This window comes from Erinaceus europaeus, chromosome 3 (assembly GCF_950295315.1).
Source record: "Erinaceus europaeus chromosome 3, mEriEur2.1, whole genome shotgun sequence".
In the NCBI taxonomy this organism is placed as follows: domain Eukaryota; kingdom Metazoa; phylum Chordata; class Mammalia; order Eulipotyphla; family Erinaceidae; genus Erinaceus; species Erinaceus europaeus.
The window spans coordinates 120,623,278-120,695,366 of record NC_080164.1 but is presented as its reverse complement, the minus strand read 5'-3'; the positions used below and the strand labels follow the sequence as shown (position 1 = coordinate 120,695,366).

General features: G+C 36.3%; 1 long non-coding RNA gene across 1 annotated transcript; it reads right to left on the bottom strand.

Annotated features, from left to right (window-relative positions):
• Positions 1 to 25,691: 25,691 nt before the first annotated feature.
• Positions 25,692 to 28,645, bottom strand: LOC132537695 (uncharacterized). The gene is made up of 6 exons (XR_009549159.1): positions 28,582 to 28,645; positions 27,742 to 27,774; positions 27,319 to 27,339; positions 26,388 to 26,411; positions 25,823 to 25,846; positions 25,692 to 25,734 (listed from the first exon to the last, which is right to left on the bottom strand). It is a non-coding gene; the product is annotated as an uncharacterized LOC132537695 (long non-coding RNA).
• Between the last annotated feature and the right edge of the window lie 43,444 nt (positions 28,646 to 72,089).

Genomic DNA, 72,089 nt, shown 5'->3' with positions numbered 1-72,089 from the left:
TGAATGTGATTAAATGTACTGCACAGTGCAATGGTAGGCATTACTCCATGCTATTACACTAGGGCAGAAAGAGTCAATATGGAAATTAGAATGGACTGGGTTAAAAATTTTAGTAGTAATACCCAAGAAACTCTGTTAAACCCTGTTGTTAATGGTGTCTTGAGTGTGGAATTATTATTTCATTATGATACATTATCCCCCTATCAACTTCTTTTTCAGTACACTAAATTCCTTTGATTTTTAAGATTTTATTTATTTTAATTTTTATTATCTTTATTTATTTATTGGATAGAGACAGCCAGAAATTGAGGGGAAGAGGGATATAGAGAGAGACAGAGAGGCACTCGCAGCACTACTTCACCACTTGTGAAGCTTTCCTCTGCAAGTGAGTCCTTTCGCATTGTAACACATGAACCCAAACAGGTGTGCCTCCACATGACCCAAAATACTTTATTTTTTTATTTTATTAATTTTGGATAGAGACAGAAAAAGGTTGAAAGGGAAAAGGTAGATTAAGATGGAGAGAAAGAGAAGAGACACCTGCAATGCTGCTTCACTGCTTATAAAACTTCACCCCTGCAGGTGGGGACTAGGGGTGTGCACTCAGCCAGATGCACCACTCTCTGGCCCCTTTCCTCTAATGTTGTATATTGGCTTGTCCCTATTAGTTATTTTATTCTTTTTTAAAAAATTTTTTATTTAAGAAAGGATTAATGAACAAAAACATAAGGTAGGAGGGGTACAACTCCACACAATTCCCACCACCAAATCCCCATAACCCACCCCCTCCCATGATAGCTTTCCCATTCTCTATCCCTCTGGGAGCATGGACCCAGGGTCATTGAGGGTTGCAGAAGGTAGAAGGTCTGGCTTCTGTAATTGCTTCCCCACTGAACATGGGCGTTGACTGGTCGGTCCATACTCCCAGTCTGCCTCTCTCTTTCCCTAGTAAGGTGTGTCTCTGGGGAAGCAGAGCTCCAGGACACATTGGTGGGGAGTTATTTTATTCTTTCAGCATTCTAAATAGTTGCTCATCTTAGGTTCACATGTGAACTATAGTTATGTTAATAATTCTTTTTTAAATCCTATTTTTTTAATTAGTGATTTACAAAATTACAAAATAACAGGGATACAATTCCACATCATTCCCACCACCAGAATATGTCCCCATTCTCTCTATTGGAAAATATAGTGGTTCTCTCAAGGTCACAGATATGAGTTAACCATTATTTCTATATCTATATCTGATCTATATCTAATCTATATCTATATCTATATCTATATCTATATCTATATCTACATCTACATCTACATCTACATCTACATCTACATCTACATCTACATCTACATCTACATCTACATCTACATCTATATCTATATCTATATCTATCTATCTACCTACCTAAACCTATAAATACATATATTTGCTCATTTTGTTAATGGTTCTGCTTTATCTTCCTTTCTAAGTCACACCTACACCTATTACAATTTCTGAATGTCGTTCTTTTTTTCCTTTCCTCTCTGTGAGCACTGATAGAATTGGGTTTCAGAGACCACTAGTCATCTTTCTCTAACATTGCCTCCACTCTGAAAGTATGGACCAAAATTATTTTGGGCAGTCAGAAAGTAGGAGGTCTGGCTTCTATAGTTGCTTCTCCACTGGATATGGACATTGGAAGGTCAATTCATAACCCCAGACTGTTTCTATATTTCCCTAGTAGGAGAGGGCTCTGGAGAGGTGAATTTTTGGGACACATTGGTGAGGCCAACTTCCCCGGGAAGTTCAGAATGGAATCATAGTAGCATCTGCAACTTGGTGTCTGAAAGCAGTAAATTATGATACATGACAAAATACTTAATAACTAGGAACAAGAATTTGTAATTTACAAAATTACAAAACAACGGGTACAATTTCTCATCATTCCCACCACCAGAATATGTCCCCATTCTCTCTTTTGGAAAATATAGTGGTTCTCTCAAGGTCACAGATATGAGTTAACTATTATTTCTATATCTATATCTGATCTATATCTAATCTATATCTATATCATCTATATCTGTATCTATATCTATGTCTATGTCTATGTCTATGTCTATATCTATATCTAGGAATAGAGCAGGTAAGAACAGGAATTTTGGTGGAGTCGTCAGTCCAGGGAAGTCTGGTCGACCTCATGCTGGCATCCAGAACCTGGTGACTGAAAAGAGAGTTAACATACAAAGCCAAACAAGTTGTTAAACAATCATGGACCTAAAGCCTGGAATAGTGCAGATGAAGTGTTGGGAGGGTACTCACTGCAGACTCTTGTGTACTTCTGCTTTCAGGTATATATTTTCCCCTGGTTTATGGACACGTGTGAACATATGCTCTATCTCAGGGGACCTGCTCTATATCTAGGTTTGGGGTCTTTATTGGGGAGTGGACCACCTAGAATGGAATTAGAGAATACTATGAAAGGAAAAGTCTCACCCAAGTGATGAAGGTGAAGGGTTGTCATTCCACACCTGAAGTCTCTGGTCACAGTCTGAAGTGAAGCATGCTGGGGTGGCACTTGTTGTGTTGATTAGGTTGCAATCGGCAGATGCAATATTATTTGATATGAATTGAGAGAAGCATGCAGGAAAGTGGGCTCCACCCTAAGGTTCCAGGACTGGGGGAAATATAGGCTCTATAATGGAAATGTGAAGTTCCTGCTGTCTTAGGATTCAAGAAGACAATGGATAGTTATTGTTATCATCACATTATTTGGTAATTGGGTTAATGTTGAAAAGTCCCTTTGTTAGGGTTTGCTGTGTAATACCCACCATCTTGTATATAGCTGTGCCACCAGTTGCTTCTGTTCTACCTGGTCTAGATTTTGAGAGAGTCAACATATCAAAGACTCAGTCTATGTATTAAGACGACTCTGTCTGTGTTTTAAAAAGTTCGAGACATATGATCAATATTTCCCCTCTCATATTAATTAAATAGTAGTTTATATGACTACACTTTAATAGGAGTGTACATCAACACCATTCCCACCACCAAAAGACTGTTTTCCATTCCACCCCCCCCCCCCCCCCCCCGCTGCCCCAGGAAGCCGAATGTCCACCCTCCTCCTTGCCACAGGGTTTTTACTTTGGTGCCCTACTCTCGATTTAATCAGACCCTGCTTTTAGTTTCCCTTTCTGTTCTTCTTTCTCAACTTCTGTTGATGAGTGGGATCATCCCATACTCATCTTTATCTTTCTGACTTAGCTCACTTAACATAATTCCTTCTAGCTCCATCCAAGATGGGCCAGATAAGGTGGGTTCATTCTTCTTAATAGCTGCTTAGTATTCCTGGATTGAAGACTCCACCAATATGTCCTGGAGCCCCGCTTCCCCAGAGACCCACCCTACTCGGGAAAGAGAGAGGCAGACTGGGAGTATGGATTGACCAGTCAACACCCATGTTCAGTGGGGAAACAATTACAGAAGCCAGACCTTGCACCTTCTGCAACCCACACGACCCAGAGGGATAGAGAATGGGAAAGCTATCAGGGGAGGGGGTGGGATATGGAGATCGGGTAGTGGGAATTGTGTGGAGTTGTAACCCTCCTATCCTATGGTTTTGTTAATGTATATTTTCTTAAATTAAAAAAAATAAAAAAAGAACAGGAATTTTAGGATGGTAAGAAACTATGAAGTCTATTTTAGATATGTTCCTAGGGGCCCATGACTTTTAGTAATTTTTTTTTTTTTCCTGAGCTACATAGAGAAGGGCCAAAAATTATTGCCTGCGAAGATATAGTCACAGTTGAGAACTAGAGTGTTAGATTAGGATAGAAAGTAGCTCCCAAACTTGAAGAAAATATATAAATACAATGACTATTTATCCCATCAATCTGACCCAGGAGCATGTATATTCATACTCACCACAGGAACCTATATAACCTCAGAGTCTAGTCTGAGCATGGTTGTTGGTATGCATGAGACCCCTTTTGTTTCATTTGGTTTAAATCCCCCCTGCTTAACGCTATTCTATTTACATAACCACTTCATTCTATTTACATAACCGCTGTTAACAAGCACCACCCTCCCTCCAGGGCATTAGTGGTTCAGTGATAGAATTCTCGCCTGCTCCACCCCCTCTCCTTGTCACACCCTGATCCTCTCCTTGTCACACTCTGATTTTCACCAGTCACTTTTCTCTCAACCCTCTCTATGTCACATCCTGTTTCCACCCTACTTGGCAAGTATATATAAAGACAGCATTGTGAGTTTTAGGGTACGTTTAGTTTAGCTTAGCTCGGCTTAGATTGTGCTGTGTCCTGCATGAATAAAGAGATACTACCTACAGCTCAACCATGAGTCCCTGGTCATCTGTTACCCGCCCGTGAAGCCAGCCCGGTGAAAACAACACATGGTTACAGCTGGGAACATTCTAGGTTGCACTCATTTTAAGATGAGTCTTCCTCAAGAGGCACAGTAGGCAGACCCAGATTCCCTTTAGAAATTAGGGCAGTCCCTACCATTGCAACTTTATACTGAGGGCATGGTCCTGGAGAGGTCCTCTAAAAGGCTTATGATGATGTTCCTGATGAAAGTGATCAATGATGGTGGAGAGAGGGGTCTGTTAGAAGTCTAGGCCCGGGAGTCGGGCGGTAGTGCAGTGGGTTAAGCGCAGGTGGCGCAATTGCAAGGACCTGCTAAAGGATCCCGGTTCGAGCCCCCGGCTCCCCACCTGCAGGGATGTCACTTCACAGGCAGTGAAGCAGGTCTGCAGGTGTCTGTCTTTCTCTCCCCTTCTCTGTCTTCCCCTCCTCTCTCCATTTCTCTCTGTCCTATCCAACAACAATAAAAAAAAAATTAAAAAAAAGAAGAAGTCTAGGCCCACCATATCTATGGAAGAATCCTAGGATTCCCTGATTAGGGCCTCAGGTGATGGGGTGGTCTGGTAGTGACCAAAGAGGCTACCATTAAGGTATCCAGTCTCTTGTTCTTATCCAGCTTAAAAAGCCTATTCTTAATGGTACACTTTCAACCCCCTACTAATTCTTTAGCTTATAGCAGCTATGGAAGTAATATATACTGTCCCATTAACCCGTTCCTTTCAAGCTTTTGAACTTACAGAAACTACTGTTTTTCAAAGTTATCAACAACTTTCATCTTGGTAATTTTCCAAGTTTTCCAAACTTTTGAGTGCTATTTTTTTTTATTATTTTTAAAGGAAATATATTTTTAATTTTTTTAAAATTATCTTTACTTTGTTTGATAGAGACAGTCAAAAATCTAGGGGGAAAAGGGTGATAGACAGGGAGAGACAGAGAGACACCTGAAACATTGCTTCACCCAGGTCCTTGCACATTGTAACATGTGTGCTGCTACCTGGCCCCTTGAGTGCTATTTTGTAGAGCTGAATATTCTTTCTTTTGTGAAATATCATATTCTTTTTTCATTTTAAATTCCAAATTTAATAAATTATTTTATCCCTCTTTACTTATTTGCAATATCCCTGCTAGCAGTTTCTCATTTTCTAAAACTGTATGAGTTAGAATGTCTTGAGAAATAGGCTTCCTCTAGTTGATACTGTTTAGTATGTTTTAAAATCTTTCAAAGGTCAATAACTTCCAAATGTATATTTCCAAGTTTGCTGCATCTTTGAATTCCAAACCTATGTACTCAACAGCTTTCTTGGTCTCTTAACTGTTGAGTAATTCAAATCTCATGCCTGCTATGACCAAGCATAACTAAATCCTGTCTCTAATTTGTTTAAAACTTAATTGGAGCATATTTTAAAAACAAAAAGACAACTGAAATAATAGCATATAGGAAATAGACTTGAGTCATCACTGGAGAGAACAGGGAGTTTCTTATCTCTGGCAGATGGTGGTGCTGGGGATCGAATCTTAGGCCTCCAATGTGCAAGTCCTATGCTTTTTCAATAGCACAATGAGTTATCTTCCTATTCAAGTTTTTTCTATTTTCTTTCTTTCTCACTTTCTTTCTTCCTTCCTTCCCTCCCTCCCTCCCTCCTTCCTCCCTTCCTCCCTCCCTCCCTCCCTTCCTTCCTTCCTTCCTTCCTTCCTTTCTTTCTCTCTTTTTCTTTCTTTCTTTCTCTCTCTCTCTCTCTCTCTCTCTCTCTCTTTCTTTCTTTATTTCTTTCTCTCTTTTTCATTGTTAGGGTTCCACCACTCTGAGCAGACTGATGATAGAAAGAGGGAGACAGGGAGAAAAGGGAAAGATAAAAAAGCTCTGAAGCTTCCTTCGGTGTATACATACGACAAAGCAAGCACACTTATTCAGTTGAGTTACCTTACTGGGGCTCCCGAGGAAATATTATTGTAAATGAGGACAACATTAGAAATTCCTTCTAGCTCCTCATACATACTTCTTATATCCTTTTGCTCCTTTTGCCTAAATCAAACCATAGTGATTAGACTGTGACACCAGCTAACTGACTGACCACACAACAAGATTCTTCCTTAACCTTAACACACTTTTGCAATTGATAGACTCAAAATTCAGTCTGTGAGGGTTTTTTTATGATGGTATGTTTTTGTCCAAATATTTTTATTTTTGAGGGTGTAACTATGGCATATAGGACGTTTGTTAATGCGTGGGTGCATCCTTTCATTTCCTCCTGATAGGTGTCTGTACATCACTCCCACTACCCACCCCCAGTCTCCCCCAACTTTCCTTCAGAGTCCTTCACCTTTGCTATGAAACATCATACTGAGCCCAGGCTTTACCTTGTGTTTACTGTTTCTTTCTTTCTTTTTTTAGTTTCCACCAGAGTGAGATCGGTCAGCATTCATCTTTCTGCTTCTGACTTGCCTCACTAAATTCCTTGTCTCACTTTATTCCTTCAAGTTCCATCCAGGATGAGGCAAGGGAGATGACATCATTTGGAAGGCTGATATATATCACAATATTAGAAAAGACAAGAACAGTAAGTGCTGACAAAAATGTGGGGGAAAGGAACCCCTCTACATTGCTGGTGGGCATGTAAATAGGTCCAATCTCTGTGGGAGACAGTCTAGAGATTCCAGAGGGTACTGGATATGGTCCTACTCTGTTTGGCAATCCCTCTCCTGGGGATCTACAGAAAGAACAAAGAAACATCTATCCAAAGAGATCTATGCACACCTATGTTCATAACAGCAGGATTTGTAGTAAGTCAAACTTGGAAAAAACGCAGATGTTCCCTAACAGAAATGTATAATGTATATATATATATATATATATACTTGGCATGTCACTCTGCCATCTTGACTACTGGTAACATAAACTGGTTTTTCTTGTACTAATCCTTGTCTCCAGGGTTACCAACCTTCAAACAAAACCTTGAGTTTTGTTTGAAAAGCAATCAAAACCTTGAGTTTGGTAACATTAGTATGAAAAATCACTTAACGTTGTCTTCAGAAAAATGCAAATTAAGACTTTTACATTATGCGACACAATTTCTAGAATGACTAAAAAGGAAAGATGTGTCAATACTCAGTACTGGCCAAAACAAACAAACATAATGCTAAGCAATGCAAATGTAAATATAAACTGACACAAAGAATTTGGAAATGAATGTCAGTCTTTGACAAAGAAAAAGCCTTATAGTCCTAATAGGTGTGATGTGCAGATATCTATCATGGGGAGATAAGAAATTATGCTTCTGTGTTAGAGAAAATGTCCTATAAACCACCATATCAGATCTCCAATAAAATAATTTGAGAAATAAAATTCATAAGCATATTATGTTTCAGGATGGGAGGTAGCACAGTGGTTAAAGCTTTAGGCTCTCAAGCATGAAGTCTCAAGTTCTCTCCCTGGCATGGACTATTTCTGAGTGATGTTCTGTTTCTCTCTTTCCCTTTAACTCTTAATTAATCAATTTATTAATCTTTAAAAAATTATTTCATTGTATATGACTTATGAACCTACTCTGCTGTTATAGCCAATAGAAATACACATATGTGTGCAAAAGACATGTACTTGGCAACATTATTATTAGTACTTCCAACAAATCAATACAAATATGAGTTAACAGTATTTTGTACAATTTGTGGCTCATTCCACTTCCCCAGAGCCCCAACCTACTAGGGAAAGAGAGAGGCAGGCTGGAGTATAGATCGACCAGTCAACACCCATGTTCAGCAGGGAAGCAATTACAGAAGCAGACCTTCCACCTTCTGCGTCCCACAATGATCTTGGGTCCATACTCCCAGACGAATAAAGAATGGAAAGGCTGTCAGGGAGGTGATGGGATACAGAGATCTGGTGGTGGAAATTGTGTGGAGTTGTACTCCTGTTATCCTAAGGTTTTGTTAATGTCTCCTTTTTAAAATAAAAAAACCAAACAAATTGTGGTTCATAAGGGAATTAAATATGATGATATAATATAGTAGGTGAACTATTGTCACACAAAGCGTATGGATAAACTATGTATAAATCACATTAAATAGCAGTAGTTAGAAACAAAGCAGAATCTATTCCCAAGAATAGAATCTATGAAAAAGATTTCTGTTGAGATAAACTATAGTAATAACTATCTGAGAGAAGGCAGGGCTTGCTAGGAAACAAAGGATGTTCTTAGGTGCTAGAGATACTCCTTCCTTTAGCCTGGAAGACCAGTACTTTGTGAGAGTTCATTCTGATGTGTGATAGCTTATTCTTATAGAGACATTTGCCTGGGAAAAAGAAAACCTTTGATATTTTAGACTATAGAGTCCATGCAATATATTAATACCTATTACTAAGAATGACTATTCTGATAACTTGTTGCTCATATTTGTATGTCGACCTCTTTATATTTTTCATTGATATAATGTTGGTTTAAAAGAATGGTAGTGTCTTAGAAAATGTGCTAACACATCTATTTCATTACCAAAGTGCCATTTTCCATTAATTATAGATCATCGGAATCCCTCCACCTTCAACCCCTCCCTACTACAGCTCTGCCCTCCTTGCTCTTTGGTAACCTAGGATCTTCAGTTACAAAGTAAAGGGATGTTTCTTTCATTTTTCTATATTGTTTTTTAGTGGTAGTGTAATTTTTATTTTTTATTTTTTGATAGAGACAGAAATTGAAAGAGGAGGGGGATGTAGAGAGGGAGGGACACAGATTAATACCTGCAGACCTGCTTCACCACTTTCTGCAGATGGGAGCCAGGGGCTTGAATCCGGGTCCTTGCACACTTTAATGTGTACACTTAAACAGGTGCACCACTGCCTGGCCCCTTGACTATATATACATTTTTAATATCCTCCATATGAGTGATAATTTCCAATAGTATTCCAAAAAGATAAATGTACAGCTATTCTTATAAAGCTGATTAAGGGCAAGAGACTGCCATACTTTAATGATGACTCTTTATTCACTATCAGGCCACCCATCAACTGGGGCCCTAGTCAGGGAGTCCTGGGATTCCCACACAAACATGATGACCCTAGACCTCGAATAAACTCCTCTCCCCATTATTACTGGTCATCTCCATCAGGAACAACATAATGGACCCCTTTGAGGGTCCCCATAGGACCTTGCCTTCAATGTGGATCAACAATGGTAGAGAATGTTCCATCCTACGAAGGGGGTTGGAGTACATTATCTGTCTACCACCTGAAGAAGATGGGTCCTGAAATTGGTATAACTAGGAATGTTCCTACTGATGACCACAGAATGCAAGTTCAGACCTACAGGGATGTAGAGGTTACCTAGACTCCTATGTCGAATATGGGCCCCAGATCAAATAGATGGGGTTTATAGTCAATAATATTTATATGTTTTTCCCATATTTGCAAGATACTCTATTCCCTGATCCAGCTTTCTAGCCCTTTTGTCCAGCCATGACATTATCTCCCCAGACAATAACCTGGGTCCACCTGCATATCAGATGTTAGGCTCAGGCAAAAACTAATAAAGTCATGGACCTTTCAGAATATACCTAAAATAGACCTACTAGCTATTTCCAAAATAGAGATACCAAATCTTAATCTGCAGTATTCCAGCACTTAGGTTCATGATTACTCAATAATTTGTTTGGTTTTATATGTTAACTTTTTTTCAGCCACCAGGTTCCAAATGCTACCATGATGCCAACTGGAATTCCCTGGACAGATGACTGCACCAATGTGTCCTGGAGCTCTGCTTCCCCAGAGCTCTGCCCCAGAAAGTGAGAGACAGGCTGGGAGTACGGATCAACCTGTCAATGCCAAGAATTACAGAAGTCAAACCTTCTACCTTCTGAACCCTATAATGACACTGGGTTCATACTCCTACAGGGTTAAAGAATAGGCAAGCTATCAGGGGAGAGGATGGGATACAGAGCTCTGGTGGTGGGAATTGTACCCCTCTTATCCTGTGGTGTCAGTGTCTCAATTTTATAAATAAATTAAAAAAATGAAAAATAATTGTGATCTAATTTTTCTATGCAAAAATACATAATGAATTTTCAGACAGCCCAACATAAAGAAGTAAACTAGTGGACAGAAAGCGTTGTTATATCACTTTCTATAATAAAAATGTAACTTTGCATCTTTCTGCCACTGTAACAACTACTAAAGGATAAAAGATGCAGACATGATCAATAAATATCTTGGAATATTATAAGGAATTTTTTCAAGTTTAATGTGGTGAAACCTATATCATGTAATATTTTCCATTTGCTTATATATCAAATGTTTGTTTTATAGCTAGTAACCTGGTAAATTCACTGCCTTCCATTCTGATCATCTTACAAATCAAAATTTCTCTAAATAAAGGGATTAAAAAAACTAAAAGCTAATTACTAACAACTTTGGTATAATAATAAAATATGATATATATTTATAGTATGATATATATTATAGCATGATATATAGTATACTATCAGATATGATATTATAATTGATATGATATTATATATTATACTATCATCTATGTACCTACCATTATATATCATCCATCTATCCTCTATATGTGTCTCTATCTGAATAATATAAAATAATAATGACAGACAAGGCAGAAATTTTTTGCTTTCTCTGTAGTTCTGTCCACAGCCTCCAGGGGATGTTTTGATCATATCAGGGTAAACACGAATAGTGGTCAACAGACTTTCAGGTTAACAGGAAGCCTGTCTTAGCTGATATCCCTGAATTAAGCCTATATCCTTGGGGTAAAGTCAGGATTTGTATAGTAAACCTAGAACCTGATATAATCATTGGAATTGGAGAAATCCAGTCTAATCATGCCATTAACACATTTATATTTATGCTTATGTATAGCCTATAAGATTTTTATACTTGATGTAGCTGGAGGCATAGATACACAGTATATAGAGAAAGGCAGTGACCCCATGAAAACATTAGACTTCAGAGAGACTAGAAACAGATTTTTGGAGAGATTAGGCAGATATACACGTGCAGGAAACATTTCGCCAGAACCACATGATGACTTTATGGGAGACATTTAATAAAACCTCTTTTCTCTCGCTACTAATGGCATGATAAGGTTTATTTCTCAACCCTGAGATTCCAATGAAACTCTACTCCCTGGCATCCAGAAACCTGAGGGCATGCATTTTTTAAATTCTTTATTTTGTTTTTCTGATGTGCTCAAGTGTGCGTGTGTGTGTGTGTGTGTGTGTGTGTGTGATATTTCACCATTATTGATGACTTTATTTCTTGAGATTCAGAACATATGAAGTATCGAGTATGCTGGATGCCTTGGAAAAATGACATGGTGACTGAAACTGGGACATATGGCTAGTGAAGACACATGGTTGCACCAACTGATTTGTTGCAGCTGCACAGGTCTATGTTTACAAAGCTTTTCTGGATTGTATAAGGTGTTTCATCTAGCTCTTCTTAACACTGAGAAAAGACAGGGAAACAATTCATGGATTTTCATTTGACTGTTAAGTAAAAGAAAACAGATTTGGGTGGAATGAAGAACAGCTGTAGGATACAGAACAACAGAAGACAAAACGGTTCAGAAGTCGCCACTTTCATGTTATGACTTTGAGAACTCATGTGCCTTATTATGCACATGAACCGTGTTTAAACTGTGGCATCACATGGGAAAAGACTGGTGCTATTGTCAGTCTATCATTTACCTACCTATTCATTATCTATCTATCCTCTGTTTTTTTGTCTCTATCTGAATAAAAATTATTGATCTGGTAGTGGTGAAATCATATATGTGTGGAGCTACTCTACCTCAAGAAAATGAATTTAATTCAACTCAAATCAAATCATCACAACAGGTTGGATTGGTAAAGGACTATAAGATAAACCCTAAAAAGTAAATCTTATTTGAGGCTTTGAGAATATCAAAGCAAGTCACTTTTCATTTTGAGAAATCGGTTGGTCATTTGGTTATGGAAGATACTGAACATCCCACCACATATACTATGTTATCATGCATTTTGAAATGACCTTTTAAATGATAAATTCACTTTCTGCACCTCATCTTGGATGGAGCTTGGAGGAATCATGTTAAATGAGATAAATCAGAAAGAGAAGGATGAATATGGAATGAACTCATTCAGGGACAGGAGTTGAGAAATAATAACAGAAAGGGGAAACATAAAGTACAACTTGGACTGAATTCGGTGTATTGCACCAAAGCAAAGGACTCTGAAGGTGGGGAGTGGGGAAGGGATTTCAGGTCCTGGTACATGAAGGTAGAAGAAGACCTAGATTGTTTTTGCAGAAAACTGAGAAATTTTACTCATGTACCAAAAACTGTATTTACTGTAAACCACAAATCCCCCTAGTAAAAATAAAACATTCAAAAAGTAAATAGTCAAACAAATTGGGTTCAAATAGGTCCTGATGAAAGCAGTACGCTACATAGCCCATTTATTCACATTCTGTGTGTTCACATCACTGCAGCACTGCTGCTCCTCTCTGCAGTCATATAGCATCATTGGAAATACTCTATAAACAGCTGATTTCTAATATAAGATCTTGGAACTTTGATAATCTCCTAGAATAAGTTGGGTTTTTTTCCTTCACTAAACATGATTGAGATTGTCTTTAAATTATTTAGAAAAAAAGCAAAATGTTACATATGTAAAGCTGCAACAGAATTTATGTGAATAGTGTAAAATGTAATAATGACAGAAAACAGGAATCATGCTTTAAGTGTATTTTATTGAAAAGATTAAAGAAAAATTCTCAGTCACTGCACACAATTATTGTAAAATGATGGCACTTAGAGATGTTCAAAAATTTCTAAAGCAAAATTTCCATATAGAAACATTGTAAAGAATTTAATTCCCTCTTAGTAGCCTTTACATTGGCATGATATAACTGGAATTAACACAAGCTTTTAGGAAAATTTAGCTTAAGGAAAAAAGTGATATGCTAGCTATTATATAGTAGGTAACTTAAGATGAAAGAACCCCCTTTGAGATTGTCCTGTTATAAAATAACAAAGACTTTGGCAAATATGGTTTTGCATGCTAGACAGCAAGGAGACATTTAGAGAGCGGAGTTTTCAGTCACATCTGTAAGTAGAAAAAAAATACACAGTTAGCTATAATGCCTGTGGCTGAGGATACATATTTTTCTCTTTTTCTTAAAAAGATAAGTCTCTTTATCTTAAAAGATTATTTTTGCTTTCCTGCTACTGACATACAAATTCATTGTTTCTGTCAACTGTAGAGATCATTTATTGCTAGAAAGTATTTCCATTTGTAGTAATACAAGGATACTTTTATCATTTCCTTTCATTTTATTTTCACCTTTTTAAGGGGAAAACACTACACACATGGAGATACTTACATATGTGTGTGCCTACAATGAGAAACTTCACTGTTGTGAGTAGTGGTAATTAAAACAGATCTGAGATGTGTCAAAATCTATTTGTATGTTGCCACATAATCACTCTATGTCACTATGTGTTGCTAAGGTGTCTTTTAAAATTTAACTATAATTTAATTTTTTTTTACCAGAGCACTGCTCAGCTAGGGCTTACAATGGTGCCAGGAATTGAACCTAGGACTTTTAAGTCTCAGGCAAGACAGTCTTTTTGCATAACCATTATGTTATCTACCCTGCCCTTGATAAGGTTTTCTATTGCACTTATTTATACAAAACAGATCTACTATTGGATTCTCTAGTCTCAAAGTTAAATTTCATGGGAAATTAGTAATGTTCATATTCCTATACTGGTATAGGAACTTCCATGCTATACAATACATAGTTTGATAGGGGTAAATGTATGATTACAAAGTAAAACTTGCAAATGTCTCAGCCAATTTGTCATTAAGTACAAATGTATTCACAGTCTACACTTCAGAAAAAAATTACAGTCTACAGCCATATCTTTATATCTTGTTATCATATGGAAAGAGGATCAATGGGTAGGCAACTTACCGAGGGCCATAATTGTGGCGTTCCTGAGAATTCACTTAATTCTTCTGAAGGAATAAAAAATTGTTAAAATCTTGTAACCAATGTAGTCAGCAACAAAATTTAACTGAATCAAGGAAAATCAATGGCTCCTATTGTGTCTATTTGCCTAGCTGTACATTTAACAAAGATTATTGTATTTTATTATATTAAAGGTCATACAAATAAGCAAATTAGGGCTGTGGAGACAGCATAGTGATTATGCAAAAAGACTTTCATGCCTGGGGCTCCTAGGTGCCAGGTTCAAGCCCCATCTTCACCATAAGCCAGAGCTAAGCAGTGCTCTGGTAAAGCAAAAACAAAACTAAAAATGAAAACAAACAAATAAAAAACACGATATTATTTCAAGTAAGAAGAAGAAGGTCATAATTTTAGCATAAGATGTGTGAGCTCCAAAATCAGTACTCTATTCCATACACTGTAGTTTTATGTATGTCAAAGATACAATAAAAAAAAAAACCAGGCATGTAAAAACTAGTAAAAGTGTAAAAAGAATAACGTTGAATTTCTACATTTTTAATTTGGAGAAAAAATCCCTATCCTTATGAGAATGAATTTTGTTTATAAAATATTATCATTCCACTTAATCCTGAGTAACAGATTAGCACTAATCCTAGAAAGCACAACCAAATTTGCTTTACTGAAACAAGAGGCATTAAGCATAGATTTGCCATATTTCAGTCGGAGATAGCCATCATCTTTGTTTAATAGTATATTCTGTGAATAATTTTATCCCGTTTGTTTTGGCAGAGCATCAATATGCAGTCAATAAATTGAAGAAACTTACCACAACGCTGACATAGCAACAAACTGAGGCTGAGGTCTTTCAGCATTTGCAAAAGCAGTGGCTTTAGGAATGCTTTGGGGTGGCTGATTCAAAGTTTGTTGTATGGCTTCATATGGAACCCAAGAAGCAGCAAGGGGGAGGACAGCAATAGGGTAGACTTCTTGCCGTGGCTAAAGGGAAAGACCGTTTGGGGTAGGGAGGAACAGTGTGTGAGTAATTGGTTCTTAGATGTTCATTTCTTTTTAATTTTTTTTTAAACTTCCATTTCCTTTCAGAGTTTTCAGTGGGACTTCCTACATGCAAGGTTGTACTGCATGAAAGGGACTTTTTAATTTTTAATGATTTATTTATTTTTAAAAATAAACAATACAAAGAAAAAGAAGCAGAGAGGGAGAGATAAAAACAAGAGGCACCATAGCACTGTTCCTCTATTTGTGAAGCTCCCTTGTTCTGACGCTCTTGTGTCGTAGTTGGGTGCTGGAATGCTGGCCCTCAGCATGCTAAAGTATTTACCACATGGACTATCTCCTGACCTCCCATTTATTCCTTTCTGACAAGGTTATTAGTATCATAAAAACATGATTAGTCTGTGAGGCAAAAGGAGAAGTTATACTCTATTCTGTGTCACTTCATGGTGGAAGAACTTTTGCAAAGGGCTTCTATAGAGTACCCAAGGAACAATCAACAAATCTTTGCTTTAAAGCAAGTGTGCAAAACTGAACCATAAGACACTAACAAAGGTCAAAATATGAAAGCTCAGAAGAAAGTAATATGGTCCATATAATTAATGTACAATTTATGTGCTTATGAGAATTTGGACTGGAAAAGATTACTTTACCTATTTAACTCTTCCATGAAGATTGGGGTCAATATAATTGGTTCTCAGGGGTGCCAAGAATAAAGAGAAAATAATTCCCTGGTTCCTAGTCCAGTGCTCCTTTCTAAAAATTTCCAAAGCTTACAGCTTTTGTTGCCAAAAAGAGTTATCTTCCATCATGAAATTTTTGAGTAGGAGACTTGGTTATTTTTATCATGGTATCCCTATGTCTAGGTGGAAGGTCTGGGTTCTTTGTTGAAATTAGACAAAAAAAATGAAAAAGGTTTTTTGAGTTTTGCTGAAGTTACCAAATTATGAAGAGATTGAAATACATCTGAAACATATGAAGTAAAGAAATAATGAGCTTCTAAACTATATAAGCTACATTACCTCCACATGAATATGCAACATCATACAGGAGGGATCCTGTAACAGTATTGCACATGCAGAAAATCTAAACAAAGTTTCTTATTGCTCATCTATGTTAGAATGGAGGACTCAGGAAAATTAAACATTCTTGTGTGTGTGTGTGTGTGTGTGTGTGTGTGTGTGTGTGTGTGTGTGTGAGAGAGAGAGAGAGTGAGAGAGAGAGAGAGAGAGAGAGAGATAGCATTCACAGATCCAGGCCAACTTTTTCAGGTAGTAAAAGAGAAACAGAGAGAGAGAAACAGAATAAGAGAGAATAAGAGAAGACAAGACACCACAGCATCAAAGTTTTTCACAGTACAGTGGGAATGGGGACTGAAATTGGGTTGTGAGCCGAGTGTGGCAAAGCAGGTGCACTTTCAAGTGAGTTATCTTGCCAACACATTATTAAATCATTTAGATAAAAGCTTACATATAATAAAATCTACTCAGAGTAGTAGGACTAATTCTTACTATCAGATTTGGTGAGAGCAGTGCAGCAGGATGTAAAGGACTAACAGAAAGCATGTAATAAGAACAAAATCTTGGGTGACTTCCACCCATGGTATGATAGAATAAGGTAAGCTCAAAATTTGACAAAATGACATCAATATTCAGCAGTTGGTATTATTCCAAGGTAAAAGTTGACTTGAAACTATCTTCAGTCAGAGATGGTCATCAATCTTGTAATGCCCTTTAGCAATCTGACTTTCCATATAGTGTTAGAGCTAGCAGGGTCCCACATCAGACAGCTGCTAAGAAATACTAGCACTGTGCTTATTCGGGATGTAACTAATACAACCATTAAAATAAACAACAACAACAAACAAACAAAACAAGGACATACACAAATTTACCTGATTCACTGCTTTCATGGCATTTCTCTGGAAAGAAAGATAATCAGAGTTACCTCTTGAGGCTGAGTAAGACCTCAAAGATAGAAAGAATTTATATTGAAATACTTTTCATGTTAGAGATTTGTAAACTGGACAGTATTTTTATTAAATTGTTTTATGTAACATAAATTCATAAAATGTTAATATGAATTTAAATGGAGGTTACAGGAAAAATATATCTGAGATATTTATTTATTTAAACCAGTGCTTCACCATTCCAAGCTAAACTTTTATGGAGAGAGACAGAGGGAGAAAGCCAAAATAAAAGAAGGAAAGACACCACACCATCAAATCTTTTCTCAGTACAGTGGGGTCAGGGCTCAAATTTCTTCTAATGTATACTTCCTAGGCAGTTGTGATTATCCTGAGGCAAAAGTTAATTTGAAGTTTTCTTCACTCAGGGATGGACATTGAAAAAAAAAAATCTTCATTTAATTTTGACCTGATCTTCACTAAAGATGAAGCAGTGATGTGATGTCCACCCCTCTCTTTGTCTTTCTCTCTGTCTCTCTATTTCTTTCTGTCTTGTTACCTTTCTCTCTCTCTATCTCTTTCTTCCTCTCTCTTTCTGCATCTTCTGTCTGAAATAAACTGTCGCAAGGATGTCCACTGTAGTGAAATCATGCAGGTATGAAGCCCCTGTGGAACCCTGGCAGTAGGAGAAACAGTGTGGAATCAATGCAAGTTAGGGCCAGAAGAGGGTGTTTCTGCTATATATAAGGGAAAAAATATTTTCACTAGTGGGAAAAGACAGCATCAGGTATTTTTTTGACAGCTATTCAGTATCTCTTCACATGTTTCATAAAAGAAAATTGTGTCAACTAGATCTCTAATATGCCATACTTACAACATAGTCATAATTATATTCATTCATTCTGAGGAGCTGTTCCTGTGCGAAAGGAAGTGTAAGCTCAATTAATTAGTAATCTCCTGATATCCAACACATTAACTGTATAGTGAATTGAGAGTATGTAATAATTCCTAAAATTTAGTTTAGATAAAAATATTTTATGTAAATTTTATGAAAATAATATCAAAATACTTGCTTTTAAAGTTCGTATATCTAGGAAAATACCCAAGCAGGCTAGGTTTGTTGTAGTTTTAAACAATAAAGAAAATTTAAGGTTCATATTATGGGAAATATGATATCTGTCATTTCTTTAGGACTATATATGTTCTATTCCTGACTATTAACTAATAATTTACATTCTGCCTTTGGTAAATTTAATAAAGTTTTACCTGACTGGGGTAGTAGAAAACATTTTCTGCTGGAATATATTGCTATTAAAAAAGAAGAACAAACATTATAAAAATATAACTAGTAAAAGATGTATAAAATTATTCTAGATTTAGTAAATAATTTTACCTGGGCACTAGCAGCTTCCTAATGAAAAAAAATGTTGTATTAGTATATAATCTCTGTTCATTTTATGAATAACAAAAATTTACTTATTCATTGAGGGACAATACTAAGAACTGGGCAAACAATTCTGAAATCTGACACTATGAAGAGGCTGTAATCTTGCTATATCATGGCTAAAAGTGAGAAAAACACATTATTCCACCTATTTCATGGTCAGTAGTGATAAATTCCAGTGTGTGTGGGGGGTGTTACTGGTGTATTTGAATGTATTTGGACTTTAAGTCAAACATAAACAATTTAGAAACTGAAATAGGAGTGAAAGTTTGGGCCCAAATTAAATTCATTATTAATTTTCTTCTTTTTTCTATTTTTTTATTCTCTGTGTTTATTTATTGGATAGAGATGGACAGAAATCAAGAGAGTAGGGGGAGATAGAGAGGGAGAGAGACAGAAAGACACCTGCATCCCTGCTTCACCACTCGCAAAGCTTTTCTTTCCCCTGCAGATAGGGACTGGGGACTTGAACCTGGTTCCTTGCACATTGTAACGTGTGCTCAACCAGGTGCGCCACTCTCCAGCCTCTTAATTTTCTTCTCTAGATACTGATTGCAGAACGTTTGCAAGGTAGTAAATATGGACAAGATATTTTCCTAAATGTTCTGTTAAATCAAGTTCAACTGTATAATTTTTACTCTTCTCAAGTATAATACCTCATACAAAATCTCTATCTCTGAGTGAATTTGAGACAACAAATACATAAGAAATTCCTTAACATAATGCAACATATGAGAAGCTGCAAGAGAACTCGTACAGACAATATAGTTGAGTAAGTTTATCTCTGATTAATAATTTTGAATGTGATATGTGGTATTAATCTAGGCATACATAGGATAGCTCAAACAAAAAATTCCTTTCATATATATGTAATTTTCTACTTACAATAAATGCCAAAGACCAGAAAAAACACATTGATAGATTAAGAGCAAATAAGAGGTGATATCATTTTAAAATATAATGAATTTTAATTCTGCAGATTGAGATTTTATAAGAAAACATTACCTGCTGCAATTCATTGAATTTCCTCTGTTTTTGGAGCCTGAGAAGTTCCTATTCAAAATAAAAATATTCTCAGTTTCTTAAATACTATTCAGTCTTTTCCTGCTTTATTATGTGCACAAATGCTCCCCCTACCACATTGGTATCTATCTCTTTCTATCTGAGAAAATGAAAGTCAGCCAAGAAAGGTGAAAAATAATACCATTCAGCACAACCCCACTATTTTTTGGTAATGCAGCTAGAAGTCTACAATACTCTTTCTTATAAATAATAAAGACATATTTTTACAACTGATAATTTGGACTCATTCAATTATTCTTTAATAAAGTCTTATAAAATACTTTTAAAGTTTTACTTATTTAATTTACTGAGAGAGAGGGAGAGTGAGAGAGAAAGAGAGACCAGAGCATTGCTCAGCTCTGGTGTATGGTTGTGCTGGGTATTGTACCTGGTACCTCTGAGGTCTCTGGCACTCAAGCCCTGTACACTAGTGTTAAAGTCTATCTCCAGCCAAAATGCTACTTTCATGAATGATTTTTAACTTAAAATAAATTATAATGTAGTATGATATCAATGGGTATTTAGATAAATTTATTCACACTATATAGCTCATGTCAAGAAGTTTAAGAATGGTTTTTATCTCCTTGAGTTTGGTCAAATTAAGCCACTTTAGTTTGTGCTATGGATTGTATTACTTGTCTTATATCATCTAGTGTTTTCCATTGTCACTTTAAATTTAAGCTATAAATTTGTACTGAATAAGTAAACTAATACTATATTTTGGTAAAAGGTAGAACTTAAGAGTATAAATGTATAACTTCTCATTTAAATCTGGAACCAAAATCATATACTAAAAATGCACTTAACAGAAAACATGAAATATATACATGAGTTAAAAAAAAGTTGTTACTTTATTGTCAGAGAAGAATCTGAAGTGTCTTTCAGAATGCTTTCTTTCTTTTTTTTTAAATTTAGTTTTTTTATTTTTTATTTCACCAGAGCACTGCTCAGCTGTGGCTTATAGTGGTGCAGGGGATTGAACCTGGGACTTGGGAGACTCAGGCATGAGAGTCTCTTTGCATAACCATTATGCTATATATCCCTGCCAGAATGCTTACTATGAGTTAAAATTTAGTGGATGTCAAGAAGAGAAGTTTATGAATACACATTCTCACTTATTCCTTGGTATATTTGTATTTGATAAACTTAATTGAATGTTACCAGTTGAGGTTGGTTCAGCATGACTTCCTTTGGCAGGAGCCTCTGCTAAAATATACACAAACATGTATGTGTGTTACTTAATTAAATATTAGCTCACCTGATTAAATCATTTTCAATTTAGTAAATATCTTACCTGAGGATTACTGGGCTCAGCTTCCTTTAAAACAATGTGCATAGCATTAGTTTTGTGATGCATTAATTTATATTTAAGATCAGAATGCTAACTAACAAGACACTACATATTATTGAGAGATATTTGTATTAATTGGTTTTATATCACATTCTGGATATATAAACAGCGTAAATACTTGGAATCACATTATTTTTTCAAAATTATCGGTTTTTATATTTTCATTGCCTTCATCAGGGACATGGCTAGCATTGTTGAAAGTTAACATAAAATGTTCATCTCTTCAATTTGAAGAAATTCCATTTAATAGAATTTTTAAAATTTTCAATAACAAATATATGTCTTCTATCTAATCCAAGAAAAGGCTTGATCACTTTCCATGCCTGCAATTTTTTTTCTCTTTTATTCAGCAAAGTATTTCAGTGTATGTCAGCATATCATTAATTGAGAATCAGTTTCTATATAAATAGACTCTTTAGTCATTATCAGGCCACCCCATCAGCTGGGGCCCTAGTCGAAGAGTGCTGAGATTCCCAAACAGACATGATGGGCCTAGACCTAGAATAAACCCCTCTCTCCATTGTTACTGGTCATTTCTATCATGAACAACACAATAGACCCTTTTGTGGGCCCCCATAGGACCTTGCCATCAACTTGGTTCAACAGTGGTAGAGAACGTTCCATTCTCCGAAGGGAGGCTAGACAATATACTCTATGCTACACTTGAGGATGGGTCCTGATGGGCAGCTTGGAACGTTCCTACTTATGACCACAGAATGTGAGCTCAGATTTATAGGGATGAAGAGGTCACACAGGTTCCTAAGCTGAATATGGGCCCCAGACCACATCAAATCGATGGGGTTTACAGTAAAAAATATTTATACACCTTTCCTATATTAGGGAGCTACTCTTTTCTCTGATCCAGCTTTCTGGTCCTTTTTCCAGCCATGACATCATCTCCCCAGACAATAACTTTGATCCACCAGCATATCAGATTTCAGGCTCAGGAGAAAATAGAAAAAAAAAAAAAGCAAACAACTAGTATAGCCATATGCCCTTTGGAATATAACTAAAATATGCCTACTAGCTATCTACAAAATGGAGGACCCCCCAACTCTTCATCTGCACTATTCCAGCCTTTAGGTCCGTGATTGGTCAACAATTTGTTTGGCTTTGTATATTAACTTTTTTTTCTGCCACCAGGTTCCAGATGCTAGCATAATGCCAACCAGACTTCCCTGGACAGACAACCCCACCAATGTCCTTGAGTTCTGCTTCCCCAGAGCCTTTCCCCACTAGGGAAAGAGAGAGACAGGCTGGAAGTATGGATCAACCTGTCAATGCCCATGTTCAGCGGAGAAGCAATTACAGAAGCCAGACCTTCCACCTTCTGCATCCCACAATGACTTTGGGTCCATACTCCCAGAGGGATAAAGAAGAGGAAAAGCTATCAGGGCAGGCGATGGGATACAGAGTTCTGGTGGTGGGAATTGTACCTCTCTTATCCTATGGTTTAATCAGTATTTCCTTTTTATAAATAAAAAATTAAAAAAAGAATATTAGAATGTTTACATGCTTGATTTAGAAGTATAGACATTGTTAAAATTTTAATGAAAAAAAACGAGTTCTACCAAAACCTGAGAAAGGCGAAATAATTAGGAAAAATGAGGTTTGGTCACCATCAAAGTCCCAAATAGGATAATTTTCCTGGGAAGAATTCAGTAATTTTGTCTTTGAAAAATAGTTATTTTCTTATATCTGCTCAGTTAACATTTACTATGTAAAGCTACAATTTAAGATAGCACTGCATACAGAATTATTTGTACAATGAACCATTTCATGAATCAACTGGCTTTCATATATATTTTTAATGAAGTAGGACATTAAATTAATATGAAAATTACTTACCTCACTGGATGAACTGATGCTAGCCTCCTGTTGTTAAGAGAAAGAAAATTAGAATGACCCTGGGGATTTTAGGGCTGTATGGAAGTTAATTCCAAATTTTCTTTTTTAAAAAAAAATTTATTTTAAGTAAATGATCTCTATCTATCATCTACCCATCTATCATGTGTCTACTTATGGAGAGACCAGAATGCAACTCAGATCTGATTTACAACAGTGCCAGGGACTGAACATAGCATAAAAGTCTAGTGAACTACTGTTTCACTGTCTGACTGACCTAATTCAATGTTTCATACTGGTTTGTTAAGCGCCGGTTTCAGAGCTGAAGCAAGTTTTTAAAAAATTATCCAGAAATGATATGGTTTACCTTCTAGGTTACACATTTTATTGAAAGTCTGTATAATTGAAAATGCATATAACATTGTACCCAATAAATTTAAGACATTTTTTTCATTTAACCAAATATATCTATTTTACAGTGGGATGCAAAATAGATATGAATAGTTATGATGGAAAGAAAACTCAAATGACAAATTTTATGAAACTTGAATCTAGCTACCCAGAACCCTGGCTTAAATATTTATAGTCATTTTCCTAGAGGCTACCTTGATATGAATAAATGGAAAACATTAAAATATAACAAGCAATTCAGCATAGAATTGAAACTACATTAGCCTTTATAATATCTACTCTTTGAAATATTTTGTCATATACATTTATATTTATATATAGTCAAAATGTTTGTTCCAAAAAAGATTCAACATACTCTTCATCATTTGGAAAGGTGATTAATCATATATGATGATGAGTATATGTCTTTCTCCTTCTTTGTTTTTTTAATTTTTTTTAAAGCTATTTAAAAATATTTATTTATTATTTATTCCCATTTGTTGCCCTTGTTATTTTTTTATTCTTGTAGTTATGATTGATGCTGTTGTTGTTAGATAGGACAGAGAGAAATGGAGAGAAGAGGCGAAGACACAGAGGGGGAGAGAAAGATAGACACCTGCTTCATCACTAGTGAAGCGACTCCCCTGCAACCAGTATCCTTATGGCGGTCTTTGCGTTTTGCGCCACGTGTGCTTAACCCGCTGTGCTACCACCTGACTCCCTTTCTTCTTATTTCTATATTAAGTAGCATTGTACTTTGATCCAAGGTAACTTCCAAGATAGTTTCTTACTGACAATGGATTCTCAACATAGAAGAAGAGAGTGAATTCACATATGAGATGGCACAGTTATTTTGTGCTGCATTTTAAAATTCATGAAAATTTTGGATTTTGCTGTTTATTAAAGAAAACAAATCTGAATTCATTGTCATTTCAATGACTTAATTTTCTCTCTCCCAATTTTAAATTATCTGGGGCCAATCTGAACTTTCTTGGGACTAATACCCTTTTTTGAGATGTTCAACTTTAGTCAATTTGAGAAGATAACTTTTTATTTATTTATTTATTTATTTATTTATTTATTATTGGACAGAGACAGAGAGAAATTGAAATGGGAGGGGGAGATAGAGAAGGAGAGGGACAGACACCTGCAGCCCTACTTCACCACTTGTGAAGCTTTCCCCCTGAAGGTCGGGACCAGGGGCTTGAACCGGGATCCTCGTGCACTGTAATGTGTGCACTTAACCAGGAGCGCCACCACCTGGCCCTGAGAAGATAACTTTTTAAAAATTGAATGTCTTATAAAATTATTTAACTTTCAGGTGTACATTTAAAAAAACATATATAAACTTATGCCTGCCATCAGGATTCTTATTTCAACTGTCACTGTACAGATAAACCCTTCTATCCAATTAACTTCCTCCTATTATTTCCCGTTTTGTAACTGTTGTTTTGCTCTGACAGTCTAAAAGTTTGTTGCTTTATCTAGTTCAGTTACCTGTATTCTTATGTGCAACATATGAGAATAAAACATGCAACACATGTAGTGCACAGACACATATATATGAGATTTATTAAAATAAATTTGTACCTCATGGCCTTTGATGGCTTGTTCCTTGAGGAAAGAAAAATATAATTTTCTTTATTTATTATGAAAAATATTCATATATAAAATAATTAACAAACAAAAAAGGATAAAGACAACAGATAATCAAACAAGATAAAATTTTCCTATTTTGTGCAGATATAATCAAATGATTTACTTTCTTAATCTTTGTTTCAATGTTTAATAAAAGCGATTTTGATCTATTAGTATAAATATCTTCACATTTCCTTTTAATCAATATTAATATAATTTAATATTTAATTTGGCATTAAAGATATGAAACAAATGGAAAAGCACAAAGCTTTGGCTTGATAGTGCATGAATTATTCTATTAAAAATAGTTTCTTAGAGACCAGGCGGTAGTGCAGTAGGGTTAAGCCCACATGGTGCAAAGTGCACAGACTGGAGTAAGGATCCTGGTTCAAGGCCCCGGCTCCCCACTTGCAGGGGGACTGCTTCACAAGTGGTGAAGCAGGTCTGCAGGTATCCATTTTTCTCTCTCCTCCTCTGTCTTTCCCTCCTCTCTCGATTTCTCTGTCTTATCCAACAACAATAACAGCAATAACAACAATGACAATGATAAACAACAAGGGCAACAAAAGGGAAAAAAATAGCCTCCAAGCCCCAGCGATAACCCTGGAGACAATATATATATTATCATCCACCTAATATGCTGTGTTCTATTTTCATGAACACAGAAACTTAGAAAATAGTCATTTGTTCAGCATTCACCCACTGAGAAATCCATTGAATATCTTTGATACCTTCAGTTCCTCAAACTGTTTTTCTCTCAGAAGTTCTCTTGGCTAAAATAAACAAAAATGTATAATTGTAAAATGTGTTTTTAAAGGAACAAACTGATAAAATTATTTAAATATCATCAACAATTCTTACTCTGTTCTCCTCATTGATGTAGTCCTTAGAAATGTGAAGAAAAAAGAAATTAGTAGAAAGGGAATAAATGATAAAGGTCTATGAGAAAGTTATTTTGCACTGAACATTTATGGTTATATCATTTTTAGAACTGTATTTCTTGCTAATCTCTTTGCTTAAACTTAGAGTATGTAAATAAGAATTCAGAATAGTTTAACTATCCACAGAGCTGTTTCTCAACGGTAGACACCTCAAAGTACTGAATTGAAAAGAGATGACAACTGAACAGTGAACAAGTTCTCCCAATACCTATCTGGGGGAGATGGGAAATTGTACCTTTGAGTCAAAACTCTGGTAAAAAAACAATCATTAGTTACAAACAAACAAACAAAAAATCATTTCACTGAATTTTGTTGTTACTTGTACCATATTCTTTCAGTTGTATTTCTGATTTTGTCTATATGGTTCAATGACTCTGGTGTCTTTTGCCATAATCAGACAATAAAATACATCACTCATAGCCTGCACAGTTCTTGTTTCCCATTGTTAGCACTATAGTTTGTGTAACTTGGGAAGATTTTCTTACCGGTCTTAATTGTCTTGATGTAGGCTACAATAAATAAATAAACATATGGTTATTTTAAAATATTCAGGTGAAGTTAGGCCTATCAAATCTTTTACATACTTCTTTTGAATAAAATTTCTTTTACTAATATTATTATGATAGAGATAGAGAGATACAGGGAGAGAGACACATGAAGCCGGTTTTACTGCTTATAAAGCTTCTAGCCTCCAGGTAGGGGCTAGGGGCTAGAACCCAAGTCTTCATATATTTTAACTTTTGCACTTTAGTGGTTGTGTCACTGCCCACCACACCCCCCAAAATCTTTCTCTCGTTTTCTCTTTGTTTCTCTCTCTCTCTCTCTTTTTTCTCTTTCGACAGACAACTACTAAACTCTAGCTTATGATGCTTCTGAGGATTGCACTGGTGCCTCAGGCATGAAAGGAATTTTTAAATGACCACTATGCTATTTCCCCAATCCATATAATATTTTTATTTGACAATTGTTTGACAAAATGCAACATGTATAGAGTATTATTTAGAATTAGAGAACACCCCATCACACTGAACATCAATGTTCTATACAGGGTATGAAAAGGAGAGCATGAGTAAATAGCCACATTGAACTTCAAAGCAATCTTTGGTATTTGTATGTTAGGTGTTAGTATTACTTTTGGGTGTCAGTGCCTGGCTCAATAAAAGGAAGCTCTGAATAAGTTGGGTAATGTCCTACTTGATCCCTTACAGCAGCTGTAGTGATTTAGTAAACCCATGCTTATCTAAACGCCAGGAGTCGAGTAAGGATTAATCAAAATAGAGAACTGAGTAATCCAAGTCTCCAGTAGTTTGTAAAGGCAGATTAACTTTTGAATCAAGTGATTCAGCATCATAAACAGAGAGAGAGAGAGAGAGTGAGTTGGTGTGCATGGGGGAGTAGGAGTGGGAGAGAACTTACCTCTCTGCTGTCTAGTTCATTCTAAAAAGAATATTTTTAAAAGGTATTAGTTCAGTTCATGGATATCTTGTAATATAGATATGGTATAGGTATCTAATTTTAGATTTATTGTGTAAGTTGAGGCCAAACTGTAAAGTAAATGTTTAAGTGCAATCAAAAGTAATAGAAGCAATACAACAAAGTAAGCTATCTGAACATTTAGTTAACTACTTCGTTTGAATAGTAAGGTTTTAAGTAACCATAAATATTTATATGACTCAATGTGTTCATAAAAACATATATATATATATATATATAAGTTAATATTTTAACTTTGAATATTATACCTATTTTATACAGAAGGGAGAAACAGAGTTATGTGCTATGTATGTCATTGTTTAAGCTCCACAATTAGAGTAAGTTCCTGGAACATGCAATACTCACTTGAACAAATTCTGCTTGTTTGAAAAAAAGTTGCTGTGAAAACAATTGAAGAATTATAAATGAAACAAAAACAATAAAAATAAAACAATAGGATCATTACACATACATCCTAATTTTGATATTTTTATTTAAGAAATTTGTATATTTTCATAGCTACATTTTTGGAAGCAAAATATTCAAAAAGGACAACCATAATAATTTCATTAAAAGTTATTAAACTATTATTTCTTGTCCTTGAACTATGATAGAGAATTGATAAGGCCATGTTAAAAAATGACTAGAAGCTCTTCTTAGTTTAAATTAATTCAAAATAATAAAGTTCTTTAGTTTTCTGAATTATATCTATGACAATTCTAAAGATTACTTAAAACCACCGTAACATTTTGGAACAAAATATACACTTTTAAATTAGTACTGCCTGTCTAAAATTGATAGTATCACCTAGATGACATAAGATTATATGGATCTGTATTTAAAATCTTTATTTCATTATTACATTTTTTTAATGAGGTAATATTGGCTAGCCATGGCATGAGTTTTGGGTAGAGCTTTTAACCACTCTTCAGATGGTGTTGTCACATCATGCCCACTTCCGGAGGCCTCAAACGCCCTCGTTCTGCCTGGTCTTTGATGTACCAGCTCATGTATTTTTTTCCCCAGTCTATATTTTGATAAAGAAAATTTAGATTTACTAAATGGTGGCATAAAATAACTGGTGTTTATTTTGGGATCTGAGTAATTAGACATTATCAAGAGTTTAAAAAACTAGTCTCAGGATCTCATGTTCGATGACTTATTTCTAAGAAGAATCCCACATTCTGTATCCTCTGCTATACTCACAGGCCTGGCAAGAGCAACAGCCACAAGGTAGGCAAGGATGAGAAGCTTCATGGTTTCAAGGCCTATGAGAGAGATCAAAATAGATCATATAATAAAATTTGTCTCATTGAAAAAATAATTGATTTTCTAACAAAAGACATTATGATAAAAAAGATTTGAGTTGTATTTTATTGTCTTAAGATTTTTAAGTTTTCCCTTCAATTTTAATGTCTATAATTCTAGTTAACTACCTCAGTTCTTACAGTATGTAGAAATACCAATCTTTTTATTGTTAATACTCTAAAACAAAACATTTAATTCTTGAACTGGGAATAATTTTGCCAGGGTAGTAGAGAGTATCAATATTTAAATATAATTAAATTATTTATTTAGAACATTAGACTTGCTACAGGATATGAAAAACTAAAATTCACTAACAGGTGGCATTCCATTTTATCTGAAAAAAATTCACGTTTTCCTACTTTAAGCCAATTTTGGAGAATCTTGTTCTTTCAGAGTTCATGAAAAATCTCAATGTATTATGTTGCTGTTAGTCTTTTCAGTTGTTTAAAAAGAATCTAACTGTTATTTTTAGGTCTTGAGATGCTTATGTGAAGAGGATTGAATTGAAGAGCATTATAATATCTAGTTGTTGTCATGATTAATTTCTAGATTTCACTAAGTTCCAAGTGCCTAGAAGTACTGATAATTATCTATGCTAGGAAAATGACTTCTATGAAGTTAGGTTTAAAAAAAAGTACGTTACATAAGCAAGTTGTTTCTAATTTAGTCAACTGACTAATGCATTCAGATTTTACATATACTTTACCAGTTTTCAGACTGTACATTTTTCAAACTGTAGGATTTAAATGCATTACTAAAAAAAGATATACATTCATCCAAAATGACTTTATTCATGTATGTTTTCCCAAATATCCAAAGTTAACTAACCTTATACAAGTCTTTAAATCTAATTATTCAGTTGTCTGAGAGATTGCAGAGAGGGTAGAGCTCTGAATTTTCATGCATGAACTCTTGAGCTTGATCCTTGATGCCATATTCTAACGTGAAACTGGTTATTTTACACTATTTTCTCTCTGTGCACTTATTAACTAAATAACTAAAAAAAAATTTTTTAAAAAAACTCTAACTACCATTGATATGCCTTTTATAGAATTAACTTAATTATTCAAATGACACAAGATAAGGGTTTCAAATATTTTATCAGAACAATTTTTTTTTGCGGGAGTAATAAACAAATCCAAAATGATTTTTGCTTAACAACTTTCCAGAGATTCAAGAAAAAAAATCATTACCACAAATTTTTACTGAATTAATATATGTAATTTTTCAATACATGAAAATCCAGTTAACAAATGATTAGTAATTTGGACTTTATAATGTATATTGATAGTTAACCTAAAATTGAGGTGCTGCAAAATTTTACAGATGCACTTTTAAGCTACCATGATGTTATTATGAGGAATCACCATTTGAAAACAAATAGAAAAGTTACAGATAAATCTGAATGAAGAGTGAAAGATTAGAAATGTAAAACTGTAGTAATTTTGCCATAAGTACACACATTACCTTGACCCCGAGTTCAGAAAGAAGCAAGGTAGGCTGATGATGATGGAGATGATGGAAGCTCTTTGCTGCACAACTATTTAAACCTAGTGATTACGAAAATGCTAATTTTGTGGTTTCTATTCAAACAATCAGTTGATTAAAATTCTCAGAATTCTACCAAATAGGAAATTTGTTTTCTTTCCAATTTATCTCTAGATAAATTCTAAGTAGACTTTTCAACAAAGAAGCCATTCATACATAAAATGGAACATTATCAAAGTTAAAGCACATATTTTCCGTGGTTGTTGTTTAACACAATTTTTGTTCAACTTTCTATTATAATTGGAAGACTAAGATATTCATAAAGTTCTCTTTGTATATTTTGAAAAAAAATCAATGTCTGTAAAATAAATTCTTGGAACCAAATATAATTGTCAAATAACAGAAGATTTATGAACATACTAGAACATGAGAAAAAAATCAAAATTGATTGCACTTAAAAATTTAGTTTGTACTTTATTTCAGTTTACTTCCCACTGGGTAACTTTAACATGTACAAATGTGCTCTGATCACTTTGTGCCAGATGCTAAATCTAACTCCCTGTGTATGTTGGTGATATTTTAACTATGGCAGGCATTTTTTTCTTACTTTGTTTTGAGCTTACTAGCTATGAGAGCCTTCACTAACTTAATTGTTATACCGTTTAATTAAAAGAAATATTCAAAAATTACTACTTAAAATATTATGTGAAATTGGGAGTTGGACGATAGAACAGTGGGCTAAGCGCATGTGGCGCAAAGCACAAGGACCTGCATAATGATCTAGGTTCAAACCCCCCGCTTCCCCACCTGCAGGGGAATCGCTTCACAAGTCGTGAAGCAGGTCTGCAGGTGTCTGTCTTCCTCTCCCTCTCTGTCTCCCTCCTCTCTCCATTTCTCTCTATCCTAACAACGATGACATCAATAATAAAACAATAATAACTACAACAATGAAAACAACAATGGCAACAAAAGGGGAAATGAATTAAAAAATATTATGTGAAATCAACAATGCCTCCAATTTTTCATACTTTAGAGTAAGTAAAAATGCAGCATGAAAATCCTTTTCAATTCCTATTTCTTTTTCTTTTCCTACTCCTAAAAGTAACTGGCATTGTGTAGTGTAGAAAAATATTACACACTAAGGCAAATGTGAATATCTAGAAGAGATTTTTAAAAATAGCTAATGGCTATAATTGACCTTTCACAAAAAAGGAAACTATGCCTTATATTTTGAATGAAAAAGCTATAATGGCATTTGCAAATTATTCATAGTAATTTGACAGAAATATTATTCTTGGTTAAAAGAAATCCTGAAGTGGTTTAATTTCTCTACATTGACTATCAAAAGAGATCATCACTTTTCATTTTTAAATTCCTTAAAGAAAATTGACTTTATCAGATTAATTTCAACAATTTTAGTGTAGAAACTATTTTTAGTGTAGAAAATTTTTAGTGTAGAACTTTTAGTGTAGAAAAATTTCAGTGTAGAAACATTTAGTTAGTTCCAGAAGCTAAGAACAAATATTCTCAGCTGGGATACAATACTTCACTTCTGTCTTCTCCTAGGGGTGTATTCAAGATGAGTGACTTATCTCTTTCTTTCTGAAAGAAAAGAAACATCCAAGAAGAGTGAAATCAGGCATGCATAAGACTCTAGCTCTGGGGGAAAAAAAAAACTGCCTATTGTTAAAGAAAAGCAATTTTATTAAATCCTAATTATAAATTTTGAGAATTTATGAGTTATAAATTTTCCACTTGTTCAAGAATAAAAAATGTACTGAAGGATAAGATCAAAATTTTCCAGATGAATTACAAGTGGAGCCAGGCAGTGGTATACATAGTTGAGTGCATGCATTGCCAAGGGCCCAGGTTCAACCCCTTCAGTCCCTACCTGCTGGGGGGAAGAGTCATAGCTGTGAAGCAGTGCTGCAGATGCCTGTCTGTTCCTTCCTCCTCAATTTATCTATGTCCTATCAAATAAGAGAAAGAAAGGAAGAAAAGAGAGGAAGGAAGGAAGGAAGGAAGGAAGGAAGGAAGGAAGGAAGGAAGGAAGGGAGGGAGGAAGGGAGGAAGGGAGGAAGGAAGGAAGGGAGAAAGAAAGAAAGAAGGGGAGGAAGGGAGAAAGAAAGAAGGGGAGGAAGGAAGAAAGAAAGGAAGGAAGGAAAAAAGGAAAGAAGGAAGGAAGGGAGGGAGGGAGGAGGAAAAAGTGACACAACTAAATAATTTTTTGTGATAGCATATAAGCTGCTGAAGGCATGGAGAAAAAGGGATTCTACTACAGCGTTGGTAGGAATACAAATTGGTGTAGATAGTATAGAGAGTCCTTAAAAACAAAACTGAAAATACCTTACAATCCTGTAATATCACTTCTAGATACATTCCAAGGACATGAAAATAGTAATTTAAAAGGATATATGCAACTCTATGTTCACAGTGGCACTATTCACAATAACCAAATGTAGAAGTAGCCTAAAGACCCATCAACAGATAAGAGAATAAAGAAGTTATGGACTAATCAACAAGACAGCACACCTTATGTATGCGTCTAACCTGGCCCCCAAAGCACTTGGTTGGGTCTGGGGCTTTGGGGTGGATGTGGGGTTGATACTGTGATGTTTCTCCATCTGTCTCTATTTCAATTCAAAAAATGTTGGCCTAGAGTAGTGAAGTCCTGGAAATGAGAAAAAAAAAAACAGAAGGAAATAGACAAAGAAGAACAACAGACTATATACTCAATGAAATATTACTCAGTGATTAAAAGGATGACACTATATTATTTAGGACAAAAAAGAGATGATGGTAAGTTAAATAAGAATTGATAGAAAACTACTGAGTGGTTTCACTCATATGTAGAAGATAGATAGCTAAGAGAAATGAACGTTGAAATAATAGTAGCCAAACTGTTTTTTAGACTCTGTGAAAACTTCGACAGCTATTGGAAGAGACAAGACAGAGGAGTTCTAAGGGGGAGCTGGGGAGAAAGGAGAAGAGGTGGAGAGTACCATTTGTTATTATGGCACAAGCACACACACATACACACACATGTGCACACACATATGCACAGACATGAACTATACTATTAAAAATATACAATTTTAAACCAATATATGATAATACTTTAAGTTAATAAAATTAGAAAAAATTTTGCAAGATGATTAGAAGGATATGTACTGAGGAAGTGAAGAAAGAGCACAAAAGAATTAAACATGGAGTGAGAATGGTGTTGATGGCAGTGGTTTGAAATGACTCTGCCATAGTGCTGCTACTCAGAGAAGTGGGGGACGAGTTCATTGGAAACTCAAGTCACAAACAGAACACTGATAACTGCACAATATCAAAAAGAACTTGGACTTGATTTTGAGAAGAGGAATTTCCTTCTGGTGATGGCAGCCACTTGAAAGCTGGCACATTCTCTTTGGGCACAGAAATGCAATGTTCTTTACTTTTGTCACAGTCCCTGGTTTCTTCCTGTATGTCACAACTTGTTTTAGATCATGATGGTCATGGATTGTTTCAGTCCTACTTACATCCGTGACCTTCCTCGTCCCCTGCCTGGAAGCTTTTTTGGAAGAATATAGATGTTGATTTCTTCTCTGCTTCAGCTCACATGTTTCTGACCTGGGCCCCCCTTGTCTCTAAGCACAGGCATGAAAAGACAAGGAAGAACACTCACTACAATGCGCTGTTTATTGCAGCACCAAACCCTCTAATACAATCAGATTCTTCTAATAGTAGCAAGAGCTGACATTTATTGAACTCTTCCAGGACACAGGCATTATATTCACACTTTTAAAGGATTTTTTATGCCAATCCAAGGAAGTAAATATTGTTATTTCCATTTTAGAGATAAGGAAAATGAGGATTACATAAATGGCCAAGCCAGAATTTGATCCAGGTTGTTTTATTCCAGAGACTACATTTCTTAAGTATTATACCCTTTAAAAAAAAAAAAAAAAAAACCTCCACTTCTGACTAGCTGTGCCCTAGATAAGTCCAATATTGATATTATTGTTTCTATAAATTAAAATTTCATAACTTAGTGAAACACTGTCATCAGCTTCATAGGTGCTGGCATTTTGAAAGTGTTAACATTGCACGACATGTTAAGTGAGATGCAGAATTTGAGTCACAAATTTGATTGTGACGGTGGGGGTAGATAGCAAAAAGGTTATGCAGAAACTCTCAAACCTGATGCTCCAAAGTCCCAGGTTTAATATCTGCACCACCATAAATCAGTGCTGAGCAGTACTCTGGTACAAAACAAAACAACCTTTATTATGTAAATGATGAGTGTGCATCACACAGTACTAAAACATTGCAATCTGACGTTTTACACTTTTTGTTAGTTTATATTTTCAATTATTCTTATAGAGTAATGATATTTAACAATTTTTTTTCTTTTTTTTTTTTTTTGGCCTTCAAGGTTATTTCTGGGGCTTGGTGCCTGTACCATGAATCCACTGCTTTTTTTGTCGCCCTTGTTATTTTATCCTTGTTTTGGTTGTTATTATTGTTATTGTTATTATTATTGTTACTGATGTTCTTGTTGTTGTTGGATAGGCCAGAGATAAATGGAGAGAGGGGGAAAGAAAGACAGACACCTGAAGACCTGCTTGACTGCTTGTGAAGCGACCCCCTGCAGGTGGGGAGCTGGGGTCTTGAACCGGAATCCTTACGCCTGGCTGATGTGCTTTGTGCCATGCGTGCTTAACTCGCTGCACTACAGTCCGACTCCCGATATGTAACAATTTTTAAACAATTGACCCTGTACCTCAAAGTTCTGTATACTAAATAGATATGCACTTTGTTGGTTGGAATATTTTCCCTCCTGATGAGCATTTTCCTTTTGAGTCTTTGAAGCTCTTTTTTTAGGTCTAGCAGCTACCAACAGTAAAACCAACAGGAAAACCACAGTTCCATACAATGCCACAATATTCGACATTTATCAAAGGTAACTTTTAATTCATCTATCTATTATTATAAAGCCATTTATGGCTATTAGTCCTTTATCTGAAGTATCTTGTATAAAGAGCTCCCATTCTACAAGGTGTCTTTCTGTTTGGATGGTGGTAGTTTTCACTGTGCAGAAGCTTTTCAGTTTGATGTAGTCTCACTGGTTTATTATTGTTTTCTTTGCTTTTGGAGTGGAGTCTTTGAAGACAAATCTGTAGCATAGATCATGAGGTGTTCTGCCAGTGGTTTCTTCTATGTGTTTTCCATGTCTTTTAGTCACTTTGAGTGCACTTCTGTGCACAGTGATATGTAGCAGTTCAATTTCATTCATTTGCACACTGCAACCCAATTTTCCCAGCACAACTTGTTGAAGAAACTTTCCTTTCTAAATGTAAGATTTTGGTCTCCTTGTCAAAGTTGAGTTGTCTCTAAATGTGGAGGCTTATTTCTGGCTCTCAATTTTATTCCCACTGGTCTACGTGTCTATTTTGATTTTAGTACCAGGCAGTTTTGATTATAGTAGCTCTGTAGTATAGTTTGAGGTTAGAAAGTGTGATGCCTCCTGTCTTCTTTTTTTTTTTTTTTCCTTAAGATTTCTTTGGCTATCCGAGTTATTTTCTAGTTCCAAATACATTTATCTGACCTTTGTTCTACTTTTTTAAAGGAACTCAGTGGTACCTCAATGGGGATGACATTAAATCTATATAAAATACAGAAAGAAACAGGGGTAGATAGCATAATGGCTATGCAAACAGACTCCCATGCCAGAGGCTCCAAAGCCCCAGGTTCAATCCCCCGCAATACCATAAACCAGAGCTAAGCTGTGCTCTGATAAAAAAAAAAAAATACAGAAAGAAGTCAGTAAACTTAGCACCAAAATCAACTCCATCCAAAAGTGATGAGAGGATATAAGACAGAATAGTCACCAAAGAAGAGATTCAGAGAGCCAATAGACACATGATAAAATGTTCAAAGAGAAATGCAAATAAAGGCAATGAGATGCTATTTCACTCTTGTGAGAATATGATACATTAGAAAAGACAGTAACAACAAATATTGGAGAGGTTGAGGGGTAAAGGAACCCTCCTGAACTGCCAGTGATAATATAAATTGGTCCAATCCCTGTGGAGAGCAGTCTGGAGAACTCTCAGAAAGCTGTAAATGGACCTTTACTGTGATCCAGTAAGTCCTTCTCTGGAAATACACCCTATGGAAACAAACATACCTACCCAAAGATGTATGTTAACATATATTTTTCTTTTTCTATTGTATAGGAATTGCAAATCTGTTCTACATGATTAGCAAACATATATATCTTAATATCTTTTTACCAACCAGTATTAAAATTAATTATTTTTTCTTTTTGACAGATAAAATATAAAGCTAAAAATAAGTATTCATTAAAAATGAGAAAAAATCAGAAATGTTTACTTTAGAGTTTATCTATCCAGATATATCTGTATACCCACTCTGTATCTTCAAATATAGCACTATGGAATTCTTCATGATTGTATCTTGATTTTCTTAATAATGTGCAAATAGAGACACTGGTCACCTTCTCTTTGAGCTCTATTTTTTTCCCAAATAATTGCTTTATTTCAGGAACTTTTCCTGTTGGAACAATTGATAGTGTTTCTATACACTTTATTACCAGTCACCTATAGATCATTATAACAATATTCTTGCAAGGTTGTGTAACTGTTTTGACACAAATAGATATGTATACTATATCTTCTATATTACAAATATATAACACATATTACATATTTTAGTATTAGGGACTAGCAGATAGTACCAATGGCTAGTAGCATTGAATATACTTGATCAAGTAGCAGACAACTGTAGAAAAAAAGACTACAATAACAGATATCTTTTACAATTGGAGATGGAGCTTCATTTAGGCTGTTGTCTTCAAGGTTCTGATTCCTAAGTGACTGTAAGGGACTAAATTTCAGAAAATCAGATTGATTTACCTTCTAATCATCTGTCTAGATAAGTAAAGTTGTATGAACCCAAGGTCATTGTGGGATGCAGAAGATGGAAGTCCGGCTTCTGTAATTGCTTCTCTGCTGGACATGGTCATTGATCCATACCCATAGCCTGTTCTATCTTCCCCCAGTGGGGTAGGGTTCTGGAAGAGTGAGACTTGGCGACCCATTTATGAGGTTGTCTGCCCAGAAAACTCAAGATGGAATCAGTATGGTCTGCAACTTGGTGGCTGAAAGGCAGTAAGACTCTTCTCTGTGTTCACTTAGGACATGTGTATGTGCTTGGCTTCCTAGTATAGATACTCAAAGAACCATATCCTATTCCTTATGTTTTGCTAAACCAGCATGACCCAAGTGGACAGTCAAACCCTCTCTCCTGCATTTATGGATCTTGAATGAGTAACCCAAAGGGTAAGATTTCTTGGCCAGGACATGTGAAATATTCAATACCTCACTTCAGTGATGTTCCACTTGGCCATGTATGTGACTCAAGTTTTAGCTTGATCTTCACCACACTGAACACTTTCATAGATAACTGGTGTGCTCTACCAAGCACATCCCCACCCAGCCCCTAACCTGATATATATGGATCAAAATACTGACTCTGTGGTTTTTATTCCATCAAAGCATTGTTACTATTTCTATTTTCTACCCTTCAAAATGATTGTGTTCACTTAGTATTAGAATCTCCTTTAGCTGTAAGCCCTCTGCTAGCCTTTGCTCATGATTTTTAAAGTTAGTTGTATGAGTTTGCAACTAGAAACAAATATATCTAGTGTTTGAAAGTTCCTGGCTCTTTGGTTGTGTAATAAATGCAAGGAAATTTAAACTGTGGAAAAAAAGAAGACAACAATAACAGAGATCTTTCACATCTGGAGATGGAGCTTCATATAGGATGTTGCCTTCAAGGTCCTGAATCCTAAGTGACTGTAAGGGACTAAATTTTAGAAAATCAGATCGATTTACCTTCTAATCATCTGTCTAGATAAGTAAAGTTGTATGTTTTATTGGTTAATAGATTTTTTTAAGTAAATATGTTGCAAAAAATGATTTAGTCACAGAATGAAATCTCTAAGTCGGGGTCTACTGCATAGTTATGGCAAACAAACATTTTAGTCAAATTCCTTCTAACTGTAAACACATAAGCAAGACTATTAATACTCTTTGTTATATAGTCTGATCTCATCAGCTAGTATATATGGAATGTTTTCTATCTTTATTTCTTTTTTAAAATTTTTATTTATAAAAAGGAAACACTGAAAAAAAAACACAGGATAAGAGGAGTAAAACTCCACACAATTCCCACCACCAGAACTGCAGAGGACAGACCTTCCTCCTTCTGCACCCCATAACCACCCTGAGTCCATACTCCCAGAGGGATAAAGAATAGGAAAGCTATCAGGTGAGCTCTATTTTTAAGGGCTTAAAATATACCAAACATCTTAGGAAGAGCATAGTGCATCCCTTCAGAATAAAGGACAAATATGTGGAATATTCAGTTATAATTAAGATAGTAGTTCTCAGTAGTGTAAAGATTAGGTAAGTGTACTGTTTTGCTGCCTGTCTTTCTCCATATGAACTATGCCACTGTGAGACCTAAGACGCCTAGAATTTGTTGGAAAAAGGATAGATATGAAAATTGGAGACAGAAATGTCTGTTTTGGGTGTTCCTGACTAACATGAAATTATGTTATGCTTGGTAGAATTGGTGTAGGCTTACCACCTATGTTGCCAGAGAAAGACTAGATAAACATGTAGCATGACATTTCCAACTTTCCCAGTTTCAAACCTACAGACATAATTTGTTTCTTTGACAAAAACCATAGGATAAGAGGACTAGAACTCCACACAGTTCCCACCACCAGAACTCCGTATCCCATCCCCTCTCCTGATAGCTTTCCGATTCTTTATCCGTCTGGGAGTATGGACCCAGGGACATTATGGGGTGCAGAAGGTGGAAGGTCTGGCTTCTGTAATTGCTTCCCCGCTGAAAATGGGTGTTGGCAGGTCAATCCATAGTCCAATCCTGTCTCTTTCTTTCCCTAGTGGGGTGGGGCTTGGGGAAGTGGGCCTCCAGGACACATTGGTGGGGTCTTCTGCCCAGAGATGTCCGGTTGGCATCATGCTAGCATCTGGAACCTGGTGGCTGAAAAGAGATTTAACACATAAAGCCAAACAAATTGTTGACTAATCATGAACCCAAAGGCTGGAATATTTCAGATGAAGAGTTGGCGGTCTCCATTTTGTAGATAGTTAGTAGGCATATTTTAGTTATATTCCAAAGGGCCCATAACTATACTAGTTTTTTTTTTCTTTCTGAGCCTGACATCTGATACACAGGTGGATCCAAGTTATTGTCTGGGGAGATGATGTCATGAACAAAGAAAAATCTTTGTTCAATTACATTTTAGTATAGTTTAATTAAAGGCTATGATGACTTTTATTGCAGGAGTTTTTTCAGTCTTGGATTTGCTAATTTCATCTACATATTCTACAGGAGATCACTTGTAGAATATAGTGTTTCAAAAACATATCTGATATCTGATGTCATGGTTGTAAAAGGGACCAGAAAGCTAGATCAGGGAAGAGAGTAGCTCCCAAATATGGGAAAGGTATATAAATATTGTTGACTCCATTGATTTGATGTGATCTGGGGCCCATATTCAGCTTAGGAGCCTATGTGACCTCTGCATCCCTGTAGATCTGAGCTCACATTCTGTTGGTCATGAGTTGGAATGTTCCAAGCTGACCCAGTTTCAGGACCCATGCCTACTGCTATGCTTAGAAATTTATATGCCAGATACAGAGGTCAAAGTATTGCCCTATGTACATAAGATAAAAAATTACTTCTTAAATTTTATTTTGTGAATGTTTTTGCATATTATACAACATTTCTCATTATAATTAAAATCTGAAGAGTTTTGAAATATGTATTTGACTTTAGATTTCTTTTCTTTAATATTTATTTATTTATTCCCTTTTGTTGCCCTTGTTTTATCATTGTAGTCATTATTATTATTGATGTTATCATTGTTGTTGGATAGGACAGAGAGAAATGGAGAGAGGAGGGGGAAGACAGAGAGGGGGAGAGAAAGATAGACACCTGCAGACCTGTTTCACCACTTGTGAAGCGACTCCCCTGCAGGTGGGGAGCCAGGGGCTCGAACTGAGGACTTTAGATTTCTTAAGAATTGTTCTGGAGGTGTTTTGTTTATTAAAAACATGGCATCTTTATTCTATGATAAGAGATCATTACTGTAATGGTCTTTTTATACTGCATTCATTGTTAAGGCATTCTTTTTTTTTATGTGTATGGAACTAGGAGCTTGTACATGCAGTATTTCACTATGTTTGAGCTACAGTTTCATTCAGATAGCCATGACAACATCAGAGTTTTCTCTAGTGCTCTGTTAGTTCCCCTGTGGTGCTGGGCTTAAAGCTGGGTTTTGCACATGGTAAGACATGTACTTTACCTAGTGAGCTGTCTCACTAGGTAATGACACTTTGAAAAATGTAGCCAGGTAAGGGAAAAATCTTTGTTCAATTACATTTTAGTATAGTTTAATTAAAGGCTATGATGACTTTTATTGCAGGAGTTTTCAGTCTTGGATTTGCTAATTTCATCTACATATTCTACAGGAGGTCACTTGTAGAATATAGTGCTTCAAAAACATATCTGATAAAGGAAACTTAATGTCATCTAACTATATCTCCTTGTCAAATTTGAGGAATGTCAGCACACCTAATTAGGAATCATTCTTATTAGTGTAGCTCAGATTGAAAAATAAGTATTTAGTCTGGTTATTACAAACTCAACTCCACATAGACTTCCACACAGACTTCTTTTTTATAGTGATTTTCTGACTCTTCAGTGACTTATACTGCTCATTTCCAGGTCGATGAATAATTTTCCATAAACTATTTTAAAAGTTGTTGTTTCATTTGAAAAGTTATGGGTGTATGGTGGGCCTTGAACTCTAAAGCATCCCTCTCTCCACTACCACTGGTCGCTTCCGTAAGGAACAGTGCCTTGTGAGCCCCCTCAGGACCTTGGCTCTACCGTAAGGCAATGACAGTAGGGATAACCCCAGTCTCTGAAGAGAGAACAGGGATATCTTACCCTGCCACTTGAAAAAACCTGGTCTTGAAATGAGTTCAGCTTGCAATGTTCCTCAGATGTGACCACGAGCTATAAGCTCAGATCAATTGGGACTTAGAGGTTACACAGCTCTGGCACTAAATATAAATATGCATTTACATATGGGCCCTGGAGCAGGTGGATGGAGGTAAATAGTTAATGTTAGCCAGAAAACTCTTTTTAAAATTTTTTCGTTTATGTATTCCCTTTTGTTGCCCTTGTTGTTTTTATTGTTGTAGTTATTATTGTTGTTATTGTTGTCATCCTTGTTGGATAGGAGAGAAATGGAAAGAGGGGAAAAGACAGAGAGGGGGAGAGAAAGATGGACACCTGCAGACCTGCTTCATCACCTATGAAGTGACCCCCCTGAAGGTGGGGATCAAGGGGCTCAAACAGGGATCCTTATGCCAGTCCTTGAGCTTTAGTGGGATGCATTGGATCGACCTTCTCGTGGTGCATCCTGTGAGTACCCATTCATTGGGGAAACTGACGATCCTTCCTAGCTGACTGAATCCATATGGATCCCAGTCACTTTCAAAGCCAGCAACAAGCAGCTCCTGACACCTTTCAACCTGACGCTGTTGACTGGCTACGGAAGAAGGGCAAACGCTAGAAGAAGAAGAAGTGCCACCAGCACTTAACCGCTGCACTACTGCCAGACTTCTAAAACTCTTTTTTATAAGAACGGGAGCTACTCCCTTGCCTAATCCATCTTTCTAGCCCTTTTCTCCACTCTGACACCATTCTCTCAGACAATGTTCTCATCCAACCTCAGGCTAGCTACCAAACTCAAGCAAAACTTCTATAGTTGTATGCCCCCTGGAATATGCTTAAAATGGTTCTCCTAGCTTTCTTCTACTCTAAAGTCCCTAATCTCATCTGCTCCGATCCTACTTTCTGGTTCCTGTTCATTAACCATCTTGTCTCAGCTTAGGTCATGCCACCTTCCAGACATGAGGCTGCAGATGCTACCATGACTCCACCCTGACTGCTCTGGGCAGACGACCTTACCAATGTGTCCTGGACTCTCGCATCTCCAGAGCTCTGCTCCACTAGGGAAAGATAATAACAGGCTGTAGGGATGGACTGACCTGTCAATGCCCAAGCTCAGTGGAGAAGCATCTACAGAAGCCAGAACCTTCTGCTCCCCATAAACAACCTTGATCCATACTCCCAGCAGGGGAGAAGTGATAGGATAAAGATAAGAGGACTCTGCACTCCAATTCTATCAGCACCCAGAGAGAGAGAAGGAAAAGGAGAGGAACATATAGAGGTAGTTATGATGTCATGAGTGGCTTAGAGGGACAGAGAGGATTGAATCAGAAAAAGAAGGGGCAACTATATATAAATGTGCAAGGACTTGGTTCCAAGCCCCAGCTCCCTACCTGTAAAGGGGATACTTCATGAGGTATCATACAGTGAAGCAGGTCTGCTTTGATGGACAAAAGGACACCTGTGTACTGCTTCACCACTTGAGAAGCTTTTCCCCTGCAGGTGGCTTGAACCTGAGTCCTCCAACATGAGTGCTCAACCAGATGCTCTATCACCCAACCCTCTATATTACATTTTCACACTAATGTACTTATGACCTTTAATAGAGGAAACAGAAATATGGCATCGGCAAAAAAATAAATAAAGCTAGAGCTTATTAGTGTACTTGATGCACTGTAACTTTTATTTTTTATTTTTTTAATATTTATTTACTTATTCCCTATTTTTGCCCTTGTTGTAGTTGTTATTGATGTTGTCATCGCTGGACAGGACAGAGAAAAATGGAGAGAGGAGGGGAAGACAGAGAAAGGGAGAGAAAGACAGACACCTGTAGACCTGCCGCACCACCTGTTAAGTGAACCCCCTGCAAGTGGGGAGCCAGAGGCTCGAACCTGGACTGGTCCCTGCACTCTACACCACCTGCACTTAACCCGCTGCGTGACCGCCCGACTCCCGTGCTGTAACTTAAAATAAAGCTTTCTGGAAAATGTGACAGAAAATATTGATTCTTCTTACAGAAACAGTTAACACACAATATAAACATTGTGCATTGATGAGACTTTCTTGGAAAAACTTTGTGACCTACCAGGTCCACCTGTGAACTGGATTCAAAGTGCCAATTTTTATATCAGATTTTCCTCAGTCAAAACTGTGTTTTTCTCCATTGGTAAAGAAAGTTAACAATTTTGAGATCCAAACCTCATTTACAAAAACAGAAACTTCATTAAAGTTGCGAATAATGACAAAATGAAGACCATGTGGAGAAGGAAGAGTATAAAAGTTCATCCTGGTTGTTTGTATCATCTTGCATATCAAGCTGAATGAAAAGAAATTTCATCTCCCCATTTTGAATTTATAAGCATGTAATCTGAAGTATCCTGATTAATGAAGTAGAGAATTTAAAATTAAAAATCAAAAACATGGTTACTACTTGTGACTGAGCACAGTTCATCAGATAGTCAGTGAACTAAAGCAAATGGATAAAGAGGCCAAGTGATACTTGTACAATGTTTAAGGACCTGGGTTCAAGCCCCCAGTCCTCATCTACAGTGGAAAGCTTTGCAAGTGGTGAAGAAGTGCTTCAGATCTCTCTCTCTCTCTCTCTTTCTCTCTCTCTCTCCCTTCCCTCTTGATTTTTATCTATCTAATGAGTAAATAAATAATTATTTAAAAACAAAGGAAGTGGATAAATAATGTAATGGATAGATATGGTATACAGAATCATTCTTGGGAAAGTATAAGACATGCTGAGAAGCAGTAATAGAATAACCAAAAATACTCTCAGTTTCAATACCTTCCAGATTCAAGTAATTTTTGCTCATTTTTATAGAATCTGAAACAAACAATCCACTTAAGCCAGTCTCTCAAGTCCCTATGTTATGTCTTCCTGAGGGCACAAGTTAAGAATTTTCACTAACAACTCCCTGCTCTATTTTATATTGAAATCTTTTTACACCCTCTATCTATGTGACTCTCTTTACAAAAAATATTAAACTATATTGCTGTGACATAATTAATTTAATGAGACATGCAATAAAACAGAGCTCACTTAAACATCCAGCTTCATACACTGCCACATTCAGGCAAGGTGCAAAGGCTGCCTTTAGTATAAAACAGAAAGAAGACATTTCTTTGTTCCTTTGTCACTAATACAAATTTATTTAGATTTGCTTTGCTTTTATAAAATCTTAGCAAACTCTCGAACAATAAATTTACATTAAAGAGGGGCCAGGTGGTGGTGCACCTGGTTAAGTGCACACACTACAATGTACAAAGCCTTGGGTTCAAGCCCCTGGTCCCCACCTGCAGGGGGAAAGCTTCACAAGTGGTGAAGTAGAGCTGCAGGTGTCTCTCTGTCTCTCTCCCTCTCTGTCTTCTTCCCTCTCAATTTCTCTCTGTCTCTATCCAATAATAAATAAATAAAATTTAAAAGGAAAGAAAAAAATCTTATTAAAAAATTTTACATTAAAGAGTCTTGGACTTTTATGTGAAACTACCTAAGAGAGCACACAGGACTAAGTGCAGAGACCATGCAAGGATTCAGTTCAAGCCCCCTCTCCCGACCTACAGTGGGGACACTTCACTAACTGTAAAGCAGGTCTGCAGCTGTCTCTTTCTCTCTTCCCTTCTACTTCTCTCTCTCCTCTCAATTTCTCTCTGTCCTGTCAAAGAAAGAAGAACGAAAAAAAGAGGGAAAGTTAGTAAAGTAAAGGAAAGAATAATAGAGAAATCCACCAGGAGTAATGGATTTTTCATGCCCACACCAAGCCCAGTGATAACCCTGGGGGTAAGTAAAAAAAAAAAACTGTGGTACACAGTTGGTGGGAATGCAAAGTAGTGCCACCCCTAGGAAAAACTATGGAGTCTTCAAACACGTAAAAATGGAAATAAATACCTTATGCTCCAACAATATCACCCCTAGGCATATATTTAAAAGGCTTGAGAACACTAATTCTGATCAACTGAATATCTTCCTTCATGTAAACAATCCCTTGGAAGTAGAAGGCCTGTGACTATGCTTGATAGAAAGTCACACAGAAAGAGGAACTCAATTTGAAGTTTCAATGCAAACTCATTTGAGGCTGGGAGTAAAAGTCCAGACGGAGTGTAAAATTAAAGGTGTTTACAAATATTCTCAGAAATATTCTGCAGTGTTCTCATGCCTGTATGTCTAGAGCTATACTACTGTACCTCCAAGGATGCCCCAATGTGTAATTTTAGTGCATCTATTAAGAATTACTGTTCTGGAGCAGGCAAGAGGGCTCATCTTCAAGCATGCCTTCTTTGACTGGGTGAGACCCAGCTTTGAGCCTTGGGCTCATGGTACCTGGTATAGTTTCTGCACTGTGTTTTCTTTTCCTCTCACCCTCTGTCTCTGTCTTTTCTTTTTATTTGAAAAAGTCAGCCTCGATTGGCAAAGCCTTGACAAGCACCACCACCACTACCAAGTTTATATGCTATTATACTCCCTTAGAATATCCCAAATCTTTATCTGTAATATTCTAGCCTTTAGGTTCATTATTAGTCAACAATTTGTTTGGCTGTATATGTTAACTCTTCTTTCAGCCACCAGGTTCTAGATGCTAACATGATGCCAACCAGACTTCCCTTGGTAGATGACCCCACCAGTATGTCCTGGAGCTCCACTTTCCTAGATCCCTGCCCCACTAGGGGAAGAAAGAGACAGGCTGGGAGTATGGATTGACCTGCCATCGACCCATGTTCAGTGGGGAAGCAATTACAGAAGCCAGACCTTCCAACTTCTACATCCCATAATGTCCCTTGGTCTATATTCCCAGAGGGTTAAAGAACAGGAAAGCTATCAGGGGAGAGGATGTGATAGGGAGTTCTGGTGGTGGGAATTGTGTGGAACTGTACCTTTCTTATCCTATGGTTTTTGTCAGCGCTTCCATTTTATAAGTAAAAATTTAAAAAAAGAATATAAATATCAGAAGAGAATCTTTGCCAGTGTTGTACACTAATGTACTCTTGTTTGACACTTTTAATAGATGTGCATGTATTTGGTATATGCATTTGTGTATGAATCTGTTTATGTATAGTGTATATATTTGTCCAATACATACATTTTCAATAATTAAAATATAGTTAAAATAAAATATAGTTACTGAATAAGAGTTCTTATAAAAACCACAGGTTGTCAAAAAGATATGTATACACCTATGTTCATAGCAGTACAATTCTTTATAGCCAAAACCTGAAAGCAACCCAGTGCGGGTCGCTCCAGGTCCCCTGCCTCCCTGGCTACAGAAGGCAGAGGGTGAAGCAGCCCCCTGGGAGATCTAGGGTGGCTCTGTGTGGTGAGGGAGTAGTGTGCAGAGAAGAAGAACCACGCCAGACTTATCCAGCTCTGGTAGAAACCTCTGAGGGTCAATTCATTTATTAGAGGGATGCAGGCAAGCAGATATACCCATAGTCCAGAAAGAAGGTTGAGGTAATCATTAACCCAAATACAAAGCAACACAATGCACAGTTACATCTTCACCTACAAAGTATTTGATCACGACTGGAAAGTTACCATACAAGACTTGGTCATGGGCTCAACAAGTTTTCTCTGGGGGTAAATTACAGGCACTTCAGGGCAGGGGTGAAGGGAGCAATTGAGTAATTCATGGCATTTGTTTTAAGGGGACAAAGTGGCATGTACAGAAAGGGTGCTATGTCCGGGGAAGCCATGCATCATTAGTTCACAAGGTCAGGAGGGACCTGCCATCATTTCTACCCTGGAAGGGGAAGAACTTGAGAGCTACCCACTCAGACTCTCATGGAAACAATGGGCTGGACTTCCCAGACAGTGGGCCCATTTCCCACAAACCAGGTGCCCAACAACAGATGAATAGCTGAGAATGCTGTGGTATATTTACAGAATGGAATACTACTCAGCTATTAAGAATAATGAACCTGCCTTCTCTGACCCAGCTTGGATGGAGTCTAGAAGGAATTATGCTAAGTGAGCTAAGTCAGAAAGACAAAGATGAGTATGGAATGATCCTACTCATAAAGTTGAGAAAGAAGAACAGAAAGGGAAACTCAAAGCAGTTAACTGACTGAGTTTGGAATATGACACCAAAGTATGAGTTTGGAATATGACACCTGGGTGGAGGGTGAGGGTAGATGTTCAGCTTCACTGTGAGGGGGTAGGGGGAGGGACATAGATATTTGGTGGTGGGAATGGCATTAATATATACTTCTAGTAACTTTTGGTCATACAAATCACTATTTGATCAATATGAGAGGGGAAATGGATTGAATGTCTCAAACTTTATGATGCATAGAACACATTTTGGGCTTAAATTGTTAATACATTTCTAGCAATGACATTTTCTTTGAAATATTAAATCACCTATAATCTTAGACCTGGGAGAACAGAAGCAAATGGTGGCGTCACTTTATAGGATACAGCCATAAGATAAAACATAAATTATGGTGAGGTCTTGTATGATAAAACAAATCTTAACAATAGGATTTTCAGAGTAAACCAAATTTTCAAATAATTTTGTTATAGAAATAACTATCTATTGCCTTCTTAAACCCTAAGACAGCAGGAACTTTTCCAATTCTCTATAAAACCTATATTTCCCCCAGTCCTGGAACCTCTGGACTGGGGTTCGTTTTCCTGCATGTTTCTCTCAATTCGTATCAATTGATAATGCATTTTCTAATCTCAACCTAATCAATGCAACCAATATCACCTCGACATGTTTCACTTCGAAATGTGTCCACAGACATCAGACATGGAATGTCAGCCCTTCAGCTTCATTAGTCTGGTGAGACCTTTCCTAGTTCATAGGATTCCTTAATTCCATTTTGGGTAGTGCACTTCCTAACCAAGTTGCAGAACCTAGATATAGACCAGGGCCCATGAGATAGGTCATATGAACAAATGTATCCATAATTTAGGGGAAAATATATACCTTAAAGCAAAAGTGCACAATAGTTTGCAGTGACTCAATTAAGTACATCAAGTAAGTAGAAAGACCAAAAAAGACACTGTAAAATACTTAATAAAATATTGTTTCCTTAGATCTAGATACCCTACTCACCTACTTCCTATTTTGCTTTCTTCAGTCACTCCAACTTTAACCTTGCCAAACAAGGTAAGGACTACAAAAACTGGATAAGGGCAAGAGACTGGCATACTTTAATGATGGCTTTTTTTGGTTACTAACAAGCCAACCCATCATTTGGGGCCCTAGACAGGGAATCCTGGGGTTCCCACACAGACATGATGGGCCTAGACCTCTAACAGAACCCTGTCTCTGCTGTCACTGGTCATCTCCATCAGGAACAACACATAGTATATCCCTTTGTGGGCCTTTGTAGGGCCTTATAAGGATAAAAAGTGGTAGGGTCAGCGCTGTTCTCTGAAGGGAGGTTGGGCCAACATATTCTACCACTTGAGGAAGATGGGTCCTGAAGTTAGTGCAGCCTAGAATGTTTCTAGCCATGACTACAGAATGTGAGTTCAGACCTATAGGGATGTAGAGGTTACACAGGCTCCTGCAACGAATATGGGCCCCAGATCAAACTGTTGGGGGTTACAGTTAACAATATTTATATGCTATTCCCATATTTGAGAGCTACTCTCTGCCCTGATCCAGCTTTATAGTCCTATTCCCAACTCTGACACCATAGCGCCAGACAATACCTTTGATCCACCTGCATGTTAACTTAGGCTCAGACAATGATTAATAAAATCATGAGCCCTTTGGAATATACCTAACATAGACCTACTAGCTTTTCCCAAAATGGAGACTGTAAATTTCAAATGCTATATTGTTGCCTTTAGGTTCCTGGTTATTTAGCAATTTGTTCTGCTTTATATCAATACTTTTCAGCCACCAAGTTGCAGATGCTACCATGAAGCCAACCAAATCAGGATATGATCCTGGACAGACGACCTCACCAGTGTGTCCTGGAACCCCACCTTTTCAGAGCCCTACCCCAATAGGGAAAGAGAGAGCAAGTCTGGGAGTATGGATCTACTTGCTAATGCCCATTTTTAGTGAGAAGCAATTATAGAATCCAGATTTTCCACCTTCTGCACCCCTTAATGAACCTGGCTCCATCCTCCCAGAGGGATAAACAACAGGAAAGCTTTCAAGGGTAGGAATGGGATATGGAGCTCTGGTGGTAGGAATTGTGTGGAATCATACCCCTCTTATCCTATGGTCTTATAGAAAACACTGGTTGTTATGCATGGAATTGCTGCCTTAATTTATAGTATTCTTTTCATTTTAAGAAGTACATTAGTTTTTCTTTTTTTTTTCCTTTATGATTTCTGCTACCTTCACTGAAGTAAAGTTATTATTTGGGCATGTAGAAACTCAGGAGCACATTAATGGTTTTATAATCTCTTATGTGTGGATATTACTTTCTGTGTTGTATTAAAAGAACTGAAATTGACAAAGGGTGATAAAATTGTTATTGACATATTATTCATGAATTCCAAAAGCATGTCTAAAATAAAAGAAATCAAGATGTCAGATAAAGTACTCAGAAAGTAAGTACAAAGCATTTCCTTGAATGTTTTAAATTCATTGCCAATTATTTAAAGGTAGAACCAGAATCCTTGGGCCAGTCCCTGCGCTTCGCGCTCTGAGCGCTTAACCACAGTGTGCTCCCGTCTGGCCCAGGACATTGCTTCAGCTGTCACTGTCCTCTTTGCTCTCTCCTTCTCTTTTTCCTCCTCCTTCTCCTTATTTTCTTCTTCTTTTCTAGTACTACTTTTTCTTCTCTTCCTCCTCTTTCTCTCACTCATAAATATAAATAAGTAGACCTAAAATGAGAAAAATATATATAATTGATTTTACTTTGTAAATAAAATATTGATGGGAATGTAATTGGTAAACCCACTAAGATAATCATGTGGTAATATCTAAAAAAAAATTAGATATAGATATTCCACACCATCCAATTATCCCACCTGTTTACATCCATCTTAAAAAATGTAAACCACTCTTAAACAATAGTCCCCCTAAGATTCTGATATTAATCTTAGTTTGCAAGGGGAAGGTCATTGAAATAAGAAAGGGGATACAATGGATTGGAGTGGAGGAAAACCCACACCACAGTGGTGAATGTGGAGTGTGGTAGTATAATGTGAAGTGGTGTAAAATTTTACTTCTAAAATATTATGTCTTGCAAAATAATGTTATCTCAATAAAAAATGAAAAAAGATATATATATATAAACTTAACCATTAGTTGATAAATGACTACAGATGTCTGTAAACAGCTACTCTAAGTGAAATATATATTCATTTACACAATTACAAATTTTAGATAGAGTCTGCTAGCTCTTATTCCTGAACATATTAATGGAAATAAAACTGCAGCATATATTTTTTTCATCTCTCATGTCACACTTCCCTAAAATCATATATGGACAGAATTGTGAAAACACACACACACACACACACACACACACACACACACACACACACACACACACACACACTGTATTGATCCAAAGCAAAAGGCTCAGTGGTTGGTACATGACAGTGAAGGAGGACCTAGACCGGAGGTGAGAGTATGCTCAAGAAAACAGAAGTTTTGCCCATGCATCAACAATACTATTTACTGTAAATCATTAATATCCCATACACAAGCAGAATAAAAGAAAGACAGTGACACAGTATAGTCTCTACGTTTCCTGGTATTAAATTTTCTAATGTATGAGATGGGTGTAGTTTTTACTACTCTGATTTTACTGGTGTTTGCGTAATACATTTTTTCTTTCTAAAAGAAGTAGACTTGGTAGGTAAGAAAATAACTCACTTGAAATATTGAGCATTTTACCATACATGAGTCTGAAGGTTCGAGTCTGGTACCACATGGAAACATCACAGCATGGGAGAAGATCCATGGTGTTATCTCTGCCTTCCTGACTTTCTTTTCCCCCTCTCTTTCTTAAATAAAAAGAATCCAAAGTTCTGTCCAGAAGTTATAGAATCATGCATTCATTAGTCCTGATGCAGAAAGAAAATAGAAGGAAGGAAGGGGTAAATGAAAGGAAAGAAATTTTGAGCACATTCTTGTGTGTATTGGTTTTATTTACATGTTAATCAGCTAAGTTGATATTAGTACTTGAAGTCGGCCTTTCTGAGGTCTAGATGTTTGAGTGTTCTTTCAAATGCCTAGAAATTTAGGGCTACTTATTTCTTTAGTTTTGAGTTGATCTCAGCTATTAATTTTTTGTTGTTGTTATGCTGGGATACCTTTTTCATATTGAAAGAGAGAGGCAGTGACAGATACAGTGAGTGGAAAAGACATCATTGCACTAAAGTTTCCCTTAGTATCATGAGGGCTGATCCTGAACTTACACATACTTGGCAAAGCCAGTGCTTTCCCAGATGAGCTATCCTTCTGGCTCTACACTAATAATTTTTTAAAATATATTCTCTGCCCCTTTCATTTTCCTTATGTTTCATTGCCTAATGGAATATAATAATTATTATTTCTCCATTTCTCCCGAATGTTATATCTATCTCCTCATCCAAATGAGTCACTGTAAATTTTTTATCATCTTCCTCACTGATTATTTCTGATTAAGCTTACTTACATATTCAGCATCTCTGTCTGGGTTTTATTTATTGCTATTTATTTACTTATTGAAGCACCATTCATTTCTTAGAACTATGGAGGCCAAAAGTCCAAAATCAAAATGTTGGCTATTCTATGTCTCATAAAGTTTTTCTCCCTGACTGTAGATCTCTTTTTGTTGTACCATCATCAGTGGCAGAGAGAGAAAGTTCTGTTGTCAATTCCAATATTAAAACAGTACTAAGCCTATGATAAATCCTCCTGATTTCAACTATGTCTCATAATTTCCCAAGACCCAACCTCATAATGCAACTAATGGGGAGGTAGATATTTCATGTATGACTTTTTACTGACAGAAACATTTGATTCATAACATACAGGAATTCCCTTAAAGATAGTAATAGTAGATTCCATGCTGCATCCCAGAGAACTAGAATAATTTATGGCATCTACTAGGCAGTTAAAGTTCGTCTATATTTTCAGTTGTAATATTTCTTATTTTTATTAATTTAGTCAGAAAAAAACACAAAGCTTAATTTAGGCTAACAAATATCAAGACTTTTATTTTGTTTTATTTTGCCTCCAGAGTTATCCCTGGAGCTTAATACCGGCACTACAAATCCACTGCTCCTGGAGGCCAATTTTTCTCCTTTTATTGAATAGGACAGAGAGAAACTGAGAGGGGAGGAAGTGATAGAGAGGGAGAAAGATACAGAGACATCTGCAGACCTGCTTCACTGCTTGTGAAGTGACTCCCCTACAAGTGGGGAGCGGGGGCTCGAACCAGGATCCTTGAGCCGGTCCTTGTGCTTCGTACTATGGACGCTTAACCTCTTGTGCCCGCTGCCCCTCAAGGATGTTGCTACTGATGAGAATATGGAGAAAAAGGAACACTTCTATACCATTGGTGGGAATATAAATTGCTTCAGCTTTTGTGAAAAACAGTCTGAATATTCCTCCCAATATTAGAAATGGACCTACAGTGATCCCTCAATTCCTCTACTAAGGAATCTATGCAAAGAAGACAAAAATACATATCTTAAGCGGCCTGTGAACATGTATTTTCACAGAAGCACATTTGTAATAACCAAAACTTGGAACAACTCAAATGTCCAAAGACAGATCAATAACCTAAGTTGTGGTATATACATATGGTAGAAAACTACTCAGCTATAAGTGAGTAAAGTCTTTTATGTCTTGGATAGGATTGAAGGTATGAGATAAGTTGGACAAAGGGGGAATACCAGATGACCTCCTTTATAGGTGAAACTTAAAAAAACAAAGAAAGGGAAAAGTACAGGATGACTAGCTGTGATCTATTGCAGCAAAATCAAGGTCCTTAAAGGACAAAAGTAGGGAGGGAGGGGTAGAAGACTTTGGGGATCTAATGCAGGGTGGTAGAGGAAGACATCACTAGGTGAGTGTGGTGCACATACATTATCATGGGAGCTAAGAAACTGTACACATGTGACAACAACTGCCTTGTAAATCTTTATTTCCCCTAAAAAAGTGATAAAAATTAAAAAAAAAAATCTTGCACTTTGCGTATCATGGATAGTGAGGCAATTATGCTAAGTAAAATAAATTAGAAAGTGAATGAGGAAATAAAACTGAGAGCAAATAAGGATGTTGCCACAGTTTACCTATAGAGCATGCTTTTGTATACTCTATACAAACAAGAACAAGAAGGGAGGAAGATGGAACAAAATACCCAGCCTAAATATCATCAAGAATACCATGTCAAAGACTATACAATTTGAATGTCATACTTGCAATACAACAGAGGCTTTTATTCAGTGCTCTCTGATAAATAAGAGATTCTGTCATCTGAAATAGTATGACAGTTGCTTTTGGAGGATAGATATGTTTTACTTAATTATAAAATGTTATAACATATTCTGTTCCACCAATTTTAGGCCAATCAATGGTCATTTATTTCCTGGACACTTTACAATCTTCCGTTGTAGAATTACCCTGTTAAGTTTACTTTTAGTATATATGGAGTCAAATTTTGGGTGTTATGCTGAATTGTATAACATGGCCTCATAAATGACATCATTTAGAAAAACAAATGGGGGATGTCAGTGTACTTAAATAAATCAGTCCTCCAAAATCTCTTAGGATCTCAGACTTTTAGCTTTTCTGATTTATCTCACCTTTGGTAAAGGGTATTGTATTCATGTAAAATTTAATAAGATGTCTTTCTCAAATCTTTTGTCTGATATAATGCAATTTAATACACACATTATTTATTAATAACCTATTATATATATATAATTTTAAGAGATGATGATCCTATTTTAGAATCTGATGGAGATTTCAATACTTGTAAATTGACAGAGATCATTGTGTATAAAATGAATATTGAGGAAATTAGGAGATCCTGAAAACATTTCTAAAACCTTTATAAAACCCTTCATTAAATGTGACACAAATTTTGTTCATAATTACTTTTCCCTTTAGCTTAATGTTGAAATTGAAAGTTCACAAGTGATATTTTTGTTATTATAATATTATATCTCTAAATTAACTATATGACTTACTTGAATGGCTTAAATGACCTTTATAAAATTTTTATTATTGTCATCACCAATTCACGTATAATTTCCTTTTTATGTTCTTTTTATGTTCACTATTGAAAATCATTTCTACTTTTCTACATAACACTGCACTACAGACTATTTTAATAATTACTTGCATTTAGTAAATTTTCATGTCATCAATGATTTGGCTTTAATCTTTCAAAGAACCAACATTTGGCTTCATTGATCTTTTGTATGGTTCTTTTATTTTCGATGTTGTTTATTTCTGCTCTAACTTTAGTAATTTCTGTCCTTCTGGATGCTTTAGGGTTCCGTTGTTCCTCTTCCTCTAAGTCCTTGAGGTTTGCAGTAAGGTCGTTCATTTGAGCTTCTTCTTGGTGTTTAATATGTGATTGTATGGCTATAAGTTTCCCTCTCAGTACTGCTTTAGCTGTGTCCCAAATCTTTTGATAGGTTGTGTCTTCATTTTCATTTGTTTCCAGGAACATTTGAATTTCCTGCTTGAGTGACTCTCTGACCCAGTGGTTCTTAAGGAGTATGTTGTTTAGTTTCCAAATTCTGTGACTTTTAATAATTGTCTGTCTGTTGTTAAATGTTAGTTTTACTCCACTGTGGTCTGAGAAGATACTAGGGATGATTTCAATGTTCTTGAATTTATTGATGCTTTCTTTGTGGCCTAACATGTGGTCTGTCCTTGAGTATGTGTTATGTGGATTTGAAAAGAAGGTGTATTCCAGTTTTTTGGGGTGAAGGACTCTGAAAATGTCCAAGAGGTCTAGTCTGTCAATCTCTTCATTAAATTCTCTTGTATCTTTGTTGGTTCTCTGCTTTGTTGATCTCTCTAAGTGTGAAAGTGGGGAACTGAAGTCTCCCACTATTATTGTATTACTATTGATGTGTTTTTGAAATTCTTTCAGTAAGTGCTTGACGTATTTAGATGGTCCCTCATTGGGTGCATAGATGTTAATGATTGTTAAGTCTTTTTGGCTGATTGATCCTCTAATCATTATGTAATGTCCTTGCCTATCTTTTATTACTTTATTTAATTTAAAATCTATCGTTTCTGAGATGAGAATGGCTGTTCCTGCCCTTTTTTGTGGTCTGTTAGCCTGTATGATAGTTTTCCATCCTTTCACTTTAAGTCTGTGTTTATCTTGTTGTGACAGATGGGATTCTTGCAAGCAGCATATGGTTGGATTATGTTTTCTGATCCATCCCCCAACTCTGTGCCTTTTGATGGGTGAGTTTAAGCCACTGACATTTATTGATATTATGGATTTAATGTATTGTAGTGCCATTGTTCAAAAAAAATTTTTTTTGTTTGCTCTGATATATTGCCAGTATTGTAGTGATGTTCTTGTTTATAAGAGGTCTTTTAGAACCTCTTTTAGGGCCGGTTTGGTGATGGTTGCCTCCTTTAACTGTTGATTGTCTAAGAAGGTTTTGATCCCTCCATCTAGTCTGAATGAAAGTCTAGCAGGATATATTATCCTTGGTTGAAACCCTTTTTCATTCAGAGCTCGATAGATATCTTGCCATTCTCTTCTGGCTTTTAGAGTTTGAGTGGAGAAGTCTGCAGATAATTTTACGGGTTTTCCCTTGTATGTGACTTTTTGTTTCTCTCTTGCAGCCTTTAGGATCCTTTCTTTATCCTTACTTCTTCTCATTGTGACTATGATGTGTCTTGGTGTCTTCAGGTCTGGGTTGATTCTGTTTGGTACTCTTTGGGCCTCTTGAATCTTGATGTCCTTTCTGTTATTCGGGTCTGGGAAACTTTCTTCTATTATTTCCTCTAGAATGTTTGCTTCCCCTTCCTCTGGCAGGCCAATTACGTGAATGTTACTTCTTTTGAGATCATCCCATATGTCTCTGTTGTTTTCAGTGTCTCTCAATCTCTTTTTAAGCTCTTTCACCTCTTTCTTCATTTTTTCTAACTCATCCTCTGTCTGACTAATTCTGTTTTCTGCTTCTGTTAGTCTGCTTTCCCTTGCCTCAGCTTCTTTCTTCATTACAACTATTTCAGCTTTCAGTTCTCTAATTGCCTCAAGATAATCAGTATTTTCCTTGGGGGTCTCAACTGTTGTTTCCCTAATACTGCCATTCCTTTCCTCCAATGTTGTTTTCATTTCTGTGATGAATAAGTTTATTATTGCTTGCATACTTTTCTTATCTATGGTTACTTCTGGCTGATTTGTAGCTTCTTCTGGGCTCTTGTCTTCATTCATTGGCATGGCAGTTTTATTTGTTTTTGATCTACCCATTTTTTTGATTTATGTGTTTCTTTTTTTTTATGTTCTGTTGTTCCTCAGTTGTTGTGTCTTGAGTACAAGCGACACTGTACTAAATACCTTTATGACAATTGCATTCACCAACCTCAGGAATTAAAGTAGCAACTGAAGCAAGTATTGAAGCTTTATCACTCATGAAGCATCTTTCTGTAGGTAGGGAGTTGGGGCTTAAACCTGAATCTTTGCGCATAATAATGTGTATGCTCAGCTGGTTGTACCACTGCCTGGTTCCCAAGAAATAGATTTCTTTAAAGTTGATTGGAGAGAGAGAGAGAGAGAGAGAGAAGGAGAGGAGAGAGAGAGAGAGAAGCTAGCCACTGCACTTCTCTCTGCTCAGAGAAAAGATTACTGCTTTGCTTTGGCATATGGAGTGCCTAAGATAAGACATGGGGACACACATGAAAGTACTGCAGTCTGCTGACTGAGCCTCCTCCTTAGCTGCACTAGAAGTAGAGGTTTTTTTCTTTCAGAAATGAAGTATGCCTAAATTGAATTGAATATAGCTGTAACAAAGTAACTATAACAAATGTCTACTCTCCACTCATTTAAAAGATGTTATTGAACTAAAAAGTAGTTATCAGTTACCCAATAATTTTATTTAATCAAAATAGTGACAGTCATGTGAATATTTGTACTAAATCAAGAAGTATAAAATTAACATAGTAATATGTCTTTCTTTTACTTTCCCTAAGAGTACTGACTCATCTGAAGAGGTAAGATGCTTTCATTCACTAGAAGGCTTGCTAACTTAAACACATACCTATGTTTCATTTTGTTTGTTTTGTTTTAGAAGAAGTGTAAGTATTTCTATTACATGGGTACAAAATATATCTTTTTCTGATAATTTATTCTATAAAAAGCATTTCTTATCTTGCCAATGTATGCAATGAGTAGTTAAAATTCACATCAAATTATTTTCATTTTTATTTTTACTTGATATGATAGAGAGAAATTGAGAGAATGTGGTAGGGAGGGAGGGAGAAATAGAGGTATATCTGTAGCGCTGCTTCACCACTTGTGAAGCTTGCCCCTGTAGGTAAGTACCTGGGGTTTGAACTCCAGTAACATGTTGATTTTATTTATGAGACACCAATAAAAGACACAAAAGTCTAATATCTTATTAACATTTTGATGGAAACAAGTAGACTGACCAAAAGAATCCATGTATTCTCTCATAATTTAAGTATCTTTGCCTTTAATATAGTGCCTTCATCTAAAGAACAATTGAAATTCTGTCTCTATAAAGTATAATATAAAACTATAAAATGGAGAGCATATGATGTACACATTTCTAGCTTGTAGTTTCTGGAATACAATAAAGTTATAAAGATTGATCATCCAACAACAAAAGTCCTGGACCAATGGCTTTACAAATGAATTCTACAAAACTTTCAGGAAACAGTTAGTACCCATACTTCTTAAGCTTTTCCATAAGATTGAAGAAACAGGAATACTCCCTTCCACCTTCTATGAAGCCAATATCACCCTGATACCAAAAGCTGATAGGGACAGAACAAAAAGGAAAACTACAGGCCAATATCTCTGATGAACATAGATGCCAAAATATTAAACAAGATCTTGGCCAACTGGATACAGCAACATATCAAAAAGATTGTTCATCATGACCAAGTGGGATTCATCCCAGGAATGCAAGGCTGGTTCAACTTCCGTAAGTCAATCAATGTCATTCACCATATCAATAAAAGAAAAGCCAAAAACCACATGATTATCTCAATAGAAGCAGAGAAAGCCTTTGACAAAATCCAACACCCATTCATGCTCAAAACTCTACAAAAAGTGGGAATAGATGGGAAATTCCACAAGATAGTGGAGTCTATATATAGCAAACCTACAGCCAACATCATACTAAATGGATAGAAGCTGAAAGCATTCCCCCTCAGATCGGGGACTAGACAGGGCTGTCCACTGTCACCGTTACTCTTCAACATAGTATTGGAAGTTCTTGCCATAGCAATCAGGCAAGAGAAAGAAATCAAAGGAATACAGATTGGAAGGGAAGAAGTCAAGCTCTAACTATTTGCAGATGATATGATAGTATACATAGAAAGACCTAAAGAATCCAGTAGAAAATTACTGGAAGTTATTAGGCAATATAGCAAGGTATCAGGCTACAAAATCAATGTACAAAAATCAGTGGCATTTCTTTATGCAAACACTAAATCTGAAGAAGACGACATCCAGAAATCACTCCCATTTACTGTTTCAGCAAAATCAATCAAATACCTAGGAATAAAGTTGACCAAAGAAGTGAAAGACTTGTATGCTGAAAACTATGAGTCGCTACTCAAGGAAATAGAAACTGATACCAAGAAATGGAAAGATATCCCATGCTCATGGATTGGAAGAATAAATATCATCAAAATGAATATTCTCCCCAGAGCCATATACAAATTTAATGCAATACCCAACAAAGTTCCACCAAGCTTCTTTAAGAGAATAGAACAAACACTACAATCATTTATCTGGAACCTGAAAACACCTAGAATTGCCAAAACCATCTTAAGGAAAAGAAATAGAAATGGAGACATCACACTCGCAGACCTTAAACTATATTATAAAGCCATCATCATCAAAATAGCATGGTACTGGAACAAAAATAGGCACACAGACCAGTGGAACAGAATTGAAAGCCCAGAAATAAATCCTCACACCTATGGACATCTAATCTTTGATAAGGGAGCCCAAAGGATTAAATGGAAGAAGGAGGCTCTCTTCAATAAATGGTGCTGGGAAAACTGGGTTGTAACATGCAGAAGAATGAAAGTGAACCACTTTATCTCACCAGAAACAAAAATCAACTCCAAATGGATCAAAGACCTAGATCAGACCAGAAACCATCAAATACATAGAGGAAAACATTGGTAAAACAGTTTCCCACCTACACCTCAAGGACATCTTTGATGAATCAAACCCAATTGCAAGGAAGACTAAAGCAGAAACAAACCAATGGGACTACATCAAATTGAAAATCTTCTGTACATCCAAAGAAACTATTAAACAAACAGAGAGACCCCTCACAGAATGGGAGAAGATCTTCACATGCCGGACATCAGACAAGAAACTAATCACCAAAATATATAAAGAGCTCAGCAAACTTAGCACCAAAAAAGCAAATGACCCCATCCAAAAATGGGCAGAGGATATGAACAAAACATTCACTTCAGAGGAGTTCCAAAAGGCTAACAAACATATGAAAAACTGCTCTAGGTCACTGATTGTCAGAGAAATGCAAATTAAGACAACACTAAGATACCACCTCACTCCTGGAAGAATGGCATAAATCAAAAAGGACAGCAGCAACAAATGCTGGAGAGGTTGTGGGGACAGAGGAACCCTTTTACATTGCTGGTGGGAATGTAAATTGGTCCAGCCTCTCTGGAGAGCAGTCTGGAAAACTCTCAGAAGGCTAGACATGGACCTTCCATATGATCCAGTAATTCCTCTCCTGGGGTTATATCCCAAGAAGTCCATAACACCCAACCAAAAAGAGGGGTGTACCCCTATGTTCATAGCAGCACAATTCATAATAGCTAAAACCTGGAAGCAACCCAGGTGCCCAACAACAGTAGAGTGGCTGAGAAAGCTGTGGTATATATACACAATGGAATACTATGCAGCTATCAAGAACAATGAACCCATCTTCTCTGACCCATCTTGGACAGAACTAGAAAGAATTATGTTAAGTGAGCTAAGTCAGAAAGATAAAGATGAGTATGGGATGATCCCACTCATCAACAGAAGTTGACTAAGAAGATCTGAAAGGGAAACTAAAAGCAGGACCTGACCAAATTGTAAGTAGGGCACCAAAGTAAAAACCCTGTGGTAAGGGGGTAGACATGCAGCTTCCTGGGCCAGTGGGGGGAGGGAGTGGGTGGGAGGGATGGGTCACAGTCTTTTGGTGGTGGGAATGGTGTTTATGTACACTCCTAGCAAAATGTACACATATAAATCAGTAGTTAATTAATTTGAGAGGGGAAAAATTAATTGTATGTCTCAAAGTTTTTCAAAACACAAACTGAATCTTTTTAATATATAGGCTGTGTATTTGATATGCGGACTCTCTCAAAAGCCTAGACCAAGTAGATCAGAAGCAACCAATAGCACAGCTATATACAAGATACTGGGTACTGTACAGCAAACCATAACAAAGGACTTTTCAAAGTTAACCCAATTAACAAATAATGTGATGATAACATTAACTATCGATTGTCTTTTTGAACCCTAAGACAGCAGGAACCTCACATCTCCACTATAGAGTCCCTACTTCCCCCAGTCCTGGAACCATTGGATAGGGCCCACTTTCCCATATGCCTCTCCCAATCCATATCAGATAATATTGCATCCGCCGATCACAACCTAACCAACGCAACCGATTGCCACCTCAACATGCTTCACTTTAGACTGTCCAGAGACTTCAGATGTGGAATGACAACCCTTCAGCTTCATTACTCGGGTGAGACCTTTCCTTTCATAGTATACTCTAATTTCATCTCAGGTGGTTCACTTTCTAACAAAGTCCCAAAACCTATATATACACCAGTTTCTATGAGAGAGAGCATATATTCACATGTATCTATAAACTACTGCAAAATATATACCCGAAAGCAGAAGTACACTAGAGTTTGCAGTGAGTACCTCCCTAACACTTCCTCTCCACTATTCCAAGCTTTGGGTCCATGATTGCTCAACAATTTGTTTGGCTTCGTATGTTAACTCTCTTTTCAATCACCAGGTTCCAGTTGCCATCAGGATGCTGGCCAGGCTTCCCTGGATTGAAGACCCCACCAATGTGTCCTGGAGCTCAGCTTCCCCAGAGACACACCCTACTAGGGAAAGAGAGAGGCAGACTGGGAGTATGGACCGACCAGTCAACGCCAATGTTCAGCGGGGAAGCAATTACTGAAGCCAGACCTTCCACCTTCTGCAACCCTCAATGACCCTGGGTCCATGCTCCCAGAGGGATGGAAAATGGGAAAGCTATCAGGGGAGGGGGTGGGATATGGAGATTGGGTGGTGGGAATTGTGTGGAGTTGTACCCCTCCTACCCTATGGTTTTGTTAATTAATCCTTTCTTAAATAAAAAAAGATTGATCCTTAAAATAAGATATAACATTTAATTAATTTAATATTTTGTTATTGTATGTACCTTTGACATTTCATACCAATGTAATAATTTTACAAACCTTTCTTTTATTTTAGTAAATCAGTACATTGAAATAATAAGATTTTTATGGGGATGAAGCATATTTGGATTAATTAAAATAAAAACTCTAAAAATTTTAAGAAGTAGAAAGTTCATTATATGTTTATAGTGAAAAGTATCAATCTCACCTAAAGTTGGGATATTCAAGCCTGTGTAGAGTATTAGATTGAAGATAATATTCAAAATGCTGATTTTTGTGTGTGGGTGTTTAAGTGGATTTCTTCACATGTAGAAAAAAATGATAATATGGTAAAAATAGTAAACATTATATTTTAACTTTTCTTTAATAAAATAGCGAAAATCTTACTGATAGATGAGTCAGTCTCCCAACGACTTAAAAAAGCTATGTGAATGGAAGCTATTTGGAATGAAATATTTGCGCTGTTGCTCGCCTTATTCTTTATAACTTTGTCTTTACTTTTGATTGCAGAGATATCCATTAAATCTTTCTTCTTCTTCTTCTTCTTCTTCTTCTTCTTCTTCTTCTTCTTCTTCTTCTTCTTCTTCTTCTTCTTCTTCTTCTTCTTCTTCTTCTTCTTCCATTTGCCCTTCTTCTGTAGCCAGTCAACAGCAAAGCTGTCAGGAGCTGCTTGTTGCTGGCTTTGAAAGTGACTGGGATCCATGTGGATTCAGTCGGCTAGGAAGGATCGTCAGTTTCCCCAATGAATGGGTACTCACGGGATGCACCACGAGAAGGTCGATCCAATGCAACCCATTAAATCCTTCTTATCCATTATATCAAGCATTTTCACAATATTATCCCATTAACTATGGTGACTATTATCCGAGATACCAGCCTCATTTTCGCCCAGGTTATTAATATGATGTCACAGGTAAGCTGGGTCTAGCAACATTTGATATTCTCTAGCAGTAATTTAAAACAGTTAAAAAAATTTAAAAAGAGTGAGTCATCCTACTAAAAGTACAAGGATAATAAAAATGGCCTGGTTTAGTTCTTTTGAAATACCTTTATATAATGCTATAGAATAAAATTATTATATAGTACACATGTATTCATTACTTACACTATATATTATATAGTTTTATAATTATAGCCATTAATAATGCATTGTATGTGTAAAATAATCATGTTAATTGTGTTAATTTTATGTATGATTAATTAAATTTAATAATTAACCATCACTATAAATTAATTGATAATTATAATTTGAAATGATTGTTACATAATATTAAACACAAATTGTTAAAATTCATAGTTATTTATGTAATTTACACTTTAATTTATTTATTAATCTATATAACTGAGACTACTAGTTTCCCTGCTATGTAATTTGTGTCAAGAAGTTGTTCAAAATTGTTATCTCCTAATATATCATCCTTGGAACAACCGCACAATTATTATCTCTCAACTTGTCAAAAACATAGGCTCTGAATACACAAGATCGATTGAATAAGATTATGTGTATAAATCACATCTCTATATGATATTATTTACATCTCAGTGAAATTTAGGAGATTTTACCTGAAAGGTTAAAATAGGAACCACTGCTCTAATATAATACCAACTCTAATATAATACCATTGATTTCTAGAAAACACTAAATGTTTTGCTAAATAATAAACCATCCTTTTGTAGATCCTAAAATACTGTTGCAATTCAAAGCTGAAATAATTCTGATTTCAGATACATTAATACATTGAGAGAATTTACTCAAACTGAATTCCCAGTGCCACTAATGGCAGGGTGAAGAGTCAGAACTAGATAGAAAGTGAAGCCATTTGATTAAAACGATATATATTATTTGAGGTTTGCTTACTTATGCAGTGCTGAGTTACAGCCTTCCTTATACATGTGTCATTTCATTGCTGAGGGCACCTTTTCATCCAGATGGGAAACAAAGGGAGACAGAGAAAGGGAGAGACATCACAACTCCAGAGTTTCTTCCATTGTCACAGTACTTCCCATTTAGTCCTGGGGCTTGGACTTGTGAGCTGTCAGGTCCTATTTGAGTTTTTACATTGTAAGTTCTACAGAAAACTGCAAGAAGGGAAAGTGGAGTAGATAAATCTAGTAAAAGGGTTCAATTGCATAATGAGGTTCAGAGTTGTTTTATCAGTGAGTGTAATATAGCATACCTCTATATTAATTTTTAAAAATACACTCTCAAATTTACAAAAAGTGGGGAGTCGGGCAGTAGCGTAGTGGGTTAAGTGCACGTGCCATGAAGCACAAGGACCCTCATATGGATCCAGGTTCATGCCCCCAGCTCCCCACCTGTAGGGAGGCAGATCTGCAGGTATCTCTCTTTCTCTCCCCCTCTCTGTCTTCCCTCCTCTTTCCATTTCTCTCTGTCCTATCCAACGACAACATCAACAACAACAGCAGTAATACCTACAACAACATAAAAAAGGGCAACAAAAAATAAATAAATATAAAAAATTATAAAAAGTTATAATGCAATAGTACTCCAATGTAAATAAGTCAAAAGGTCATTTGGGAGAAATAAATATGGGTAAAAAGCATCAGCTAGGTTTTTTTTTTTTTACTTTTTATGTACTTTTATTTTTTATTGAGAGGTTAATGGTTTACAGTACAATTGTTTGCAAATGGGTAAAATTTCTCATCTTACAAACGTAGGTGTCTACAAAATACTTTCACCTGCAAATTAGATCCATCATCCTGTAGGAGAATCTGATGGCCCGCCTCCTCCCCACTCCCCCAACACTTTCTTTTTTTTTATTATTTAAGAAAGGATTAATTAACAAAACCATAAGGTAGGAGGGGTACAACTCCACACAATTCCCACCACCCAATCTCCTTAACCCACCCCCTCCCCTGATAGCTTTCCCATTCTCTATCCCTCTGGGAGCATGGACCCAGGGTCATTGAGGGTTGCAGAAGGTAGAAGGTCTGGCTTCTGTAATTGCTTCCCCACTAAACATGGGTGTTGACTGGTCGGTCCATACTCCCAGTCTGCCTCTCTCTTTCCCTAGTAGGGTATGTCTCTGGGGAAGCTGAGCTCTAGGACGCATTGGTGGAGTCTTCAATCCAGGGAAGCCTGGCCAGCATCCTGGTGGCATCTGGAACCATTTCCAGAAGATGTGATCAGAGCTCAAGCCACTAGCAGCTTCTCAGTCCGCCATCTTCCAGAAACCCCAATGGTACTGCCGCGTCAGCTAGGTTTTGAGGGAGTTGAGTGTGAAGAGATTTCAATTAAATTGATGGTAAAAAACTTAAATCAGAGTTCTTTGATATGAATCTATCTTGGATATTAGACCCTTGTCAAATATATATTGTGCAAATATTTTCTTCCACTCATAAGAATGTTTATTTGTTTGGATGATAATGTCTTTTTCTGTACAGAGCATTTCAGTTTAATGTAATCCCTTGTGTTAATTTTTGTCCCATTACCATTGAAGTTGAACCAATATTCTGGGCTGTTTTGCTTACATTCTAATCAATGTGGCTTATGATTTTGGGTTTGGAACTCAAGTCTATTTTGAATTAACTTTGCTACATGGTATGAAATGCTGTTCCAATTTCTTGCATATGCATGCGGTTCTCTGCTTTCCCCAGCACTATTTGTTGAAGAGACTCTGCTTTCTTCATTTTATGGTCTTGGATTCATTGTCACAAATCACCTGCATATATATGTGACTTTCTCTCTGGGCTTTCAGTTCTCTTCCACTAGATTTCTGTGTCTATTTTCATTCTACTAAGTCTCTAGGCTAATTACTATGCTTTGATGTATAGTTTGAGATTGAGACTTCATTATGCCTTCCTTACTGCTTTTTTTAATATCGGAATAGCCTTGATAATTCTGTTATCTGAAGTTGCCAAGGAGAGAGGAAGATGGGATCCAAAAGTTTGTGGGTATAAATAGATTGATACTTGGATGTGCCTGAGATGTATTCATAAAGTGTGGGATATATCCCTAAAACATAGTTCTGTAGAACAAGATCTCCTAATTGTTTTCAAAGAATTAAAAAAATATATGAAAAGATGCTAACTAAAGGCAATCATTGGATATGATGATGCGTAGAATGAGGCATCTAATGAGGGAAAAAGAAATAGAGGTGGATATAAGTTGTCAAGATGAATTAGCAAATACAAGTACTATGCAATGGTGTCATTCAGAAAAAAGACAATGTTCTGCTCTCGTTTGCCTGTTTCTTTGATACTATGATTATGTTGCATGTCCATCAAGGTCGTTTGCTTTGGCAAATATTTTGCTAAATTTAATAAGGGAATTATAAAAACAATATGTTTATGTTCATTTTAATGGTGAAAAGCATTCAAAGTGAAAAGTCAAGTTTATAGAAATGCAGAGTTAAACCACCAAATTTAATGTGAAAAGAGACAGTTATAGAGAACATGATAGAATTTCAGTTGATACAGTTTTTTAAAAATAAATAAGTTGTATTATTTGATTTTGTTTTTTAATTATTTTTATTTTTTAACCAGAGCACTGTTTAGTTCTGGTTTATGGTGGTGCAGGGGATTGAACCTGGGACTTTGGAGCCTCAGGCATGAGAGTCTGTTTGCATAACCATTATGCTATCTGCCCAATACAGTTTTTAATACTTATTATTTCTTAAATCCCTGAAGTAGCAAGCAATGTTATAGTAGCTGAGTACATAATAGATCTGTCTTAGGACTTGAATAAGTGGAAATAAGGGTTTTTTTTTAAGTTTAGAAAGAAACAAACATGAATCAGTACTGTGAAGTGATTATTTTAGGAATAAAGGGTCGAAGTGAAATTGTATCCATGCAGCCATCAGCTATTCCTTGACTGTGTCCTGAACAGGCAGTTGAGATGGCCAGCTGGGCTGTAACTACCATAATGTAGTGTTTCCTCCTTCACTACTAGTCTTTCAGTTTTCAAATGGATCTGAAAGCAAGAAGGTACTACTGAGAATACTATCTGAAAATGAATTCCTCTCATGGCAGGGTTATTTAGGCAAATAATGTAAGTAGGAGTTAGGTGGCGAGAGAGAAAGAATGTGGACAACAACAAAATAAAGAAGACAAAAGAAAAAGAGCTATTTAGGAAACTAATTAGGATGTGAAATGAGATTGTGAATTATGAAATATATACCAGAAGTGGACTTCAATTTATTCTGAAACCTAATCATGCAGCCATCTTAGAATAAGTTTAATAAATAATTGTTATGTGAATGGTTCTAAGCAAAAGTTCAGTTTTTGCTTAAGAATCTTTTCTTGTGTCAAATAAGAACAATTCCAAACTTAGTTAAGAAAAGATTTTATTAATAAAAATATCATTGCCAATAAGATAAGCATTACATCTCATAATTTGGTAGGTCTCTCAGAATTGGAGAAAAATAAACACTCCTTATGAAGAGAAGTAAGCAAAGATTAGATGAACCTGGTTTTTGATAGATAACTGAGACAAACAGCTGAAAATGACAGGCAAAATGTTCCTGCCGTGGTTGATAGATTCACAGGATAAGCTGATAAGGGAGTATGCTTCACTCTTGCCCTGGTTCAAGTTTATGGGCCAAGAGAATTCACAATCTATTGGAGGAAAGAAATAGAACTGACCTTTGGCCAAGATAAGCACAGCGTAATCATGAGCAGCTGAAAATAAGGGTCAGTCGTCAAGGAAAGTGGAAGTGCATGAGCAATGCCTTAGCCTATTATTAAAAATAAAAAGTGATTTCTCCCCCCTCATTTTCTCTACAGGCTTGATGAGAATTCTCTGTGGTCTGCACCCAGGATGATTCTACTTGCTCAAAAATCACCCAGCAACACTTTACTAGTCTTCACAGAAAAAACAAACAAAAAATCAACTCAAAAGTGTTTTATGAAGTAATTAAAAGTAGGGAATTGATTTTACTAACCAAAATATTCTATTGGGATTTTTAAAAATAAAATATGACTCACAAGCAATTCCTAGATCATAAACAATTTCAGAACAATCCATATTTTATGCCAATGACTAATAGGATTCAAACATTAGTAATAGCATTCTTTGAAAATTTTATTTTCCCACTGTTCTCTGTTTTAATAATATTATAGAAAATAATTTAGAGCTTATGTTTAGTAAAATGATTTAGCATATAAGCACTGTGGATCCTATTATTCTCTCCCTAAAACTGCAATAATTAAGTACTAGAATTGGTAACTACCAATGAGATTCATATTCTCACAATTCTCTTCATAGAGATGATTCCTGGGCACTGTTCTATTTTCCTTCTCTCAATTTCTGGCAGTTATTGACAATTCATGATGCTCCTTGGTCTGTACATGCATCACTTCATTCTCTATATCTGCTGTTAGTATAAATATTTTCTTCCTCTGCCTTTCCCCACCTCTATACATGGCTATCAGCCATATTGAATTAAGGACTAGCTAACACCAGAATGACTGGATCTTAAATGATGACATCTGCAGTGACCCTTATTTCTAAATAAAGTCATGTATAAAACTGTTTGAGGTCAGAACTTCAGCATCTCTTTTAGGGGGAGACATAATTTAACCAATAACATCCATCTTTTCTCATCAGTACAATGTTTTGAAGTCATCATGAGCCAATATTTATGATATCTTCAGTATGTCAGTATCTCTAACAGAAAAATATGAAATAATCTTCTAGATTGATGGTAACAGAAGATATCAGCTTATGATATATCTGAATCTTGATTAAAATGTGGAGAAAATACTCTGATAATCTCATTTTAATTTTTTATTAATGATTTTGTCAAGATTGTGGTATAAGAGGGGTACAATTCCCACCACCAGAGTTCCATATCCCATTTCCTCTATTGGAGGTTTCCCTATTTTTTATCCCTCTGGGAGTATAGACCAAATATCTTTATGTGGAGAAGATTGTGGAAGGTCTGGCTTCTGTAATTGCTTCTCCTCTGGATATGGCATTGACATGGCAATCCATACTCGCAGACTGTTTCTCTCTTTCCCTAGTGGAGTAGGGTTATGAGGAGATAGGGTTCCAGGACTCATTGTTGAGGTCTTTTGCCCATGGAAATCAGGTTGGCATTATGGTAGCATCTGCAATTTGGTGGCTGAAATATATTAAGATATAAAGCAAACAGATTTGATTAATAATCAGGAGCTTAAATGTAAGAGTACAGCAGATGTAATTTGGGTCTTCATGTTGGAAGAAGCTAGGAAGTCTATTTTAGGTTTATTCCAAGGGGCCCATGACTTTACCAGTTTTTTGCCTGAGCTCCACAGCTAACATGTTGGTGGGCTAAAAGTATTGTCTGGGAAGATGGTGTCAGAGTTGAGGATAGGATTAGAAAGCTTGATCAGGGCAGAGAGAAGCTCCCAAATATGGGAAAAGTATGTAAATACTATTAACTATAACCTCCATAAATCTGACCTAGGAGCCATGTCTTCATATCTAGCACAGGACCCTGTGTGACCTCTGCATCCCTGTCAGTCTGAGCTCACATTCCATGGTCATGGCTAGGAATATTCTAGGCTGCATTCATTTCAGAACTAGTCTTTGAATGACAGAGTATATTGACCCAGTCTCCCTTCAGAGGATACTATCATTGTTGTTTCACATTGAGGGTAACGTCCTATAGAGGCCCACAAGAGGGAAGTTCTAAAAAGGTAGTGTCTCTTTGTCTCTGCCCATTGTCTCTGTTTGAATGAATAAGTCAGTCTGAGAGTGAAGTGGTGAATTGTGTGAAACCCTAACTCTGCAAATAAATAAATGCATGAGTTAAAATATAAAATGCACAAGTTATGTTATGTTTCCAATTTTTATAAAGCAGATGCTTTATTAATCAAAAGTCATGGATACAGAATTCCCTTTGAAATAAAAGAAAGTCCACCTAGTATCCAAGGTAGTATACAATATTGATATCCACTACTAGAACCATACATATGTGGAGGGAACAAAAGGAGAAAGCTGAGACTCAGGGACTGAGAAGGAATAGAAGTTGGTGTGTGTGTGTGTGTGTGTGCGCGCTCTTAATTGTCTTTTTACTTCCCACATACACTTTCCAGTATGCAAATGACCACTCAAATTTAGTAATCTGAGCCCCTCTTTTTAATCTCAGATCACTTCACCATGAACTTGATCAGACTCAAATTTTAAGTATACTAATAAAAAAATTCCATCTCTATTTTTATACATTTTATAATTCATTACTAGTAGGATCAATCTAAAATATACATTACATATATAAAATACACATATAGAGAGAGACAGAGATAGAGAGACAGAAAGTTTGTTGACCAAAAGCTCATTGTTGGTTACCACTGTTAAATGGGAAGTAGTTTATATAACCAAAAGCATAGTGATCATGTAGAGAATAATGGAGAAGAAAAGATGAGATAAAGGAGTAGGATTCATATCTCATAGAATTAAGAAAAATAATTTTTGTTTTCAGGGTTATTTCTGGGACTTGGTGGCTGCATGATGGACATGGTTCGTGTCAGCCATTTTGTTTTTCTTTATTTTCTGATAGAGACAGAGAGAAAGAGAAAGTGAAAGAGAGAGAGAGAGATAAAGAAGGATATCTGCAGCACTGGTCCACCTTTCATGAAACAGCCCTCTGCCAATGGAGCCCAGGGGCTTGAATTTGGATCCTCACTCTGTTAACATGTGTGCTCAAACAGTTGCACCACTGCCTGGCCCCACACATCACATAGAATCTTGGGTGAATATTTTTAGGTGTGATGTATAGTAACTTGTATTTGCACTTCTGCTATTCACAACACTCTAATTTGTAAGAGCAATTGTGATAAGTACTCATCTTTCAAAAATCCATCTGGCATAGCTACCTTCTTAAGCTCAACTGCTTAGTAGAACACCAGCCCCTCAAACCGGTCATCTCCAGAAGGACCATGTTAGAAATCTCATCAGTCAATTCCTAACACAGCATCAGGAAGCTATTTAAAGACTTTAAGTAGGCATAGAATATACTTGACAAGGATGGACTTATATACTATGAAGCTCACTCAGGCTTCAGAGTAGAGAACAGATAGTTGTAGAAAGATAAAAGCAAGGTGGTCCAAGAGGTGGTGCAGTAGATGAAGTGTTGGATTCTCAATCATGAGGTCCTGAGTTCAATCCCCGGCAGCACATGTACCAGAGTGATGTCTGGTTCTTTCTCTCTCTCTCCTATCTTCATGAATAAATAAATAAAATTTGAAGAAGAAAGAAAGATAAAAGCAGGGAGACTAATTCAGAACCTTTTAAAAACTAAGTAAGTGTTGATAATATTTAAATTAGACAGCTGGTAAGGATGGAAAGAACTGGACAAATAAAATACTTCATGGAATTATGCACTATAATCTTATAATGTTGCAATCCATAATTAATCACAAATAGAAAATGAAGAAAAATAAGGTATTTATTTTATTTTTTGCCTCCAAGGTGATTGCTGGGGCTCAGTGCCTGCATTACGAATCTACTGCTTTTGGTGGCCATTTTTTCCGATTTTATTAGCTATAACAGAGATAAACTGAGAGAGCAGGAGGTGATAGAAAGGAAAGAGAAAGGCACCTGAAGACCTGCTTCACTGCTTATGAGGAGACCCCCTTGAAAGTGGGGATCTGGGGGACTGAACCAGGTTGCCTGAGTGGGTCCTTGCACCTCATACTATGTGCGCTGAACCGCTTGCACCACCACCCCGCCCCCTAAAAATACTTGACTAAACAATATTTGTAGCACCTTGGAGTACTTTGAACAGGGAGGGTGAGGGAAACAGCACCTGCATGGATGCTAGTACCTTTATTTCTGATAGAAAAGTGAGAAGATAAAGTTTTGCAGACATTTCAAAACCAATGTTTCCTCAATTTAAGAAAAAAATCAGTTAAAAAGATGAAAAAAGGAGCATTACATCTTTTAAAATCTATACTAAATGCCCCTTTTCCAACTAAGCCATAATCATCTTATTGATCTAGCCCTATTTTTTCCCTTCTCTCTCTGCCTTTTGTTCTTGACTAAGTTGTGTTCCATACTCTGGCCCAAGTGTGCTCTCAGGGAAAATAAAGTTAATCTATTGTTACTTAATCTGACTAAAATTCTTTTCCCATCAGTTCCCTATTGCTCATAGGATGTTAGTTAAATCCCTAAATTTGCCTAAAAACAAGTGTATTGCATATGAACTTTGTTGACATTTTGTGCCTCACCATTCACCACTCCCCAGTTTTTTAAGATTTGGTGTATTTCATGATGACATTTAGAATAAGATAAGTTTTGGCTTCTTGGTTTTCTCTCTCAGTTCTTCTCTGGAACTCCCTTTAACTATCGATTGTCTTTTTGAACCC